Source organism: Mercurialis annua, linkage group LG4 (assembly GCF_937616625.2).
Source record: "Mercurialis annua linkage group LG4, ddMerAnnu1.2, whole genome shotgun sequence".
Lineage (NCBI taxonomy): Eukaryota > Viridiplantae > Streptophyta > Magnoliopsida > Malpighiales > Euphorbiaceae > Mercurialis > Mercurialis annua.
The window spans coordinates 4709779-4781867 of record NC_065573.1 but is presented as its reverse complement, the minus strand read 5'-3'; the positions used below and the strand labels follow the sequence as shown (position 1 = coordinate 4781867).

General features: G+C 34.9%; 1 protein-coding gene and 1 long non-coding RNA gene across 2 annotated transcripts; both read left to right on the top strand.

Moving 5' to 3' along the window:
- The first annotated feature begins 10728 nt into the window (after positions 1 to 10728).
- Positions 10729 to 13810, top strand: LOC126676689 (uncharacterized). The gene is made up of 4 exons (XR_007640383.2): positions 10729 to 11051; positions 11149 to 11222; positions 12120 to 12205; positions 13699 to 13810. It is a non-coding gene; the product is annotated as an uncharacterized LOC126676689 (long non-coding RNA).
- Positions 13811 to 40803: 26993 nt separating this feature from the next.
- On the top strand, positions 40804 to 62022 carry LOC126678232 (uncharacterized). The gene is made up of 2 exons (XM_056105482.1): positions 40804 to 41461; positions 61841 to 62022. Exons 1-2 carry the CDS (start codon positions 40804 to 40806, stop codon positions 62020 to 62022), a joined length of 840 nt encoding a protein of 279 aa, XP_055961457.1.
- The last annotated feature ends 10067 nt before the right edge of the window (positions 62023 to 72089 follow it).

Below are 72089 nucleotides of genomic sequence, written 5' to 3'. Positions count from 1 at the left end.
TAAAAGACCCAAGTTATTAATCAACATCAAATCTTATTATCTTTCGGTTAGAGTATCTAGGATTAGAAATTTTTAGTCAGATAAAATACACCGAATTTTACTTTGGTGATAGATTTGAAATAAAATGAAAGTTCGTGCCTTTAAATGACAACTTTTAAAGGTCATGATTAAAATGAAACTTCGTGTAAAGTTCGTGATTTTTTTAGGAATTAACCCTATATATAATATTAAATATAAAAATATATTTTTTCATTGCTCGATCCTTTTATCAGAAAGAAAATAATTTAAAATATAATTAAAATGCATATATACTATATATCTTTCTAAAATAAGTTATTTTCAAAAATAATCAATTCCTGAAAATTAATGAGAATATTTTCAAAATAATATATAAAAAAATTAATTTAGAAACCTCCTCAATTCAATTGGTAGCTTTAATTATGATTTACTAATTCAAATTAATAGCTTTTAAAGCTAAAATAATTGATAAACAATATATAATGGACTAATTTATCTGGTAACAGTTTTATTATGCTTGCCTTATTTTTGGATTTGATGTTGAAGCAATTAAAAAAAATTAAAAGGTTAAAATACAGATTTTTAAGATTTAATTCTTTACTACAAAATGTCTTTAGATTTGTATAAATATTATGTTTTTGATTTTGCAGGTTCATCTCTTAATCAAACAAAGAGGTATAATTTTGATTAATTTTGTTTCAGTTTATTTTTATTAATATATAGAAACACAATTATAAATATAGAATTTTAGAGTTCTAATAGTGTTTTATTTCCTGAAAGTCAAGAATTATTCATGCAAAGTTATATTGGAGCTTCTATTTACTGTTATTTAGTGATTCGAACTATATTATAATATTTTTAGTGTATGAATATTAGAACTATCATTATGTGTACATGATCGATTTAGGTGGCTTGGAGGTGGAAAAAGCACTTAAGCTCCCAAACTGGCTAAAAGAAAAGGGATTAATATAAATTTGGTGTCTGAACTTTTTAAAAAATGACAATTTGGTGTTTGAACAAAATTTTATATTGATTCGATAGGTGAACTTGTTTATAAATCACAAGTTGACGTGTCCAGCAGGTTTCTTTCCGATAGCCCATAAAATGCAGTTTTTATGGAAGGGATCAATTTCCACATAGACAGATACTTATTAAAACGTAAATGATGTGGAATTTAGGGGTTGGCTTATTTCAAATGGACAAAAGAGCCCTTTGCAACGGTAAAAAAGAATCCCCTAAAAGCACAACTAAAGCCTTCTTCTTTCTCTTCTATACTGTGTATTTCTGATTATTCTTCAACTCTTTCTTTAACATTGAAATGAAATTTTGTTATTGTGACAGGAGATGCGTAGAGAAAACTTCATGGACAAACTGAAATCCTGGGCGAAAGTTCATGACATGCGAGATGGGAGATTGCAGCTATTTCAAATGGGCAGGTGACGAAATGTGCGAGAGAGCCACTCGAATTATACCTGGTTTACTAAGAAAGATTGGAAGATTAGAAGCTGAAGCAGCAAGAAGCTGGCGAAGGGAAAAGTTCTTATGGGCATGGGCAATATTTTCTGTTTTAGTTCTTATATTTAAGTGAAATGTATGTTACAATCTGATGTACGATCTGTATGTTGTTTTGTAGTTTGTGATGTTTGTAAAACTAAAAGTATTGTGTTGTTTGTTAAGTTTATAAATATTAATGAAAATTGAAACTTTGAATTGAATTTGCTGTATTATTATTGTTTGGGTGAATGTGTGAATTAAATGATGGGAAGGTGTTTGATGAATTGTCTGAAAGAATGTGTTTGATGAAATGGCTAAGTGAATTAAGCTACATAACTAGTCACTGAATGTGTTCAATGAAATGCCTGAAAGAAGCTACATAATTTAGAGGCAATACATATGTGATACAAATTTAGCTGCAATTTCAAATTTTTTGATCATAAACTAAGAAAAAAAGTTCAAATACAAAATCACATATAAATTCAAATTGGGTAGTATCATATCACAATTTCAAATAGCCAACATGTTTGATACAAAATATGACATCACTGTGTTGGTTTTAATCAGTCTCAACACAAACAAAAGCACCTAGGATATAGATCGACTTCAGTTCAATCATTGCTACAAAAATCTAATACAGAAACTAGATTGACTTGAGTTCGATCACCACCTAAGTAAAGCAAAAAGCTTGGTAACAACCTAAGCTGTCCGAAACACAAAATCTTTACATAAGCTCCTTCAATTATGCCGTAGAGTGCTCGGGCAAAGTGTCTGGAGCTGGTTTTGATCTGACAGAGTCTTGGGTAGTGATAATTGGCTCTGAAGTCTCAGCTGTTGTAGTCTTTTTAACCTTCTTGCTGGCTCTAGTTGTTGCTTTCGTCTATGAGAAAAAATATATAAAATGCAACTCTTATAAGTCACATATATATACAAAAACTCAAAGAAAATAACCATTTGTAGACAAATAATAAAAATACAAGGCAAATACTTGTGGTTGAAATGTAGTCACACATTGTTTTCCCCGTCTCTTTAAACCCACTCCTCTTCCAGTCATAAATAATGGTTCAGGTTCATTACCAACTCTTCTAACACCTTCACTGTGTATGACCCTTTGACTTGTGGTTTTTGGCTACGAATAAAAAACCACTTAATTATGATGCACTAGCTACTACATATAAAAAAACACAACTAACAGCCAAATAATCAAAATAAAAACTAAAAAATCTTACATTTGTCACGTAAGTGTTTGTCATATAATCATTGTATACACCATATCCTCTAACAGGCTGGCTATGCAATCCTGGAATATAAGTTGGATTACTTTTTGCAGCTGGAATGTTTCTCTCAAAAGTTTTCACATTGCTCCCAAAATTTCTTGAAATGATTACTGGATTGGTGACTCCACTAGTTGCTGCATTTGAGTGTGATGTTTCACTCTCATTTCCTTTTTGTGTGTCATGTGCTGCTCTCACGAACTGAAAACAAGTTGAAACAGACACTTGCATTATAGAAGTTGTTACAAAAACTTTTATACTAACTGACTAACATAACTTACATGCAATTTTGATATCCTAGCAGGTTGCTCCCTTGTGACTTGTTGATTCTGTGTTTTCTCCCTTGTCACTTGTTGATTCCCAGTCCTATTACCATCTTTTGGTGGAGCGTTGGGGCACTTTTTTCTATTGTGACCCTTCTCAAAACAGACTTGGCAAGTCATGACTCTGCCCTTTCTAGATAACTTATACCCACTAGAAGCTTCTCCTTCTTCTTTTCTTCTGTTTTTTGCAGGTCTGCCAGGAATCCTTTTGAATGGAGGGGGCTGAGGTGGGTATATGGGGTTTTTTTCCCAAAATTTCCTCCCATTCATTGGTTGCATCATGTGCATGTATGCCTGTAAACAGGTTTCTTTCCTAAACCAATGGGAAATGTAATTTTCTGGATCTTCATCTAAGTATGAGATAGCACAAAATGCATGGGGGCAAGGAATACCTGTTAAGTCAAATTGTCTACAAAGGCAAGTTCTGTTTTTCAGACCGACTACATAGCTATCTCCACACTGCCCTATTTCAAAGCCATCATCCCCATTCCATAACACTTCACAGTTACCACTTTTTACCTTACTCTCATGGAGTTTTTTTCTTATTCTATTACCAAAATCACCTATCCAGTTAGATGCAAGGTCCCTATTAGTACGCAGCCTATTCATAACTAAACACCTTATGTCTTCTAACATGGAAATAACATTCTTAGTTCTAGCTTCTATAATTTTCCCATTAAAAGCCTCAATTAAATTATTATCAACTATATCACACTTTACCTCAGTTGTAAAGTATGCTCTGCACCAGTGTCTAGGATGGGTAACCAACATGTCATCAAGCCTTTTTGTGTGAGTTGTCTCATTGCCTCCATATTTATCTCAAAATCGGGCATATTCGAAGACTTAGCACATTTCCACCATTGCTTCTGCAAATCCTCTCTCCTTCCATTTTTTCCTCCAATTAGCATAAAGGTGCCTTGCGCAACACCTCTGTTCAGCTCTAGGTAGCAAATCAGCTACTGAATCCAACAAGCCCTGCAAATTATAATGCATATAAACAACAATTCACCCAAAAAACAACACTAACTAACGACCTAACTAACATTTGCTAACTAACAACCTAACTAACATTTGCTAACTAACAACCTAACTAACAACCTAACTAATAATTCATAACTACCATATAAATACAGAGTTGAGATATACCTTTTGTTGGTCAGTTATAATGCACCATCCTGCCCCTTGCCCCATTTCAAGATCCTCTGCAAGCAGTTGGATGAACCAATCCCATGTTTCCCTCCTTTCTGTGTCAACTAAAGCCCAGGCCATAGGAAATATTTGATTGTTTCCATCCCTCCCAACAACTGCTAATATTTCTCCTTTGACATTTCCTTTTAAAAAGCAACCGTCTAGCCCAATTACCCTTCTACAACCATTCAGTAGTCCTTTCTTTAAGCAGTAAAAGTTAATGTACAATCTCTGAAAAATAGGCATAGACTGTGGCAAAGGCCTTTCCACTTTCATAATAGCTCTGCTGCCAACATTGGATCTCCTAATCTCCTCAAGGTAATCCCATAATAAAGCAAACTCTACCTTAACCTCACCTTCAAGAATCAAATTTGCTTCATACACAGCCCTTTTCACCTTTGTTAAACTCATGTCCAGCCTTAAATCAGTCTTTATTAAAGACTTCAAATCAACCAACCTCATTCGAGAGAGAGACTTGTATTTGTACAAGTAGTTCTTAGCCAACCACTTTGTAGTCACTCTTCTATTCTTGAATGTAACCAGGCAAGTATGCTCTGGATTGTAAGTCTTTATCAGAAAACCCTTGCTTTCTGTTTCCTCTGAGGCATAAATATGAAATGGGAATGAAGCCTTAACACACCTAGCTCTTACTTCTTTATGTGTGTTTCTAACCAGTTTAATCTCCCTTCTTTCTTGAATAGAAAATCTAATAAGCGCTTCTTTAAAATGATGTGCTCCAGTCACCTTCATACCAAGAGCAAAAGACAGCTTCTCTGCCTTGCTTTTGAACAAAGGAGACCTTCTCCTCTGGGCAGGATCACCATCATCCTCATCATCTGTTGTCACAGGGCTATAGCATTCATTCTCTTCATCTGAATCCCAATAATCAGTGCCACTTCCCTCTTGCTCTACACCTTTGTCAGTTTGTTGTTGCTCAGTTGCTTGAACTGAAGGTTCTACCTCTTCATTGTCTGCATTTTTGTATGATCTAATTTTATCTGCTAGCTGTTTCTTTTTCTCCTTGAAATCCCTCAAACTAGATCTAGATTGTACCAATTCTTCATCAGATGACATATAAGGACAGTCCACAATTTCTTCATCAGAAGGCTCTTCATCTTCACCAGCCTGACCATGGTCAACATTCAACTGAGTACCTTCATTAGCTGCAACTCCTTGTGCTACAATTACATCTTCACTAGCTGCAATTTCTTCACCCACTCCACTACCTTGTATTTGCTCACTAAAACTGTCATTAATAGGTCCAACCCCCACATCTATAAGCCTTATCTCAGCTTCATCTATTGACTCAATGTTAATGTCAGTTATACCCTCACTTATAGGGACATTACCAAAATTGCCCTCAGCAGAAACCACATGGTGCTCAGTGTACACTTCTATCAATTTATGCTCTAGTAATAACTTTACTAAGTCTAAAATTGACCACTCAGTCAGCAGCCTCAACCCATGTGCTAAAGACTTACCTGGATATCTAAAGTGAATCTTGCTAATTTGTTTGTTTCCTAGCAAATTCCGTGTGATATTGGTAAAATCCGACAAAGTAAAATTATCAATATCAACCTCCACATGCCACAACATTCCCCCATTATAAACCTTTTGGCTCCCTCGTAAATCTCCAAAAAAGCACCCCCAATACAAATCAATAACAAGTCTGCCACTGTTAATCATAAACAAATACTTTAAAAAATATTACAAATTGGGTTTGAAGAATATTCAAAGATTAAAGGAAAAAATTAGGTCAAAGAAGGTAAATTTTAGGGATTTATAAAAGTTACTTACCTTGTCATTTTATGCAAATGCTTCACAAAATTTCTCTCATGTACGCAAATTAAGCAAAATCGAGTTCTTCAATTCCCTTTTCCAGTCTTGATTAGGCGTTGTAGTTGATTTCTGTCTTCTACTTCGCACAAATTGCAGTAATTATTTTCCTAAATTTAACCTAATTTTCTAAAATCAGTAACTTAGTCCTGTTTTGATAGATACAGGGGCAAAGAATGTCATTTTGCTTGTCACATGAATATCACATGTTCCATTTTAATTTCCCTTAAAAACTTAATTCCATGTCATTAATACCACCCTGTATCTTTCAGCCATATCACAATCCATGTCACCATTTTCGAAAGAAACCTGCTGGACACATCAACTTGTAATTTATAAACAAGTTCACCTATCAGATCGATATAAAATTTTGTTCAAACACCAAATTGTCATTTTTAAAAAAGTTCAGACACCAAATTTATATTAATCCCAAAAGAGTTGGATAAAATTTTGTGGAAATTTTCGTTCTTGAAAAAGCGACGAGGATCTGATTATGGGTTTTATTTGAAATGCTATTTGTAATTTTCAATTTGTCTTACTTTTTTTTATGAGAATTATCTTTCTTCCTATTTAAAAAAAATCTAATTAAAGAAAAAATTCTCTTTGTTTTTCTTCATTAGGATTTTATAGTTTAGTATTTTTTACGGTTTGGTGTATTCTAAGCATATGTTTAGGTTAATTTATAATTAATGAAAGAAAGAAAAAAGCTTAGTTACTAGGTTGTTGTAGTCGTAAGTCTTGACATAAATTTTTTCTCATGATAAAATTATTTCATTGATTAGTGGAATTAAAATAATTGTAGAAACACATTTGGGAATAAGTGTTATTAATAGTGTGAAATATATTTCATTGAGATTTAGAGTGAGATTGCGATAATTTCCATGGCAATTGAAAACAATATCAATGCATTGTTAAATGATTTTGCAATGTTATTGAGAAAGCATGCCAAATAAATTACTAGATTGTGATCATGTATATTAGATATATGTATATATCATGTTGTACACTACTGATCTTTATGTATCATGTTGTATATATTATTAATTCATATATAAATATAAATTTTTAAAAAAATTAATAGCTAACATATAATTTATTATGGATATAATTCATCACCAACGTTTTTTTTACAAAATTAATGTTTAATTTGTTAACATTGTTGACGATTGATGAATAATTTTATATTTGATAATCTTTCTTTGTATCAATATAACTATATATTAATTATCTTTCTATAAATTTCCTAAATTAATCCACTAAGGTCACATGGAAACACCTTAAACAAGTGAAATTCTTAAATAGACCGAGTCTACCACGTCATCTGTAGACTAAGCCACTCATAATACAACACCTCATTAAAATGATGGCAGCATCGTGATATCACCATTAAGATATGAATGCATTTATTGTATAATTATTACGATATTGCCATGATTTTAATGAAGTGTTGTATTATGAGTGACTTAGTCTACGGATGACGTGTTAGACTCGGTCTACCTAAGAATTTCTCACTTAAACAAAAACCTAAAATGGAAATAATTAATTGTCAACCTTTATTTTATAATATAATTAATAGTTTAATTTTTTTAAACAAAAAACTAACATCTAATTTATTAATACTTGTGATGGTTGATAAACCATATTTGATAACCCTTATATCTATTTACATGAAAATTAATCATTATTTATATTTTTTAAAATTAATCTAAAAAAATATTTAACATTCTTATATTTTAGATTTTAAAAATTGACAATAGTATTTCTTTTTAGTGAATATTCGATTTAAGACCTATTAATATTCACTAATTAACAAATTAGCAAATAATGTTTTTATTAAAAATAAAAGATACATGTAATATACATTGACAAAATACTTTTTTAATAAAATCGTGCAACGCACGGGACTAAAGTGTAATACCCTGTACATATTTGTGCTTTCCGACGAGCTTCCGGTAGTGTTTTATTTCAATTTTTGAGGTTTTGTGATTCGGGTCTTGGTTGGGTGGAAATGGTTCGACCATTTGGTAACGGACCGGTGATTTTCATTCTGAAAATCACCTGGTCTCGTTCGAGACCACACAGGGTCTCGAACGAGACCCTGTTATGTTGGTGGCCTCGTTCGAGACCACCAGGGGTCTCAAACGAGACCCCTTACACTTTGCTGAGGCACGAACGTGCCTCAGCCATTCCTTCCCTTATAAAACGTATCCTGTTATGTTTCTATTTTCCTAAACCTAATATTTTCATTCCCTTCTAAACAACATCAGCCACCATATTTATAAGCAATCTTAAAAATTCTTAATCATCATTCATTCCGTTCATTCCAATCTGGTAAGTGTTCATGCTTGGTTCTTTTTATTGTTTCTTTATTCGATATCGTTTTCGTCGTTAGTAATTTACTTTGTTCTCCATGATAGCTTATATTCTGAGTTGGGAATCGTTCGTTCATCTATTCCGTTTGTTCTCTATCATCGTTACATGTTTGAATCGAAAACGGTACGTGGGACTAACTCGTCTAATAGCCGCTACGCTTCATCGCTCTTATTTGTTCTTTGCTGCCGATGTGATTAAATTGTTGCTGCCATTAATCTTGCTTTCCGTAACCTAGTCGTGATAGTTGGAATTGCTTGTAATATTATGTCCTTTTTGTTGTTGCCGTGCCGAGCTCGCCGTTTGTTGAGTAAAGTTTCTGGATGCCATGGATGCCATGTTTGAGCAGAAGCTCAAGTCTTTAAATTCTAATAATTGATTACAAATTGGTTGGCTTTGTTTTCATGATTAGGGTAGCTTAAATCATATGTTATACCTTAGTGGTGATCCATGGTGAGTTGATAACTTGGGGTTCATGGTATTCTTTATGGTGGGGATGAATTTTTGTTTCAATGAGGAAGATGGCCAAATGGCAAATATGGTCACTAAATGTTTTACTTTGAATCATTTAAATCTCTTAAGTTGTTTCTAGCTATGATATTATTTATTAATGACTTTGGTATTTGTTTCAATTGTCAACTTGAAAACGATAATTGTTTTATAATCTAAATTAATCTAATTACTCGGGTAATTATATTTAATTTTGATTGATATTTTATTTTGGCTAATTTACAATTTAGCCCCTAAAGTTTCTAAAAGCTTATTCAAGTTAAGTTTTATCTATTGGATAACTTTTGAACTTTTATTTGAATTATAAATTAGTAAATTGAGAACGAATAATTAATTTTATTTCGAATAGCAAATTGGCTAAATTACAGTTTAGTCCCTAAACGTTTATAAACTTAAAATGGTTAAGTTTTGGTTGCAACTTAGGTTACTTGAATTGCAAGACATTGAATTCTATTTTAAATTAGATAATTATTTTATCAATTATTTTAATTTATAAACTCGGGTTTATAAATTTAATAAAATTTTGGTTTGGGTTAGACTGTGGTCGCCCAACAAGTGGGAAAGTTTGGTAGTTTTTAATAACTCGGCTGACTCACTGAGATGGATTTTAACTTGGGTTAATTTAAATTATTTTTACATTTCATTCTAAATATGTTTATATGATTTGTACTCTATAACTTGGGTTTTATTTGGAATGCATTTAATATAAGTGTTTATTAAATGTGGCTTGGTATTGTGTTGTGCTAGTCCTATGTGGTGTCTAGTACTCTCTACAGTTAGGGTCTGATTTTAATTATGATTTTATACATTGTCTAAATCCGTCGACTGTTCGTACTTCAGAGGCGAACCAGAGTTAGATTGCTTGTCAGTTTCACGTGGAATAGCAAGCAGTGAGTTTATATCTCTATTTACCTCTTTATTAAGCAATTATTATATTATATATATATATATATATATATATATATATATATATATATATATATATATATATATATATATATATATATATATATATATATATATATATATATATATATATATATATATCTATGTATAAGAAGCTTTTGAACTGTTTTTCGGCATTGTGGATTTTATTTGGAACGTGCTACTCGATGGGCATCATCGGGAATGTGTGCGCACCGGTATTGATTATGGTATTGAGGTAGGTTTGAGATACGCCTCACCTTATTAAGGGCACCGGTGTAAGATACGTCTCTTGGGCTCTGTAATACCCCGTGTGTCGGACGTTGTCAAAGTAGGCTACGTGTCTAAATTTAAACAGTTAAGCGGCCAAAAAAAGGAATTATCGGAAAATAAATAAACAAAACAGAACCCGAGTAGGTCGATATTGAGATTTTAATAAGAAAATTTCAATATCAAGAATTTCATAAAGGAAATGGGATTAGACTTAAAAGGGAAAATATGGAAAAGTGGATAAAGTGCACTTAGGCTCGAAAATTGGAAAATGAGGATTTAATTCCCAGAAAATGGAAATTTAATAGATTATCGATGGGAATTAGTACTTATAAAAATAATATCGAATAATTGGATATCGATATTTGTGAAATCAAAATAAGGACGAAAAAGTGACGAAAATAGTCATTTTCGCTCGAATTGGAAAATTAAGCGTTTTTGCCTAAAATTAGTGAAATTAATTATTGGATTATAAAATAATAAGAAAGAGGAAGAGTATTATTTATTTGGATATAAATAATATGAAATTTATCGAGATCGAACGATTAAGCGATTAATGGGTTAAATTGGACGAAAGAAAAGTTAGAAATTGAAACTAATGGATGTGGCAACTTAAAGGACCAAATAGAATATTTTACCAAGCTATATATACCAACTCCATAGGCATATGAAGCCTTCAAAGTCTGATTTCCAGCAAGGAAGGGTTTAGAAGATCTTCATCTCCTCTCAAAGCTCCATGATCTTCTTTTGCTTGCCGGTTCTTCGTTTCTCGTCCGATTCGCTTGATTTTTGCGGCAACGGAAAGAGGAGAGGATTATCTATCAATATATGGAATCAATTCAAGGTAAGGATGAAATTTTAGTCTCTGAAATTGAGGGTTTATAATCTGTTCGTGGTGAGGTGTATGGTTTGATTAAAATCATAATTGTTTTGATGTGTAGATTACGGTTTGGAGCGATTTTGTTGTGTGAGATCGGGGAAATTAATCTCTAACACCTAATGGCTGTCAATCAAGGTGAGAACTTGAATTTAAGTTAGGGTTTTAAAGGCTATGGGTTGTTTCTGATGATGATGATGTTAGTTGAGTTTTTGAGCTGAAAATCATATGTTATCATCATACAAAGTGAGTTTGCAAACCGAAATTGTGTATTTTATTGATTGAAATTTTGAAATAGAGAGGTGATGATTGTTCAGCAATCATGTAAACTTAAGGTTTGATGTTCAATCAAGGATTAAAAGCTTGATTTTGAATGATTAGGGCTGAGTTATAATTGAAATTGATTGTTAAATTTTGGTATGGAGATAGATGAATGATTCGGCTAAAATATGGAATTCGTGTCCAAGTGAGTTTGATGCGGGTTGAGTTATGTATTGTAAGGATCTATAATTGTGTATAAGGGGCTGGATTCTATGAAATTAAATTAGGTTTCAATAGGAGATAAGTCTTGATGCAAATTAGGTTGTCGTTTTGCACAAAATTGTTGTGCAAAACAGTCATATTGCAAGGATAATATCTCGAGTTATATAGCTCCAAATTAAGTTCCGTTTGTTGTTACGGAAACTTAAGGATGTTGTCTATAAAATTATAAGTATAAGTTTCTGCTAGTTTGGCCTCTAAGTAGCTCAAATAAATCAGAACATTATGTCGCGCATAGCAGCTCTGAAATTTAGGACAGCCCCAAGTTATTAACTTCAGAGCCCAATTCCGGCACCTTCGGGTGCTAATCTCAGTCCGAGACCTAAACGAAAGTTTTAGGCGACATTATAAATATTAAGAATGTCAATTTTATTTTGGGGTCGGACTGTTTTAAGTAAACGGTTTCAATAGCCGAAGTTGGCTAGAAACCTAGTTTTGGATATATTAATTATAGTTCGATTGTAATTAATTCGAGTTATTATGGAATTTGTGTAGACTTGACGAGGCGACTACCAATGGAACCCTGAACTTACAAAACGCGACATCACTTAGCTATTATCAAAGATTATGGATAGAAGGCGGTGAGTATATTTTACTCACTCTTATTATCGTATTAAAAACTATTTTATATATACTATATTTATTATTATTATTATTAAATGCATCGCATAAATTATATAGTTTGGTTTTATTGAGTTGTTGCTATTGGATTGAATTATATTTGAATTGTTTGTTTATGGATGGAACTACATTGTATTGGATTGACTTGTTTGACATATGAATTGTATTACTTTGTTTATGATTTGTCGATTATTTGCCAATGTGAATTAGTATACGATCCGAAGAAACGAGCTACCTATTGGGCGTCAATAGGCCGTGTGATCACCGGTGTTTATAAGAGTCTAGATATTCGTACATAGAAACGTTTGATATGAGCTCATTAAATGTTGATCATGTTTGTGATCATGAAATGGAAAGAGGATTATGTTTTGTAGATACGAGGTAACTCGGTGGATCTGGAATCTCGGGACCTGTATCTAGTGAGTAACTCGGTTGAACTATCTCGGAACTCACAACTTGGGATTAAGAGTAACTCGGTCGAACTATCTCGGGACTATGCCACGTGGTAGCGGTAACTTGGTCGAACTATCTCGGAACCGTACCACTTGGATTAAAATGATTTGATTCGAGTACGATACAGATTAGGAGAGGTTAAGGAGTTTAAGATTAAGGTTTCGTTCGGATCAAATACTAGTCTTAAGTGAATTGTTTGCAGTCGCTGTGATTGTATATGTTGGAATTGTTTGAAAATATGATTGTATATGTATGTTAAAAAAATGTTTTAAATGCGATGCTTATTTTGATAATATGGTAAGTAAAGTATAACTCACTCAGCTTAATAGATGACCCCCCAATAGTGTGTTTTTCAGGTATCTAGATTCTAGATGTGGCTAGAAGTCCGTCTTTAACCGGAAGTTCCTTTGGCTCTGTACATTCCCGACTTCCGTAGATGCTGCAGTAGTGTGATGTCTGACCAGTGTCGTGGCCTATTACAGCAGTGAAATTTTATATGGTTTATAGTTGTTGTCTGTTGTGTACATGTTGGTCTGGCTACGATAATTATGTATTGTACCACGGAGGTAAATTCCCGTGATGTAATTTCGACATAGTGGTTTATGCCGGGCTAGTACGTACATGATACAAAAACGATAAGTCTGAGCACGTTGTATGGTTTTACCAGTGTATATAAATGTATCTTTATTTAAATGCTGCGTTTGTAAAGTCATTGTATGATTGTTTATTTGCAAAAACGTTTTAGTGAATTTCAGGCTTGCTACGGGTTTCGGAACTACAATTCCCATTTCCTAGCGCCGGTCGCGGACCTCGATTTTGGGTCGTGACAGACTCACCATTTATTAAGTGATAGTCGGGGATCGGTTCATGGCAATGGATTTAGAATTGTGGTTTAGGGTTTCATTGATAATCCATAAAAGGTTTTCAACTTAATAAATGTAAATGGTTATATAAACTCTACTCAGTAAATCTTACCCCGTTGTTTTCCCAAATTTTCCAGGTTTATGATTTGAGCATTGGTCGATCTCCGTTTCTTCACTCTCGGAGGTTCTTTATTTATTTCAGAATAAAGTGTTGAACTATTTTAAAACTCTTAGACCGCAGTAGTAGTATCAGATTATTCATGTCATAGTCTTACGTTTATATTTTAGACTATTGTTTGTTGGATTGGTCCAACTATTATTTTATCAATTTTGGCATGATTACAACGATTTTGGTATTATATATTAGTTTTCATGCTATTGTTTGTTATTTAAATGTACTGCTAGACTAGGTTGGAGTTTCGGTTGCCCCCGAGCATGTGGTTTATGCAGGTACATAGTTGATTATGATATTTATCTGTTATCCGCAAGACTTGCTACGGGTTTTGGTACAACCATACCCATACCCTAGCGCCGGTCACGATTCATGAAAATGGGTCGTGACATAAAGCTAGTATGATAAATATTATGGACCAAAGAAAAGATGAAATACTTTTAATATTTTTTAAAATTGAGTATAATTTAAAATTTGAGTTAGCAAAAAAATGATCTAATCAACTAGTATTAAATTATTTGACCAAAGAATTCAATAGTAAACATTTTGTATAAAAATTGTGAACATGTATTTAAATAAGGGTTAATTACATATAAAATCACCACCTTTACACGAATTCTCAAAAATAACACGACCTTTAAAACGTGTCAATTCAGGGCATCACCTTTCATTTCTTTTCAAAAACAACATGGGCACGTTTTTAGATAAAATTTTGCTGACTTGGACACCCAATAGAAGTGCCACGTGTCATGCCACGTCAGCAAAAACGCCACTAAAAATGTGTTCATGTTGTTTTTAAAAAGAAATGAAAGGTGGTGCCCTGAATTGCCACGTTTTAAAAGTCGTGTTATTTTTGCAATTTCGTGTAAGGTGGTGATTTTATATGTAATTAACCCTTTAAATAATTCAAATATTATAAATTACGCCTACAATTTTATTTTAATTCTATATATTTCTTGATTATAAAATATCATAATATTATTCATATTAAAATGGTTGTCAAATTAGTCTATTATGCTAAAAATATAAACATGTTAATTAAACATAATGTAGTGATAACAAATTATACATACACTAATTATGAGTTAGTTTAACTATCATGTTGAATGAGCTATAACTCAAACAATATAAATTTTAGACAGCAAACTATTAGATCGTGAATTTAAATCCTCATATAAGCACTCACTCCTTAATTATCAAAAAATATATCATGCTGGACTGGTAAAAAATTGTCGAATCTTTTAGAGGTACATAAATTTATATAAAAAAAAATTGACCCTCCAAACCCTACTTCAACAATGACTCCAATTATATATTAGCTCCTATAATGTCAATTAGAATTAGTTGTGAATCTTGAAATAATTTAAAAATAACAATAAAAAATGTATAAGCCAATTTCATATTACTTAAAATTTCACTTTATAAATGTAATAACCCGGAAAATTAAAGGATAAAATATTGCCACGTGTCTAATATTTTATTAGACGGGAGTAAGTAAATTAAATTTAAAAATAAATTTAATTTACAAATGTACCTAAAAGTATATTGTGGCAATAGGAATTCAAATATAAATTTTAGAAGTTTAAATTTGAATATTTATATACTTAACGGAAATAATATAGACTTATGAATTGGGTGTAGAATAATTCATAAGTCCCATGCGAATATTTTTGTTGTCAATATTCGCAGAATAATTTAAAAAGGTTATCGTGAAAATTTGATAAAATTTGGAAGTAGAAATTTTATCAAGTGCGGTCAATGCGGACCTAATAAATCGAAAATGATTTATTAAAAATAAAATATAAGTCGGATGAGAATAAAAATTATATTTTTATTCTTTTTATGGTTTATAAGATTTGTGGGTAAATTTTCACGAAATTCTGAAGTCGTTTCCGTTTGCGCTACAGATGACTAGTTTAGAAGTTGGTTTAAAGTGCATGATTGAGCTAGTACTAAACTGCACTTTAACCATTTCTATATATATAACATTTCATAACCAAAATAGGGAATCAACGCCCATTTCTTTCAAATGAAAGAAATGTGAGAGCTGCTTGCTCTCTGCTTCTCTGGGGAGACTTAGGTTTCATGTGGTTTCGTCCGTTTCTCGATTCTAACTCCGTTTCTTCGACGATTACTTGAGTAATCGAGGTATTAATCCCGTATTAAACGTTTATTTTAATATATTTCGATATATTTCGTTTATAAACGGTTATCGAATCGAATCGAACGTATTCCTATTATTTTTACGTTCCGAATGTGAATATGGATAGATTGGATTGTGTATATGTGTTAGGAGCGGAAAAATTGGGTTGGAATACGTCGAAATGCCCCGGGAATCGAATTTCCCCGGGGCTGTGCACGTTGGTGCACGGACGTGCACATATGGTGCACGAACGTGCACCAATCTGGAGGTGCACAAACGTGCACCATCCAGGGTGCACGACCGTGCACGATGGTGCACGATCTTGCACTAGCCAGGGGTGCACGAACGTGCACCCAAGGCGCACGGACGTGCACCAGGCCGACACCGAAGTAGGGGGATTCTTTTGGGGCTTTTTGCCCTATCCGTTTAACGTAGTTTTATCGAACTAAAACGTTTAAAAACGATAACTTCTTTTAAAAGAAAGTGAAACGTGTCTTTAAACCCAAGCTAAAGACTTTTAAAATGAGATTTTAAAAGTAAAGTTAAACATTTAAAAAGGACTTTAAAAGAGTTAAAGTCGACGTTTAACCGGTTTAAAATATTTAGCAAACGATGTTGCTAAATAAATAGTATACGACTGTGAATTGTTTTGGCAATCAAGTCTATACTATTAAATAATTTTAATTAGGTATTGCTATACCTAAAAGGACTTCTAGAGTGAAGTCTAAATGTTTTCTTGAGATGAAAACAGTTTAAATGGTTTTTAATAAGAAAAAGACCATACGTGTTATCTGTTACTTGTTAGGCTAAACCTAGGTTTCGGGACCTAAATGTTTATATCAGAAATAGGTATTGATGTGTTTCCTTGTGTGTTTTGTATGTTTGATCTGACTAGCTGTCCAACAGTCAGACAAGGACTCCAGGGAGTCTGTCACACATACAGCGGTGCTAAGTAGTAACTTAGCAGTACTGTGAGTTTACGTGTTTACTTTTGAATATCAGTATTCAATTATTTTAAATTCATAAATCACAGTAGTATAAACTAGCCAAGAGAGGTCCATTGGAACGAGCTACCTATTGGGCAGTAATAGGGTTGCGTGATCACCAGCACCGATTTTTAGATGTACTTTTGTCGAGGTATAGAGGTATGCATGTCATGTAAGTCATTGGGAAAGTAGATGCCCTGACTTCACGGGTAAACCCTGAGACGGAAGTAATATAGTTACGGTCGTGGAATAAACCGCGAAGGCAGTTTCTGATTACGGTCCAGGTACCAGAGATACAGAATTGGACGGCAGTGATTCAGTTCATGGTCTTTATTCTGTTGTCTATAGGCTCGTGAGATGAGTGTCTGTTAGGACAATTGTGGACTAGGGTTTCAGATGGATCGATAAATTGGTAATATTTTATATATATGATGCGATTTTGGTATTTATCTGTAAACTGTTTACTCACTCAGAAATATTTATATTTCTGACTCCGTTGTTGTTTCCCCATTTTTCAGGAAATGCGATTTGAGGTCAGTCGAGGTTCCACATCCCATCTTCATGAAAGCCCTACTTTGGCAATGTACATAGGATTTTGTACTCTTAGTATTGTCACGACCCATTTTCATGAATCGCGACCGGCGCTAGGGTATGGGTATGGTTGTACCAAAACCTGTAGCTAGCCTTGCGGATAACCAAAAAATACATAAGCCTGCAAGAAAACCAATGCTCGGGGGCAACCGAGACTTCAGCCTAGTTCTAGCAGTTCATAATATACAACATTTATTATAAAGTGCTCAGCCAACTCTGAGTCTTAAACATGGCAGAAGTATATATTAACCCAAGTTAATAAAACAATGCCAAAATAGCAATAACTCATTGAATAAATTTATAACAAGTATTAGACATAAGACTTCAATTTACTACTGCGGTCTAAGAATAAAATCAGTTTAATAACCTTATTAAATATAATAAAACCTCCGAGGAAATAAAGAATCGGAGAGCAGCTGACTCGCTCATATCATAACCCTGGAAAATTTTGGAAAACAACGGGGTCAGATATACTAAGATGAGTTCATACCACTATTTACATTTATCAAGTGGAAAACCTTTAAACCCCTTTTAAAACATTTAATATAAACATTACGTATAATAGTTGGAACCCTAAACCACAATATTCTAACTTGTATACTTTAATTCAAAGGCCTGGTCCCGAGAGCTGAGCTAAACCGAGTTACCACCGACCACACTTAATACATAACCAGAGTCCCGAGAGCTGAGCTACACCGAGTTACTCTACTGGGTCCCGAGAGCTAGGCTACCACCGAGTTACCCCCAAATATCACATACCTTATCTAGATCAATACCGGTGCGCACGCAGTCTTAATGATGCCCATTAGGTAGCATGTTCCAACTAAAAGGCATAATGGAAAAATAATTCGAAATATACATACAGTATATATTTATATATTAAAATAACAATTTACTTAATACAGCAGTAAATAGTAAGTACAAACTCACAGCATGCTAATCCACGTGATAACCTGGCAAGTAACTAATCCCGGTTCGTCTCCGTAGCACGAACAGTCGACAAGTCTAACAATGTGTAAATAATAAATTAAAAATGGACCCTAACTCTAAAGAGTACTAAACACCACATAGTACTAGCACAACACAACAAAGCCAAAGCACAAACTAAAACAGATTGATTACATAAACACCAACCATATGCCAAAATTGCAAAACAGGTTAAGCCCTATTGAGTTCCATTTGAAAACATAATCCGGAAACCTTTTCAAACTATTTGGTAAAACATTTCAAAAGCCAAAATTGTACTTAGCCGAGTCAACCAAGACTTCCAAGCTTAACTCTCATGTCGAGCGACCCAAGTCTAACCCGATCCAACATAACCAAGTTGTAAACCAATGTTTAAAAATCCAGAATCAATTAATAATCCAAAACCCGAGTTTGAAAAGCAAGGAACTCAATATCGCTTAACTAACCAATTAATCAACACGTAACAAAGTGTTTGATAAAATCCATAATGAACCAACACGCTTTAATAGACAACACAAGTCAAAACATGTCTTAGCAAACAAATTAATAATAAGCGTATTCCTCATGCCCAAGCAATGTCAATAACCAAACTAACCACCATAATCCAAGTATAACATTATCCTAAAAACATTATACAAAACAGCCCTAAACATTTAAATTAAGTCAAAACAGTTTACAGGCATTCATCAACATACCAACTCATTTAACAATCACCAAACTTTGATTCGAAACAACAATAGATAGCCCAACAATTATGAATCGCAAATACATGCAAATTAGCCCTCTAATCATGCTTGGACAAATCTAGGCAACCAAACAATTTATAATATCCAAATGAATCCATAATTCTAAACCACACATGAACTAACAATTGGATAACTCAATTCCGATTCAAATTAACCAACCAAGAACATACGAGTCAATTATTACAATGAATGACAAATTAATGCATCAATTGGCGTTATACATAATCCTCCTAATATGAATCAACAATAATAAAATCCAATTATTTATAACATGATAATTTAGTTATGGGCAGCCCTAATCAATTCAAAACAGTTTATACATAACGCAATATGAAATTGTGAATCTATGGTAACCGATTCTTGATTTGATTCAATAAACATGCAATGGATGATAACAATAATATCAACATGATAAATCAACCCTAGAACATGTAAGAACAACCACTATTCATCCAAACCATTGTCACAACAAACAACATCACAAAATATGAACAACAACACTACAACACAAGAATCAAATTGAGTAAAAGGATTAGATACCTTGTCAATCCAAAGAGTAAGAAAATCTCAAAAACAAGGTAGATCCAATGCTACAAGAAAGAAATCAAAAGACAAGATGGACCACTAATCAAATCAAAAGATGATTCAAACTTTTGGAATGAAAAGAGATGGATTAATCACTTACCAATTGATTGAGGCACCAAAGATTGAGCGAGAAACGTTTAGAATGAGTTTAGGGTTTCTAAAATCGAAAGGGGGCTGATTAGTTTAAATATGCAAAAACGAAGCTGGCCGGTTCTACCCAGCAGGTCCGGTTCTAGGGCCGGTTGACCCACTGTTCTAACCAAAAACGAAGTGGACCGGACCTACGGCTTGATCTACCCAGCTGGTCCGGTTCAAAGGTCCGGTTGACCCGAAAACGGGTCGAAACGACGATCCGAACGGTCGAATGAAAGATAATCCTCTTATGTACAACATATCCAAAGGGCAGCCCGATCCGACGGTTCAATTGGGAGATATGTACGTTTTACTACAGCGTGGCAGATTTGAAAAACATGCACGATAACAACCCGGAAATAAATCAATTTAACATCAAATACTTAGAGGCTCAAGGGGTACACAAATGTCACTCAACATAACACAACCAAGGCACCACATATGCTAATACGAACATATATCAATCCTAAAATAAGTTGGAATTACAACGAGAACATGTCGAAGCGAAAACACAACCAAGTCCATCACAAACCAAATTTAAACGAACAACCAAACCATCAAAACAAGTTTGAAAACACGGGATATTACATTCTCCCTAACTTAATAAAAATTCGTCTTCGAATTTAAAACAAAACAATACACGTAAAATATATCATAAAACTATTCGTCGTCTGAACAAAAATACACGTAACAAACGTGAAAACACATAAATATGTTACCCAAAGGAATTAAGGAAAGCAAACAAATTTGCATAACAAACTCTGTCTCTTAAGAACATTCCTCAAGTAACCAATTGAATCTGTAATCATAGGAATTCTGTCATTCATCAACCTACGCACTTGCGTAACCACAAACTTAGCAGGTTGCTCCTCGAATGATAACTCAAAACCACCACTCATATAAATCAACAAACTCAAATGGTCACAACACACATATGCACAAATTTCTATTCTATCAACTCGGTGCTCCAACAATCACTCGATCAACACAATGTGAATAATCAACAATTATTCAACTGAGAGTCACAATTACTCTATACCGAAGTGGCTTCCAGAACCAGCTCGAAACTCATCTATTATAAAATCCTCAATGTCAAATACAAGATTAAGCGCTAAGCTCAACTATAATTCTATAATTCCAGAATCTTTTGCCTCAGACAAAACAATAACACTGCAAACATAGCTGATAAAATCTATCGTTCTAAAACACTTACTTACTTCCACTTATAGCATCTCTACATCAAAATTATCGATAACAAAACCCAATAAACTTCTGATAATATTTCGGTTCCACAATCAACATTATAATAATCATTTAATCCTAACGATTTAGTACCAACTCGATAATACAATTAACTTGTGAATCATAAAACACAAAAAATCATATCGCAATTCAAAGAAAAGTGGACCTCTCTTATGATAACAAAAATTTCTATATCAGTGATAAACAATATCCATCAAAATGATTCTCCCAATCACTCAGAAACATAACGCCGTGACTACACTGAACATTGACTGCATCAGACAACTTAAATTTTTTTTGTCTCATACAAGTGTTCAACCATGCTCAAAACGATATACAAACATTACAATAATACCATTAATTAACAAAATCGATCAACCAATCATGGTTGTCGAAACCTATTAACCCCAATTCCCGATTCTGAATCAACTATCTCAGATAACCAAATCGAACTCAAATTCTCAAAATTATTAAATCAATTGACTATAACCTCGTATACAACGAAAGATCAATACAACCAGTTTACTACGACCGGATTGTCAGCTATGCTCAAAACGAACGCCTGTGGGTATAAAATATTTTAGTACAAAATATTTTATATACAAAATTTTTCATCCTGTTTAAAAGACTCTATGTCTTACACCTCCTTTTTTCATTCAAAATCGAAATACCTTTACTGTTGAAAAACTATCGGTTTTGCAAACCCTTGAAAATTTTCAAATTACTCGCACTTGAAATTCACAATTTCGCTTTACTTTAAAAAAAATTGCAAATTTATGAAACAGTGGCAAAAAAAACACAATTGAAGAAATCGCTCAAGCAAAAAATTTATTATCCCTTTTGAATCAATTTTGACAAAATTTCTCCCTTTCTTCAGAAAGGTAAAATTAGCAATGTAAATCTCTTGTTTATGGAAATACCTTTATATCAATACAATAAGATACTTAGACAATTTCAAATCTGAAAAAGATAAAGTTTCGTTAAAACAAAAATATAGTGTATACACACACATGGAGTATAACCAACATCCTCAATCCACAAATTCTTAAATCACAAATCGAAAATTATCAAAACACTTCCTAATTTGAATCTAACCATACACCGCACTTGGCACAACTATATCTCGAGCGCAACCTCAAATTCGTTTTCACTTCCTATGAAACAAATGATTCTGACAATACAGACTGATCCATTTCAACGTAATCGTCCAAAATTTACCACCATCATCACAGAGTATTTGTCTAGCTACCTTTCGATAACAGTTTCAAATCATTTCAAATCTGACAACTTTATAAATATATCACAATGTGACTCACGAGCTCACTGCAAAACATCTTTCTCAAAACACTTTATCGAAAAATCCATTTTATATAATTGTGCACCAGGGTGATGACAGCTCTCATCCCCAAAGAGTTCCATACAACCCTAATCATTTCTATGCACGTGATGCATGTATTATTATGCGTGTATCAATTATTAATTTATCTTTTATTTAGTGAACATACTCAGTGTTCAATGCAAACCTATTCGTGACATTCAAAATGCATGTTTATGATATGTCAGGGCACAATTACGTGTTGAGAATATTTCAAATATTTTAATAATTCAACCTTTGAAATCAACTTCTCAATAAAATATTTGCTAGACGTTACACTCTGTGAGATGTGCACTCGATAACCTCAAAATATTTCTTAAATTTCTTACTTGCAACCTAGCAACACTTGATGCTATAAGACAACTCATCCTAATAACTTCATTACAACTCTATCATATACGATATGCCACTAACCTCAATTTATATTGAGCTTATTCCCAAAGAAATAACACATCAATATGATCCTACAAAACTTACCGCCAGCTTCCGCATCGCATCATCAGACTTGATGGAAACACCAGTATATGAATACACCGATCTATCTTCTCGGTTCAGAGTTTCTAATATCCGTCCTAGGATAATCAAAAATCATCAACCAATCCAAAGGAATATTTCCCTCATCTTCCTCGATATTGAAACCCAAAGATTTCGATCCAACAACAATATAGCAAACCCAGCTTATCCCCAATTGATACTATATCAAAATAGGGTCTAAACAAAAGTTCGACTCACAATCAAACCAAAAATCAGGTAATTACCATAACCGCATGAAATAAATTATCTCGCGTGCTACTTCGCACGAATAGATGAGACAAAACAATTAACTTAGTCCAACAGAAGCGAATTATACAACGAAAATTAAAATAAAAACTATTACGATTTTTACAACCCATAAATCACGTAAGCATGCCATTGAACAAAATTAACCCAAATATACTGAGACAAAATCAAGATATGCTAAAACAAGCTTGAATTTTCGTAACAAATCATTCTGTAACATTTAATCTTTCAAGAAAACGCTTCAAAACTTATTTTGAAATCTTAAAGTCAAATACAAAAACTTCCAAATTTTGTTGAACCCCACGGTTAAAACAAAATCACAATTTGTAAAAGTCTCTTCTTATTTATCAATTTCTTTAAAACGGATACCCAAGTATCTCAAACCATAAAATGATCGAGCTAGCCGAGTTATTACAACTATCAAGCTCAACTCCTAAATTTGGGTGACCCAGGTCGAACCCAAAACAACCGTTTATAAAACGTATTCAAAATATTTGTAAATTCAGAAAAATATTTTAATCAAATTTCCACCTTTTCAAATTTGGGAGCTCAACTTAACCCAACCGCTAAATAGTAATTTAAAAACTCAAGTGAGAAATCCTTAATCTCCAACATCTATTCCGTAAATCCCAAAAATTTAAAATGCTGACATATTACAACATGATAAAATAACTTCAACGTTAAATTCTTAAAACAATGGCTCATCTCATAAAATATCATTTTGAAATCATCGCCTGTTAACACCAAACCAAACATAATATTTCAAAATACAAGAATTTCTTTTTACTGGTAGCTCAACCAAAATCAAACTTTTTAAGAATTTAAAATCAAACTTCTCTTATGATTTTGTGTCTAAGCACAAATCGGATAAAACAATATTCTCAATGAAATTTTTTAAATCAACATGTGGTCAAACAGTGCATGACCATCAAAACACGTTTTAAGGTTTAACCCAAAATCTCTTTAATAGAAAGACAAGGCTAACGCCCAACATACGATCACATTTAAAATCAACAATCGAGCCCAAAGCCAAGATGTACTTTATTAATAAAGCAAAAGCAGTTCAACGCATCATGTAAAATAACCGTAACCATACCATATATTCTAAATCGTATCAGGCATAAATGCCAAAATTTATCAAACAACATCATACCCAAGTATGAGTTTAGAAAAATTTACCAGTCTAAGATTTCCCGAGAAATCAAAAGCAATTATAATCACCCAAGTGAAATAACCTCAACATGATAAAAAAAAACAAGCAACATCCAAGTTAAATAAATTGCCAATCATAGAATAAACACCAAATAAATATTGACAGACATCACCTATAGGATGTAGGCTGAAAGTTTGAAAACAAAAGCTGACGTTTTAAAAGACAAGACATGAATCCTAATTCCGCAGTAGTTCCTATGACACGACATCAACTTATCATGCCAAAACACATAACACATAACATGCATAAGGCCTTGGTTTGAAACCAAAGCTCTGATACCAAGTTTGTCACGATCCATTTTCATGAATCGCGACCGGCGCTAGGGTATAGGTATGGTTGTACCAAAACCCGTAGCTAGCCTTGCGGATAACCAACAAATACATAAGCCTGCAAGAAAACCAATGCTCGGGGGCAACTGAGACTTCAGCCTAGTTCTAGCAGTTCATAATATACAACATTTATTATAAAGTGCTCAGCCAACTCTGAGTCTTAAACATGGCAGAAGTATATATTAACCCAAGTTAATAAAAGAATGCCAAAATAGCAATAACTCATTGAATAAATTTATAACAAGTATTAGACATAAGACTTCAATTTACTATTGCGGTCTAAGAATAAAATCAGTTTAATAACCTTATTAAATATAATAAAACCTCCGAGGAAATAAAGAATCGGAGAGCAGCTGACTCGCTCATATCATAACCCTGGAAAAATTTGGAAAACAACGGGGTCAGATATACTGAGATGAGTTCATACCACTATTTACATTTATCAAGTGGAAAACCTTTAAACCCCTTTTAAAACATTTAATATAAACATTACGTATAATAGTTGGAACCCTAAACCATAATATTCTAACTTGTATACTTTAATTCAAAGGCCTGGTCCCGAGAGCTGAGCTACACCGAGTTACCACCGACCACACTTAATACATAACCAGAGTCCCGAGAGCTGAGGTACACCGAGTTACTCTACTGGGTTCCGAGAGCTAGGCTACCACCGAGTTACCCCCAAATATTACATACCTTGTCTAGATCAATATCGGTGCGCACGCAGTCCTAATGATGCCCATTAGGTAGCATGTTCCAACTAAAAGCCATAATGGAAAAACAATTCGAAATATACATACAGTATATATTTATATATTAAAATAAAAATTTACTTAATAAAGCGGTAAATAGTAAGTACAAACTCACAGCTTGCTAATCCACGTGATAACCTGGCAAGCAACTAAACCTGGTTCGTCTCCGTAGCACGAACAGTCGACAAGTCTAACAATGTGTAAATAATAAATTAAAAACGGACCCTAACTCTAAAGAGTACTAAACACCACATAGTACTAGCACAACACAACAAAGCCAAAGCATAAACTAAAACAGATTGATTACACAAACACCAACCATATGCCAAAACCGCAAAACAGGTTAAGCCCTATTGAGTTCCATTTGAAAACATAATCCGGAAACCTTTTCAAACTATTTGGTAAAACATTTCAAAAGCCAAAATTGTACTTAGCCGAGTCAATCAAGACTTCCAAGCTTAACTCACATGTCGGGCGACCCAAGTCTAACCCGATCCAACATAACCAAGTTGTAAACCAATGTTTAAAAATCCAGAATCAATTAATAATCCAAAACCCGAGTTTGAAAAGCAAGGAACTCAATATCGCTTAACTAACCAATTAATCAACACGTAACAAAGTGTTTGATAAAATCCATAATGAACCAACACGCTTAAATAGACAACACAAGTCAAAACATGTCTTAGCAAACAAATTAATAATAAGTGTATTCCTCATGCCCAAGCAATGTCAATAACCAAACTAACCACCATAATCCAAGTATAACATTATCCTAAAAACATTATACAAAACAGCCCTAAACATTTAAATTAAGTCAAAACAGTTTACAGGTATTCATCAACATACCAACTCATTTAACAATCACCAAACTTGGATTCGAAACAACAATAGATAGCCCAACAATTATGAATCGCTAATACAAGAAAATCAGCCCTATAATCATGCTTGGACAAATCTAGGCAACCAAACAATTTATAATATCCAAATGAATCCATAATTCTAAACCACACATGAACTAACAATTGGATAACTCAATTCCGATTCAAATTAACCAACCAAGAACATACGAGTCAATTATTACAATGAATGACAAATTAATGCATCAATTGGCGTTATACATAATCCTCCTAATATGAATCAACAATAATAAAATCCAATTATTTATAACATGATAATTTAGTTATGGTCAGCCTTAATCAATTCAAAACAGTTTATACATAACGCAATATGAAATTGTGAGTCTAAGGTAACCGATTCTTGATTTGATTCAATAAACATGCAATGGATGATAACAATAATATCAACATAGTAAATCAACCCTAGAACATGTAAGAACAACCACTATTCATCCAAACCATTGTCACAACAAACAACATCACAAATTGAGTAAAAGGATTAGATACCTTGTCAATCCAAAGTGTAAGAAAATCTCAGAAATAAGGTAGATCCAACGCTACAAGAATGAAATCAAAAAACAAGATGAATCACTAATCTAATCAAAAGATGATTCAAAGTTTCGGAATGAAAAGAGATGGATTAATCACTTACCAATTGATTGAGGCACCAAAGATCAAGTAAGAAACGTTTAGAAAGAGTTTAGAATGAGTTTAGGGTTTCTAAAATTGAAAGAGGGCTGATTAGATCGTAGAAACGGAGTTTAAATATGCAAAAACGAAGCTGACCGGACCTTCGGCCGATTCTACCCAGCAGGTCCGGTTCTAGGGCCGGTTGACCCACTGTTCTAACCAAAAACGAAGTGGACCGGACTTACGGCTTGATCTACCCAGCAGGTCCGGTTCACAGGTCCGGTTAACCCGAAAACGGGTCGAAACGACGATCCGAACGGTCGAATGAACGATAATCCTCTTATGTACAACATATCCAAAGGGCAGCCCGATCCGACGGTTCAATTGGGAGATATGTACGTTTTACTACAACATGGAAGATTTGAAAAACATGCAAATATTATTTTGATAACAAGCCGGAAATAAATCAATTTAACATCAAATATTTAGAGGCTCAAGGGGTACATAAAAGTCACTCAACATAACACAACCAAGGCACCACATATGCTAATACGAACATATATCAATCCGAAAATAAGTTGGAATCACAACGAGAACATGTCGAAGCGAAAACACAACCAAAGTCCATCAATAACCAAATTTAAACGAACAACCAAACCATCAAAACAAGTTTGAAAACACGGGATATTACAAGTATGCTGCAATAGTATAAGTGTAATGTGCCAGCAGCCGTGCCACTAGTCCTTTGTTAGATACTCTGATAGGATCTAGTGCATGTGTATACTTTCTGGATGTCTGCTTAGTGGCATATTGTATCTAGTTACCGAGTCGGCCTCGTGTGTATTTGTGAGGGTCAAAAACAGTATGTTTTTATACGCCGGCTATGTGTAACCGGTCCGCTGTGTATTTTAATATGTTTAATACCACCGTTGCGAGACGCAGAGGTGTCCGCTATATTTTATTAAACATATTAACGGTGGTGTGTGGTTGGGAACAGGGCTGCCTGTGTGTTAAGGCAAGCGAAAGATAAGTCCCTATCACCACGCCAGGTTTTCAGAAGGAAGCGAGGGTTGAGATAACAAGGTTATCCAACCAGTGCTTCTGAAAACCAGATTTCGCTTATATGTATAATTTCAGAAATGTGTTTGCGTTAAACGAGAAAGGTTTTAACGGTGTTTTCTGAAAATGGATCGCACGCGAGGGGCGATCTTTTAATAATATTTGCGAAAAATTTCTAGAGGTTCTAGGCTTGCTACGGGTTTCGGAACAAGCATTCCCATTTCCTAGCGCCGGTCGTGACTTGGATTAGGGTGGAATTCGGGTCGTGATAATAAAATATAATTTTTTTGTTATTCAAATGCGATTTTGTGTATCCCGTGCTTGACTCATAAGACTGTTTAATTACATCCAAATTTAATTAAGAAAAGTTGGTTGGTTTAATTTTGTAGATGAGCTAATTAAGTATAAGACTGTTGCATAAAATATGTATATTCTATACTAATGTTGAATCAAACGCTATCTCTTTAAATTTTAACTTCATACTAAAAACAATATTACTTCAAATAGATTGAAAATTTTAAATAATATAAAATTAAACAGTTTATACAAAATTTCCTCAAAAATAATTTTATCTTATAATTTTTTTAAAGTAAGTATAAAATTTGAGGTAAACAAGAATAATATAGCCTATCTATTAATTAAAAAGTTATTATACATAAATTTTAATATTAAATATGTATATGAAGTATAATAAAAGAATTTAATTTTAATACATGAATTTAGTTATTTCAATTAAATCAATTTTTTTATAAATGAATTATCTTATTTAAAAAAAACAAGTTATTAAATATAACATGTCTTTGAAATTTAAAATAGTATAAAAAATAAATATTTAAATGAATTGTTAATATTGAATGATAATTTAATTAAATTTGAAATGTCAAGTAGCTATCCTTTCGGATGTAAAACTGACGGCTTTTTTAAGTAGTTAATGGTGGTGAGGATTAAAAATGTATTGGTGACCAAATTTTAACAATCACTGCTGCTTTAAATGGCTAATTGTGAATAAATATTTACAAAAAGTTATTTTCTGCCATTTTATATCCAAGACACTTCGGGCCCAATAGAATTTCTCTTTCTTTAATTTGTTCTTATAGAAGTTGTAAACTTTACTATGTAAATTGTTGGCCTAATTATTTAAAAAAACCCCACCTTGTAATAATTTTTCGTTTATACCATGATTTAGAAAAAAGTTCATTTGTACCCTATTTTTGATTTTTCATTTTCAACTGTAACCCGAAGTACTAAATTGATCTCTTTTCATATACAAAAAGGCTAAAAAATTCTTTAAATTTAACTATTATTCTAATAAGACATTAATCATATTAATCGTTCAAAAATACCTTCTTTTCCAAAAAAAAAAAAATTAATAATAAATATTTAATTTATATAATTTATTTTTTTAAAAAAAAAAATTCCGGACTCTTCCTCGAAGGAGGAGCACGAGCTGCTCCTTCCTCCATGGAAGGAGGAGCAGCTCAGCTCCTCCTCCCATGGAGGAAGGAGCAGATCTGCTCCTTCCTCCATGGGGGAGAGGAGCAACGTGCTCCTTCCTCCTATGGGGGAAGGAGCAGCTCCTCCTTCCTCCCATGGGGGAAGGAGCTGCTCCTCCTTCCTCCCATGGAGGAAGGAGAGCTCCTCCGGCGATAAAAAAAAATTTAAAAAAATAGCGGGTTTGATAAATCGGGGGAGTACGATGGTACACCGAAAATATTTTTTTAAATAATTTAATTTGTTTTTAAAATATTTAAAAATAATAAATTAGAAGATTAATTTGAACATTTTTAAAGTTGAAAGATTTATTTGTATTTTTTAAAATAAGGAAAAATATGGTGGAATCCTTCTATTTAGTTGTTATTAATATTTTTATCCTTAAAAATTTTATATAGTCAATTGTACCCTTTTTGGGGTAGAGATGAAAATGAAAAATCAAAAAAAGGGTACAAATGAACTTTTTCCTAGGTCATGGTATAAACAAAAAAATATTATAAGGTGGGGTTTTTTTTAAGTAATTAAGCCTAAATTGTTTGAGTATCTTATTTTTTTTTACTGTAATTTTTTTTGAGTATTTTATTTATTGTATGATCTTTTTTTCATTATGATTATTGATACATTTTCTATATGTGGTTATTTGGATAATTTATTAACTCTTAAGATATTTGAATCCGATATATATATATATATATATTAGAATATCATCGGCAAATTTTACAATTATATGATGAATTGTATAAATATGATGACAATGTGATGAAATGTATAAATATGATATATAGCTTTTATTAATTTATTTGTAGTCGATACGGAGGAGATTTAGCACTGCTATCCAAAAACATATAAAGTGAATATTACCTTAATTTAGTTTCTGGAGTTCTTTTTATTATTATTCATTTGATTTAACATATTTTACTATTTTATTTCACTCTAAATAGAGAAGTATTTTCTATTTGTATGCAATATTAAATTTTGATTGGCTACTCTTGTAAGAAAAATATTTATTTTATTTTATTAATTTATATCTCTATAAAGAATTCGATTTTAATTTCTTATATAAACTAAATATTAATTATGACTATATATTTTTATCTAGGTATATTTATTTAAGATATAATTAAAAATTAAATAGAAATCAAATTATTTCTTTTCCGCAATATGATAATATAAACTTGAAGGATATTTCAATAATATTTTTCACAAATATCGTTTTAGAAAGAGTGCAATTTGTTCTGATTATATCATGTAGTATTATTTAGCTATTTTCAATTTCTTCTATTGCAACTATATAAAATTATGATATCAAAACAAATGACATTTTATACTATATTGATTTTTTTTAACATATATTGAATTATTTCAATATAATTCATAGATATTATTGTCCAAATTAAATAAAACGTGTCCAAAAAACGTTAGTATAAGTTAATTTTACCCGCGCGTATTAATTACTAGAAATTTATAAAAAGGTGAAGATAGTCCAAGAATATTTTCTGATAAAAAATATATTAAATATTTAATTATTATTAGTTAATGGTGCAATGTTTAATTTTGTCAAAACGTCAAATCTTGAGGTATGTCTTTTCTGTTTTGTCTGCAAACACACTTCTTCTGAGCACTTCCCCCCTCTCTAGCACTAGTGTCTTCACCAGTTTTTCTGCCCGTATTCACTACTATTTAAAAAACCCACGACAGTCAAACTGGTGTAATTTTTTTTTTAATCAAATAGGATATAGCAAATAGTCATCATAATTTTTCATACGCCTAATTATTTTTAAAAAAGCTCATCTTAAATTTCATTTATGTTTATACCCGACTTAGAAAAAATTTCAATTACACCCTATTTCGGGTTACACAAGTTTGTATTACCGTTGCTGCCTTTATTACCCCCTCTGTTACCTTTTCAATTTCGAGAGTTACACAGGTTACGAGCAGTCGACTCTACTCTCCTACTCTGCCGCCTCTATTACTGCTGCCTCCGCCAACCCCGACTTACCAGAAATAAAATCAAATACTTCCTCCGCCGTCTCTTTTCTTTTTCAACAGTTACAGTAATCTGTAAATAAAAATTAACGACGTCTAATGGAAATTTAGTTAAGGGCGAATAAATTATTTTTGATATTAAAAATCTAAAAATGTGTAACTCTCGAAATTAAAAAAGATAAGGAAAGTAAGAGTTAAAAAACAATATAACGTGGTAAATATAATAGGAAAAAAAGGATATTCTTAGAAATTTCCTATACTTTTTTTTAATGAACAAAGAATCACTTTACCCCCCTCAACTTGGCACAAAGTATCAAAAACGTTCAAATTAGCAAAAAAAGATCACTTTTATCCTGAATTTATCAAATTTGGTACAAAAACCTCTCTCCCCACTCTCACCCAAGAGAGTGAGATACACTCTCCGGTATTGATAGTGGTCTTTTCTTCCAAGGTGGTTTTCAATGGAAAAAGAGTTAAAATGGTCCTTTTTTAAATTTTTCAAATTAATCCATAATAGTTGAAAAAAATATTTTATTTCTTAAGACTTTAAATATTAAATTTATATTAACTAAAAATATAAAGGACCTTTTTGTACTTTTTACAAAAACAATTCAATATTTTTAATCCGACAGGCATGCTCTCACTCGAACTCTTATCAGAAGATCAAGGTCGGTCGGCAGTGCAACGCACTAGGGGATCCCTCCAGTCATCTTCCTTGCGCCTTACGGGTTTACTCGCCCGTTGACTTGCACACAAGTCAGACTCCTTGGTCCGTGTTTCAAGACGGGCTGAGTGGGGAGCCCGCTGGCCGATGCACTGAGCGTTCTGGTGCTGAGGCACGCCGTAATGGCACGCGCTGCATACCAAAATCGCAGCGACATCATCTCTGTGGGCATATCAAGAGCCCGGGGTTGGGCTGCCGCTGCAATCCGCATCGGTCCGCACCCCTAGCCGATCTGCGGAACGACTTTTGGCTGTTCCGTATCCGACTAGGGCACATCGCCGGCCTCTTTCTGCTTCCCTCACGATAATTTCAAGCACTCTTTGACTCTCTTTTCAGAGTCCTTTTCATCTTTCCCTCGTGGTACTTGTTTGCTATCGGTCTCTTGCCCGTATTTAGCCTTAGACGGAATATATCGCCCGATATGAGCTGCATTCCCAAACAACCCGACTCGTAGACAACACCTCGTGGTGCGATAGGGTCCGGGCACGACGGGGTTCTCACCCTCTGCAGCGCCCTCCTTCCAGGGGACTTGGGCCCGGTCTGCCTCTGAGGACGCTTGTCCAGACTATAATTCGGTCGCCGAAGGCGCCTCATTCTCAAGCTGGGCTATTCCTGGTTCGCTCGCCGTTATTAAGAGAATCCTGATAAGTTTCTTTTCCTCCGCTTATTGATATGCTTAAACTCAGTGGGTAGTCCCGCCTGACCTGGGATCGCGGTCGAAGTGCGTCCTGAGGACGTCCTAGGGTCAAGGAATGTTCCGACAGCTAAGAACAACGCACGACTTTTTCAGAGTTACACAAAAATGCTGATTTTTTTATAAGGCCTACAAGTGATGACGGACCAAACCTAAAGTTTATTCAACAAGTCAAATGAGACCACCGAAGCACAAAAACAATCAATCTAACGGTGGAATTTACAATAAAAAGAAAAAGAAAATACGGGGTATTACATTCTCCACACCTTAAATAAAATTCGTACTCGAATTTAACACAACACAACTCACGTAAAGCATATTATAAAACTATCTGTTGTCCAAACAAAAAGCACATAGCCAACGTACAAATACGTAAACATGACACCCGAAGTAATAAAGGAAAGTAATTTAACAATACCGCATAACGGACTCCGTCTCCTAGGTATACTCCTCCACCGAGTGACCAACCCAAATTAACTGAAACCATAGGGATGTTCCTTGAATGATGACTCAAAACTACCATTCATGTAAATCAACAATCTCAAATGGTCACAGAAGTAACAATACTAACTTCCATTCAACATAAAACGATAACACCCTTTTTAGGTGAAATCAAACGAAGGAAAACAAAATCTCCTACATAAAATTCGACTGAAATCCTTATAATAAATCAAGAACGAAACCTCAAATCTCTCTCAAAAGATACCTCTAAACAGAAATTCAACTCGGAGATAAATCAACACAAATGTGAACAATAAATATTTTCCAACTGAGAATCACAATAACTCTCTACAAGGATGACTTACAAAACTAGCTAAAGTCTTAATGACTACCAACTCCATATTATCAAAGAGAAAGATCAAGCCCGAAGCTCAAACTGTAGTTCTTATAATATCAACTTTATCGTTTCAACCATGAACATAGAAAAACACAAACTGATATAATCTTGTGTTCTGCAACACTTACTCCCTTGTTCATTTATAACAATCCAGACACCAAAATAATCGATAATAATACAAAAAAAAAATGATATTTTGGCCAAAAACCAAACTACAAGAATCATCCAGTCCAATGTTTAACACCAAAATTTGATAATACCATCAACTCCTCGGATCGTAAAACACAAAAACTCATACTTCATTCAAAATAAAACGTGAACTTATCATGATAACTGTCACGACTCAAATTTGAGGGTCGAGACAGGCGCTAGGGAATGGGAGTGGTAGCTCCGAAACCCGTAGCAAGCCTAAGATCAAACAAAGTTTACTCAATACGATCAAACATACATCGATCAAAAGCGGAAGCAGAATTATGTATATATAAACATAATATCAGAGTACAATACAAACATCTATTTGATACATAAACATCGTAGTATTTTTGACATCTACGGACTACTGCAACGCTAAGAATACTCAAAGCTTTCAAATTGAGACTTCTAGATCAAAGAATGGAAGCTCGACCTCCTCAATTACTCAAAGCTTGAAAAGGAAACAGTGTAGGGATGTCAGTCAACACTGAAAGAGTTCGTATTTACACAAGGTATTATAAATACAAATCACATAAACATATATCAAAACATATAACAAAACAAAACAAACATCCGATTTGATCGGAACCCTAATCTTCAAACAATACTAAACTAGGTATTTTCTAGTATTCACAAGAAATAAAGATTTATTAATCTTGATGGTAGGTTACGGGATAGTTCAACAAAGTCAATCAATACCATCTAGTACATTCCCGACATAGTTTAACCAAGGTGACTCGTACCATCACTCAAATCCAACGATTGATATGAGTCCCGGGATAGCTCAACCAAGGTGACTCATTAGATACAGGTCGCGGGATAGTTCCACCAATCTGACCCTTGTATCTCACACAAAGCAGTTAGTCTAATTCTATTTGCTAAGACTTACCTGAAACTGGTGATCACACTGCCTATTGACACACAATAGGTAGCTCGTTTCTTCAGATCGTGAAACCAAACATCAAACTTTACAAAAAAACTACTATACACCAAATATCGTATAAAAACCATATCAAACATATTGCAAAATCACAGAATATGCAATCATCCAAATTAAAAAAACAATTTATAAAAATAATACGCATAGTAAATAGCAAACTCACAAACACCGCTATTTCCAGTTAACCACGTATCAAAACCGTCAAGTTCCTTTTCAATAGCTGGATAACACGTCGCTTTCTTAGAATCCAATCCTCCGAGTTCCAAAATCTTTAACCAAGGATTTTCCGAGATTTGAACGGCGCAAAAATTGATCGAAACACGACGAACCGAATATGTCATTTTGGGCCGAACTCTAAGTTATGTATTCAATATATTTTTCGGCCGAATTTTGCTAAATAGAATCGGTAGAGTCAAAGAGCACGTCGATATCTTTGATTTGACATAAAGAACATCGAATTCCGATATCAAAGTAGATAGATATCGATCAAACAATCTTGACATATCTTAACCGCTTTTTCAGAGAATATGTCGATCAGAGAAGAACGAACTATAAACGCTCCTACATATATATAGACATAAACCTTACCACGTGTCAGTGTGCATGCTTGCCACATGTCGGTGTGCATGTACAACACGCGTTGCCGTGCAAGCGCGCCACGCATCGCAGTGCATGCGTGCCACGTGTCGGAGTGCATGCTCGCCACGTGTCGCAGTGCATGCGCGCCACGTGCCACCGTGCATGCGCGCCACGTGCCGCCGTGCATGCGCGCCACGTGCCGCCGTGCATGCGCGCCACGTGCCGCCGTGCATGCCCACCACGTGTATCCGCTCACGCATCGCCACTTGTCTCCACTCACACGTCGCCACTTATCCTTATTCGTAATCTGTTATATCCTTTTATATTTTACGTCAAAAATTCTGTATTTCGACGTTTTAAATTTGGGGTTTTGTCCGAAACTTTTCGCTCTCTATGAGTGGAGCGGGTTTGGGGGTCGCTCGCCCAAGGTTTATGGCTGACTTTTCGATCTTGAAATGGTTTGAAAAATGAAGTCTCCACCTAGTTCAACTAGGAAATGCCTTTTAACTGACTAGATAGCCTTACTCGCCTCCGGTAAGACTATCGTGCATCAGACCAAAGAGTAGGGTTCAAGGACCTCCCCTAGACTCTTGTGCTTGGCTTATCTGTTACCAGATTTATTTACTGGACATATTCGTTTTTATCCCATCTCAACAGTATGTGCAGTTCACAGGATATAAAAGCTGAAAATAAACAGGGATGAAAGAAGTAAACAGGTTTGACCCGCATATGACTCGATCTGGATTGACATTTGAGGTAAGTAGCAGGTACTCATAAACATACATCTAACCTTAGAGGTTTCTAGCAAATAGCATAAGTCCGGCTGGTCTGGATATTTTACATGCACAAAGCCTAAAACCGGATGTATACGTGTGATTAATTGATTTTATTAGGTGAGTCTTGAAAAACCTATACAACCATTACTACATTTTTGTATTAGTCCTACGATGTCTAAGTGATGGGCTTGAATTGCATTAATGGGCCAATTTTAGGTGATTAGTCCTTTAACCGGATATTATTTGATTTTGAATGCTTTTGGAAAGCGGTAAACATCGATGGCATGCTCAGGGGCAGTTGGATATACATACAAGGTTATAGATACTTTTAAACCTCATTGACTTTGAGTCTCTGGCAATCACGCGGGTTTTGACCATTGGTCTGGTCAGAATGGGCTCTCGGTCAGATCACGGGAGTTGTGCGTCTCGTCGATCCGGTTTTACTGGTGTTATCCGGAGTCGATTCCGAATTTGGGTTAGCCCAGAATCGGCTCTGAAAGTTGCTGGTTTGCTGGGCCTCGGGCTCGTGGGCCCGATTTATACACTATGTTACATATTTGGGCTTCTGAGTCTGGTTTTCTTCGTTCTCACTCGTTTCAACTCCGTTTCTCATGCAAAAGTAGTCGAAACCGTATAAAATCGAACAAGGAATCCAAATATAGGATAATCGAAGTGTTTAAAGCTCATTTAAAAAAATTTATTTTTCTGGACAGCAACTCAAAATAAGATTTTTCATGGCAAATAACGCTTAAAAACACCTAGAAACATGCATTCTAAGGCACCTAATTGAGTGTTTTTGGGGTTTGAAAAACAGCTAATTGCAGTGATTAACATGCTTATCATTGAACTTTATGGCGATTTGGCAATGATTAAGCTAATTATGGCAATTTTATGGCTAAAATTAACACATAAGCTAACAATACATCCAAAAATACACAATTACAGCAATTATGATATTCATGGCATGGAAAATCAAAGGAATAATTATAGAGGGTCCTCAGAATTACCGGTCTGAGTCTTTGGTTCATTTGCTGGCGCAGTAGATGCGGAATCCAGCTTCGAATCCGTGCGGATGTTGTGTTCTTGGAGAATTAACACGTATTTAGTGTTTTCAGGACTGGATTTTAGTGTTTTTGTGTGTGGTGGCCGAATTCTACTGTCCGATTTCTAGGGTTTGTGTGCCACCTTTAGCCAGGCTGGCATAAGGCTGTATTTATAGTGGTTACGGGTGACCTAGGGTTTCCTAGAATCTTCTAGAATACGCTTCAGTTCCTTATCCTGAGCATTACCTGTTGTGGTGCATGACTCTGGCCTCACACACCTTTGGTTCTGGTCTACTACGCATCTGGCCTGGAGTAACTTTCTCATGTGCCGTTGAGCCCGGGCTGCCTAAGGGCGTGCCTCGTGGAATGGAGCTATAAACTTTCCTGGCTGTTAAATCGAACCCATTTTTGGTCGAGCCTGGTCGAGCCAGGTAATTTACTTTCCTTGATGTTAAATCGAACCCTTTTGGTTCAAGCCTGGTCTAGTCAGGTCATTTCCTTTGTTACTATTAAATCGACCTATTCTGGGTCGAGCCTTGTTGAGGCAGGTCATTCACTTTTCTTGCTGTTAAATCGAACCCATTGTGGGTCGAGCCTGGTCAAGCCAGGTTATTTACTTTCCTTGCTGTTAAATCGAACCCTTTTGGGTCGAGCCTGGTCGAGCCAGGTCATTTCCTTTTCTTAGTGTTAAATCGAACCCATTTGTGGGTCGAGCCAGCTCATTTATTTTTCTTGTTGTCATATCAAACTCATTCATCGAATCCGACCATTTATAATAAAATCATAACAAATTCACATTATGTTCGACTACCTCGAACAGGGTCATCCGCTTCGAATCAATACTATCTCAAATGCCCATCCGAAATTACTAACTTTTATTTTGCACACATTTCCAAGAAAAGTGTGAAAAAGGGGCAGCTGTCGGTACCCAATTTCGTTCGGACAAACATAAAAAAATTAAATAATAATAAGAAGCATTCAAGTGTTTATACGCTTAATATTACCAATATCAGATACAGAGAATGATTTTTTTATCATCTATCATTTTCGCAATCCATTTATCATTCGATTGATCAACTTCACTTTATAACGTAGTAAATCTAAATTTCTTTTAAAAATAATTCATCCACTTAACAAAATTTAAAGGTGAATTTAGAGGTAAAAATTAAATGAAAACACATTGATAAATTTACCATAATGAGAACACATTACACATTAAATTAATATTTTACAAAATAAATAAAATAAAATAATTAATTATCTATACAATAAACTCATTTGTATAAATATAACTTTTTTCTGGTCCGGATGAGCCAGTTTTCTTCAGCCTTTTTTTAATAGATAAGGCCTGGATGGGCCTGCTTCCCTTGCTCAGGAGCTCTAACTTTTCTCTCATGGCCCTTCTCCATTCCTATTGCAAGTGAGAAATCAGGTGCATAAACCTAAAAACCAAGAAACAAACTAGAATCAGAAACTAACCATAGTAACCCCAACATCAACCAATCAAAATCCAGCATTTTCTCTATAAAAGTAGGCCACCCAATAGCAAAAAGGATCAGAAAAGAAGAGAGGAGAAAAGAAGGGAAAATATAGACAAATGCATATGAGAATAGTGGAAGTTACAATCAAAAAGTGTAGAAAAATAAAGAGAGTAGTTACACTACAAATAGCAGAAAACAGACGACGGAGAGACACAAAAAGAGAGTTGAGAAAACTGTTGTGAGGATATACAAAAGAAAAGAGAATATCAAAATACATACACACCTTAAGAAGGATTAAATCACCCATATAATACCAAAGATAGAGGAAAAATTAAACGGCAAGGGTACATTCTCACTTCATATCTGCAATTTTTGTTCGAGTCGTGTTTATGTTTTACTTTTCTGTTCATACTATGTGGCCTTGTTTATTTCCCTATTATGTTTAGTTACATTTTAATGTTTATGTTCAGTTGCACTTTAATACTGTATTTATGTTCTATTAATCCATTCTAAGGTAACAAAACAGATGAGTGGATACACATCTCTAAGTTAACATATCATATTAGCAAACAAACATATTTAACATATCTCACCTTATTTTTCTCTCATCAGTTCATTATTTAACATGTATATGATTTCCTTTTATTAGTGACTTAACTATGAAACCCGAAATATACTGAAATTGCTAAGTTAAGCCGCAATCATAGTTCTGGTTCGTTTAATCGGTGCAAACCTCGAAACCCATAATTGATAATCAGCAAAAAACACAAACCACAATCAGGAACACATAAAAATGGAAACAAAAAAACACAGATCAATGATTCATTTTGCTCTCTTCTTTTAGCTTTCCCCGTTATATTTCTCGGCAACTTATTTTATTCCTTTTTCAACCTGGAGAAATAAAAAATTTCAATCCAAAACATTCATAACCAACAACAAATAAAAGAAAGCTTTACCTCCTTCACTATATTCGGCTCGATTGAATTCGGAGAAATCCGCCCGAGTATTCAGATCCCTTATGGTCGAGTCTGTCGTCATCCGTTGGATTAACTAACTTCATTAGTCATTAGAACCCATAACCTTGTATAACAAATAAAAAAAAGGTTCAAATAAGTAGTAGAAAAAAAACAGAAATTAAAAGGGATAATAAATGAAAAGAAAGATCATGGTAGATACCCTGAAACCTTAACTGCTTCCTAGAGCTCTCTTCGGTTTGTATAAAACAATAGTAAACCCACCTACGATTGCATCAAAGTCAGAATCAAAAGCCCCCAAAATATTCAAGAACTCTAATTTTAGTAAAATCAATTAACTCGCACAAAACTCACTTAAAAACCGTTGATTCAGTAGTAGAGGAACTCAGGTTGATGTTTATTTGGTTGACTAGAGTATGTGAAACATGCAATAGAAAGGAAAAGAAAATCAAAAGAAAATGGAAAAGGAGGCTTGCAGCGTGAGAAAGAGCAGAGTATGGGTATGAAAAATTAGGTTAATCTTTTAGTTCAGTATATTCCTAACCCATTGGGATTTCTTATTTGCAAGTTCATCGGCTTAGTTTAAGTCATTAGGAGAATATTCATTAATTACAATTCGTAAACCCGCGCATCTGCGCGAAATTAAATTAACTTTCAATTTTAAAAAATATATGTTATTAAAAAATTTATGCAATAAATATAAAATAAATTATGATTTACAAGTAAAATAAAGATAAAATAAAATAAATATATATTCTTATATTATAGAAATGATTGTTTTATGGGTTAATGTAAAAAAAACCGTAAACTTTACACGTTTTCTCATTTTAAATCACGCAGTTTAAATTTTCTAATTTTTATGCACGAATTACCACTTTTTCTCAAATTCATACACGGTTCTGAGGTGCACTCATTCATTGATGTAAAATGACATCCACCTCAGGAAATTACACCAATATCGAAATGGCTCCATATGAGGCACTATACGGTCGTATGTGTCGATCTCCTATCTGTTGGGAGGAAGTTAGAGAAAGAAAATTAACAGGAGTAGATATTATTCAAATTATCTCAGAGAAGGTACCATTAATTAAGCAGCGATTGGAAACTACTTTCAGTCGCCAGAAAAGTTATGCGGATCCAAAAAAAAAAGAGATAGAGTTTCAAGTTGGTGACTATGTCTTTCTGAAAGTATCACCAATGAAGAGTGTTATTCGTTTTGGAAAGAGGGGCAAGTTATCTCCAAAGTATGTGGGACCATACGAGATTATAGAGCGCATCGGAGCGGTAGCATATAAATTAGATCTACCGCTAGATATGTCACAAGTTCATCCGGTGTTTCACATATCGATGCTGCGAAAGTATATCGCAGATCCTTCTCATGTGATTCAACCACAAGCTGTGGAGGTTAACGGGGAACTTTCTTACGAGGAGCAGCCTGTTGAGATAGTAGATACTCAACTGCGGAAACTTCGTACTAAGGAGATTCCTATGGTGAAAGTGCTGTGGAGAAATCACTCTGTGGAGGAATGTACGTGGGAGACGGAGGCGGATATGCGTCAGCGATATCCTTACCTGTTTCTACAAGGTACGTAGTTCTTATTGAAATTCGAGGACGAATTTTAATAAGGTGGGGAGAATGTAATACCCCGTATAATTTAAGGATTAAATTATTCCACGTAAGGAATAATTTATAGGACCGGGAGAACGTAGATTAAATTTAAGGATAAATTTAATTTATAGTATCTCCGGAAATATAAAATAATTATATAAGTTAAAATATAAAATTTGGATATTTATATTTTAACTAACAGGAATTAAGAAATGCTTATAAATTAAAATAGGATAATTTATAAGTCCCGTGTGAATATTTTTGGAGTCAATCTTCACGAAATATTTTTAGAAAGTTACCCCTAAAATTTTATAGAATTTGGAGATAGAAATTTTATTAAGTGGGTCTAATTTAGCCCTAATAAATCTTTAATAATTTATTAAAGATAAAATATAAGTCCCGTGAGAGTAAAAATTACGTTTTTACTCTAATTACGAATTATGGAATTCATGGTTAAAATTTCATAAAATTTAGAGTTCGTTGTCCGTTTTAGTTATAGACGAATATTTAAGAATTTGGGTTAAAGTAACGCGTGAATACCTAGGGTCTAGTTTGGAATTTAACCAAACTATATATATAAACATTTCATTTGAAATGTTCATAAGCTGCAGAAAATCAAAAACTTAGGTTTTTGAATAAAGAGAAACGGCGACGACGGCACGCGACGGTAGGTTCGACAATTTCGATCCGATTTCTCGTTTCTAACTCAAATTTCTTCGGTAATCCGTTATTAATCGAAGTAATAACCGTTATTTTGAATTTGGTTATATAAAAAAAATGGATTATATTCGAATATATAACGGTTACCGTATCGAATCGAACGTCTACGTAATGATTTTACGTTCCGATAAGAAAAATGGATAGATTGGTGTTTGTATATGTGTTAGGATCAAAATTTGGACGTTTAAGCACGTCGGAAAGCCCGGGAAATCGCGTTTCCCGGGGCTGTGCACGAACGTGCACTAGCCTGGGTGCACGAACATGCACCCAAGGTGCACGAACGTGCACCAGGCAGCACGACCGTGCACAAGGTTGCACGATCGTGCTGCCATGGCTCGAATGGGGGAGTGTTTTGGGGCTTTTTGCCCTAACTTTCGACGCAAGTAATTGTCGAACTATGGATGATTTAAATGGACTTTAAACCTTAAACCTGGACGTTTAAAGGATTAAAAGAACTTGGACAATTAAGGGAGTTTGATTAATTAAAACTTAGAAACGTTTTAATTAGGTTCTCTATTAATCAAAATGATTAATAGTTAGAGGACTATGAGTTAAGATCAAGAATGAGTATAGACTAGATATGTTATATATCTAGTAATGTCAATATAGTTTATTCTTTAGAGTTTGAAATCATATTTCGATTGTGTTTAACAATTGTTTTCTAACTAGATCCGACGAGCAAGCAAGATACCGGACCAGGAGAGTAGAGGGTGATCGAGAACTGTTTGTGGATAACGGTTTTGTGAGTTCGCATATTTACTTTTGAATATTGATGTCAAAACATTTACAACTAAAAATGTATTTGAGATTGCATTGCATAGAGTCGATTTGAAACCAATATATATATCCACTGGAACGTGCTATCTATTGGGAAACAATAGGACAGTGTGATCACCGGTATTAATAAACCATTGCATTGCATACTAGTTGGGTTCTTTGGCCAGATGCTTGCAAAGCGGCCTAGACCTAACATGTTATGCAGGGAAGCCAGTAATTCAATTTACGGCCCAACAAACCTTACACAGAGATAAGATGATTGTGTGACATGAGTTCACATTTCATCATGTGTTAAACAAGAGAGCATTAACTGTGGTACCTAGTTAACCAAATGGGGTTTGTCTTAGGGTTTCATTTGGATCGGTTATTTGGCTGCACAAAGTGCGTTTACATGCGATTTCTGCTTTTATTAATATGCCTGAGTAACTATGTGAATTCACTCATATTTGACCCCCGTTGATTTCCCTTTTCACAGGTAAATGATATTTTGACGTGACAAGACTTCCAATTCTTTCTCCGGAAGTTGTAACTAAATAAAGGTCATTCTAGAGCTGCAGAGTAGTTCTAGCTCCGAACAATAGTTCAATTGTAAACGTTTAAACTCTGATATGAAACTACTGTCAGTATCATTTTGGGACAAAAGCATGTTTTTATAAAAAGGGCTTTTGCCAGTTGTTTATAAGAAACCTGGTTTTGACAAAAGCTTTGTGATTAATTATTTGGCATGCTTAAACCGGTTATCTAATGAGATAACTGGTTTGCACCGCTGGCATTGTTTCTGGACAGGGTTGTGTCAAGATGTGTGTGCAGTGTACACGTATTACCCTGAGTCCAGAAATGCAATTGCATGGTTTTGATTACACGTTTGTCTGAAGGTTTTCAAATACTTGCAAAAAGAGATTGAGACCTTTTATGTTTTCAAAACGCGAAAAGTTTTTACTGTTTTTTCTAGGCTTGCTACGGGTTTCGGAACAATCATTCCCATTCCCTAACGCCGGTCTCGGCACGAGTTTCTAGGCGGAAATCGGGTCGTGACAATATTAAAATATTTATTTTGTTGTAATTTAATTTTCTTTTTTCCATACTTTCATTACGTTTCTGTAATATCCCGATTTTTTTTTTAAATTTTCTAAATGTGTTTTCGATAATAAATTAAATTTTTCAGTGGGCAGTTCGATTCGTAGTAAATTTTTAAACCGATTAAAATTTCAGATATTGGTGTAGTCCTTTTTATTTTGGTGGTTCAACCAAAATGGTTGAACCACCACATGTGAATCAGGTCTTGAAAGAAAACCTGACCCAAAAATGGGAATTCTCGTTCGAGAATTGTGATTCTCGAACGAGACCTCAGCATTTTAAGCTGAGTCTCGTTCGAGAATCAGCATTCTCGAACAAGAATGCAACAGTTTTGCTGGTCTCGTTCGAGACCAGCAGGACCCTTGCTAGGAGGGGATTTCGGACATTGTTCTCTCTATATTCCGACCCCTTAAATACGTAACTTTTAAACCTAATCTATTCTCCACACTACAAGCAAACCCTAGTCACCTTTAACATTCATTTTCACTAAGAATTGTTGCTGAACTCTCCCCTCAAACCTTGCTGATCCGGTAAGCTTCTTATTTCATTTGAATCCAGTTTTTAAGATTGAACGGCATTACGTAATTTTGATCGTTCTAATTCGTTTCTAGATCGAAATCAATACCGTTTGATCTCAGACGTTCTAGACTCACATACCTACGATTCCCAACCTTGATTTCGTGGAACGGTACGCTATCGATTTTGTTTCAATCGCCGTACAGTTATCGCTTTAACGTTATATATACTGTTTCATGCCAAGATGAATTATTCTGCCGAATATTTCCATCTTTCCTTTGGCTTTATTTTGCTATAATCATGACTATGAATCATGGGATGTTAGTTATTGGTATTTAACCTTTCGGCTGTGGATTGAATCCATTGTTTCGTACCCATCATTTTAACGATTCTCGGTTTCGTTGATAATCAATTACTGTGTTGTTTTAGTTCTAAGTTTCTAAGGTCATGGCTTTACTTGTTGATTACATTAGTGATTTATTGTCTTTAGGAATAGGTTGGTTGATTTTGGTAATGAAACATTAAGATCGGGTTTGAGAATTTGATTACTGGATTGTTCATGTTGGCGGGGATTGATGTTTGGTTTAAATGGAAGGGATGGTCAAATAACCATATTGATCACCAAAGTCTTTTACTTAAACCAAATTAATCTTTAAGGTTAAACTTCGTGTAGGTCATCACCAGCTCGGGTAATCCTATTCAAATAAGTATACCAATTTGGCATGTAATCGGCTAAATTACAATTTAGCCCCTGAACTTATTTTATATCTTAATTAAATCGATTTTTGGTTGATTACTTAATACTTTGTTTTAAATTATAAACAAAGGTAATTAATTTGATTTTGGATATCAAATTGGCTAAAGTACAGTTTAGTCCCTAATTGGCTAAAGTACAGTTTAGCCCCTAATTGGTTAAAGTACAGTTTAACCCCTAAAATTTTATAAACTTAAAATTGTTAGATTTTTGGGATGTAACTTGGGTTACTTGGAATTGAAGTTATTAAGTTCCGCTTTTAAAATGGATTATTATTTTATTGAATTGTTTTCTAAATATAAACTCGGGTTTATATTGATAAATGTTTTGAGTCGGGTTAGACTTGGGTCACCCGACAAGTGAGGTTAGCTTGGTAGTTAATGATAACTCGGCTAACCCACTATTTGAAAATTAATTATTATTTAAAGTTTATTAAATAATATTTATAAATTGGATTTTAAAGCGAGAACTCAATAGACTTAAATTAATTGGACTTTATTACCTTTTGGGTATTTTTGTGTTGCTTTGGATTATTTAATTCCGACGTGTAATTTGTGCTAGTCCTATGTGTTGTCTAGTACTCTCTAGAGTTAGGGTCTGTTTTTAATAATTATTTTATTTGTCTAGACCCGTCTATTGTTCGTGCTCCAGAGGCGAACCAGGATTAGTTGCTTGCCGGTTATCACGTGGATTAGCAAGCAATGAGTTTGTACTTACTATTTACCGCTTTATTAAGTAAATTGTTATTTTAATATTAAATATATATACTGTACGTATATTTCGAACTGTTTTTATATTATGGCTCTTAGTTGGAACATGCTACCTAATGGGCATCATTAGGACTGCGTGCGCACCAATAATGATCTGGGAAAGGTAATTATGGTAATGTGGTAACTCGGTGTGAGCATAGCTCTCGGGACCAAGTAGAGTAACTCGGTGTAGCTCAGCTCTCGGAACTCTGGTATAAGTGTGGTCAGTGGTAACTCGGTGTAGCTCAGCTCTCGGGACCAGACCTATTGGATTATGTTATTTATTTAGAATTGTGGATTAGGGTTCCAACTATTATTCGTAATATCGTTATTAAATATTTTAAACGGTTTTAAAGGTTTTCCACTTAATAAATGTAGATAGTGGTATAAACCCATCTCAGTATATCTGACCCCGTTATTTTCCCAATTTTTCCTAGGGTTAAGATCTGAGAGAGTCTGGTGATCTCCGCTTTTACTTTTCTTCGGAGGTTCCATTTATTTTATTTGAACTATCAACTATTTTATTCTTAGACCGCATTAGTTGACTAGACGTCTTTATTTTATTTTAGTTGTTGTCGGATTGGTCCGACGGGATTATTATTGCTTGGGCATGTTATATTACTATTCAGAATTATTTATGTTAAACTGAATTAATATTATTATTGGAAATCATGTTATTTTAATAGCTGAATATTATAACTGCTAGATCTAGGCTGAAGTGTCGGTTGCCCCGAGCATTGGTTTTCTGCAGGTTTATGTGTTTGTATGTTAATCGAAAGGCTAGCTACGGGTTTTGGTACTACATGACCCATACCCTAGCGCCGGTCTTGATTCATGAAAATGAGTCGTGACAAACTTGGTATCAGAGCTTTGGTTTCAAACCAAGGCCATTTGCTTGCTATGTGTTTACTCTGTTAAGTAAGGTTGTGTCTTAGGAACTACTGCGGATATAGGTTTCTGTCATGTCTTTAAAAACGTCATCTTTTGGTTTTTGAAATATTCTGCCTACACCAATAGGATTGCGTCAAGTCAGTCATTATATGTTGATTTGATGCTGTTAATTGTTAATTCTATTTCACTTGGGTGAATATTTTGTTGCTGTTGATTTCTCGGGAAATCCTAATTGTTACTTGTTTTGTTTCATACTTGGGTATGAATTATGTGTTATTTAAATTGCTTTTGTTCAATCCTTAGGATATGGACAACGTTGTTCGTACTCGTGCTCGTGCTGCGGCAGAGCAAGAAGCTGTGGCTGATGATGCGATTTCCATGAAAGTCGATCAGAACGTACCACCAGTTCCGGCCAATGCTGGACGTGGTAGAGGTAGAGGTGCTGGCAGAGGTAGAGGTAGAGGCAGAGGAGCTGGTGGTTGTAGAGGTGGAGCTAGAGGACGTGGTGCAGCAGGTGTTCAGGCACCGAATGTGCAGCAGGCACCGGGGGTGCAACAGGCACCGAATATGCAGGCGTTCGACTTCACTACTTTCTTAGCTGGGATTGTCGAAATGCAGAACAACCAGGCTCTTCTGCAGAATCAGTGTACTGTACTGGGTCAGTTAGCACAGCAACAACAATCTCAGGCTGGTGCTGTAGCTGGTATGGGTGGACTTGCTGGTGTCGGTCACATACCGGCAGATAGAGAGATGGTGATGACCTGCACGAAGTTGAATCCGACTTCTTTTGATGGTACTGGGGATGCTCTTGACTTTTTGGAAGAGTTTGAGTACAACAGTCAGAGGATTCAAGCTACTGATCGTCAATCAGTGATGCTTGTGGAGATGTCGGTGAAGGGTCCAGCTAAGGACTGGTTCCGCGATAACATCATGCCAGAGATGGATACATTGTCTTAGGCTGATTTTGTGACCAGGTTCAGAGGTTACTATCTACCTTTCTCCGTTACTGAGAATTTCAGAGAGAAGCTGCTAAGTTTGAAGAAAGGGGATAGATCAGTGACAGACTACACTACAAAATTTGTCCGTTTGGGGAGGTTTGCTACAGATCTACAGGGTGATCGTGGGCGAGTGAACGACCGCTATATAAGGGGTTTAGGCTCGGAATTTCTTCCTTTGCTGATAGGGGCAGACATGGAGTTTGCTCGGGTAGTGGATAGTGCTCGACGGATGGAGAATTCGTTGATTCAGTTTGGGACGATCTCTGACCCTTTCCAGAATCAGAAGGGAAAGAGTGATCTTCCTAGTGGGGGCAACAGGCCTCAGCGCAACACGGTAGTGGGAACTACTATAGTGGCTCTTCTCAGGCCAATAAGGGGAGTCGCTGTACTCACAACAAAGGGAGGCATAGTGCTAGGAGTGCTCCGTACAGTTCTAGTAGCAGTGGGAGTAACCGTGGTTCAGGACGCGGGTACAATGGTGGATCGAACATTCCGTTCTGCCAGAATTGCAAACGCAGGCACTATGGTCAGTGTCAGTTAGCTCCTGGAGGTTGTTTCTCTTGTGGCCATCCGGGTCATTTTTCCAGGGAGTGTCCGACATCTGGGCAGCAGATGTCTAACTCCAGTGCGGCGCAGTCATCTTATCAGCAGCAGAGACCTGCGTTTACACAGTCTGTAGGGTATTCCCAACCTGCAGCATCTTTTGGTGGCTAGCGTGGCCGTGGTTCTAGTGGTACAGGTTTTGGAGGCCGTGGTAACGGCGGCAGAGGTTCCAACAGTTATAGTACTGGGCAGAGTTCGCAGCAGCAGCCGCAGGGTCAGGCCAGAGTGTTCGCACTTACTCCTCAGGATGCGCGTGCATCAAACGCTATGGTGCAAGGTACCATTCCGATTTCTTTTACTGATGCTTTGGTATTATTTGATGCGGGTGCAACCCATTCGTTTGTGTCTACATGTTTTGCGGGGAAATTGGGTATGGCACCATATGTTTGGAGTGAATCTCTAGCTGTGTCTACACCTATGTCTGAAGGTGTAGTAGTGGACGTCGTTTATCCTTCTTGTCCAGTGGTTATTCAGGGTAGAGAGTTATGTGCAGATTTTATTGTGCTTGACGTTCTTTCTTTTGATGTTATCTTGGGAATAGATTGGCTGTCGCGCCATTATGCTTCTATTGACTGTCGAGGGAAGTCAGTCGAGTTCAGGATTCCAGGTGATCTACCTTTTTCCTATCAGGGAGAGAAGGCGGAGACACCTAAGAATCTAATTTCCGCCATCAAGTAGAAGCGGATGTTAGGCAAGGGTTGCCAGGGTTTTCTTGCTGTGGTTCGTGATTTGGAGGCTGATAGTGGTGATATGCATAGTGTTCCGATAGTGAATGAGTTCACTGATATGTTTCCAGAGGAATTGTCTGGATTACCACATGATCGTGATATCGAGTTTTGCATTGATGTGGTTTCTGGTACAACTCCGATTTCGATACCGCCGTATCGGATGGCTCCTGCAGAGCTGAAGGAGTTGAAGGACCAGTTACAAGAGTTGTTGGATAGCGGGTTTATCAGACCGAGTACTTCTCCGTGGGGTGCTCGAGTTCTGTTTGTGAAAAAGAAAGACGGTTCCTTTCGATTGTGTATCGACTACAGACAGTTGAACAAGGCTACTGTCAAGAACAAATATCCTCTTCCTCGCATCGATGATTTGTTTGACCAGTTGCAGGGTGCGAAGTGCTTTTCCAATATTGATTTGAGGTCTGGGTATCATCAGCTTCGGATCCGTGATGAAGATGTGCCTAAGACTGCTTTTCGGACTCGTTATGGACATTTTGAGTTTCTGGTTATGTCCTTTGGTCTGACAAACGCACCAGTAGGGTTTATGGATATGATGAACAGAGTGTTTAAGCCGTTTTTAGATCAATTCGTTATCATTTTCATTGATGACATTTTGATCTATTCTCGGAGCGAGGAGGAGCATGCTTACCATTTGAGGACTATACTTCAGACGTTGCGTGAGCATCAGTTGTATGCTAAGTTCTCAAAATGTGAGTTCTGGTTGGATCAGGTTACCTTTCTAGGACACGTGGTGTCGAAAGATGGGATCAAGGTTGATGCGAAGAAGATTGAGGCGGTTATGGATTGGCAGAGGCCGAGGTCAGTTACCGAGATCAGAAGTTTTCTTGGTTTAGCTGGCTATTATTGTCGGTTCGTGAAAGATTTCTCCAGAATATCTGCACCGTTGACTAAACTGACACAGAAGGGTGTTAAGTTTGAGTGGACTGACAAGTGCGAGTCGAGCTTTGAGAAGCTCAAGGAGATTTTGACTACAACTCCGGTTTTGGCATTGCCTTCTGGAATTGATGGTTTCACAGTGTATTGTGATGTGTCTCGGATTGGTTTGGGTTGCGTTCTGATGCAACATGGACAGGTGATTGCCTATGCTTCCAGACAGTTGAAGAAGCATGAGGTGAATTACCCTACTCATGATTTAGAGTTGGCAGCTGTGGTTTTTGCTCTGAAAATCTGGAGAATTTATTTGTATGGTGCTACTTGTGAGATTTTCACTAATCATAAGAGTCTGAAGTATATCTTTGATCAGATAGAATTGAACTTGAGACAGAGGAGGTGGCTAGAATTGCTGAAAGACTACGACTGTACTATTCAGTACCATCCTGGTAAGGCTAATGTGGTAGTCGATGCGTTGAGTCGCAAGTCTTCGGGCAGTCTGGCTCATATTTCTGAGATTGGGCGTAGACCCATGGTTAGAGAGTGGCACAGTTTGATAGCTTCAGGCTATGGTTTTCAGGTTTCTCAGGATGGTTGTTTGTCAGCACAGTTACAAGTGCAACCCGTTTTGATTGATCGGATCAAAGCTTTACAAGCTAAGGATCCACAGTTGAAACGAATTATTGAGGAGGTTCGGCAGGACGGTAATTCTGAGTTAATTTTTGTGGATGGTGTTCTGAGACATGGTTCGAGATTGTGTGTTCCGGATTCAGATGGTTTGAGGGACCAGATTCTGGAGGCAGCGCACAAGTCTGCTTATAGTGTTCATCCGGGTTCTACTAAGATGTACCATGATCTTAAGGGTACCTACTGGTGGAGCGGGATGAAGAAGGATGTCGCTGAGTATGTTTTTAAGTGTCTGACTTGCAGCAGGTGAAGTTGTAGCATCAGAGACCTTTTGGCTATCTGCAGCCACTACCTATTCCAGAGTGGAAGTGGGAGCGGATTGCTATGGATTTTGTGGTTGGTTTACCACATACTCGACAGGCGTACGATTCCATCTGGGTGATAGTTGACCGTATGACCAAGTCAGCTCCTTTCCTTCCGATTAAGGTTTCGTATACTGCTTCGAGGTTGGCTCAGTTGTACATCAACATAATTGTCAGTTTGCATGGTGTTCCGGTTTCTATTATTTCAGACAGAGGTTCTGTGTTTACTTCGAGGTTCTGGAAAGCGTTACAGGAATCCTTGGGTTCTCGGTTGGATTTCAGTACAGCTTTTCATCCTCAGACTGACGGTCAGTCTGAGAGGACTATTCAGACGTTGGAGGATATGCTCAGGATGTGTGTTCTCGATTTTCAGGATAGCTGGGATACTCATCTGCTGTTGATTGAGTTTTCTTACAACAACAGTTACCACGCGAGTATCGAGATGGCGCCGTATGAGGCTTTGTACGGGCGCAAGTGTAGATCTCCTATCTGTTGGGAGGAGGTTAGAGAGCGTAAACTCTCGGGAGCGGAGATTATTCAGATTACCTCAGAGAAGGTACCATTGATCAAACGGAGGTTAGAGACTGCTTTTAGTCGGCATAAGAGTTATGCTGATCCGAAGAGGAAAGACATTGAGTTTCATGTTGGTGATTTCGTGTTTCTTCGGGTTTCGCCAATGAAAGGCGTGGTTCGTTTTGGTGTCAAGGGAAAGTTGGCACCGAGGTATATTGGTCCTTATGAGATTTCAGAGATGATTGGAGCTGTGGCTTATCGTCTGGTTCTGCCGCCACACATGTCTTTAGTACATCCTGTGTTTCATGTTTCTATGTTGAGAAATTGTATTTCTGATCCTTTGCACGTGATTGTGCCTCAGAGTGTTGAGATTGACCAGGAGCTCTCCTATGAGGAACAGCCAGTTGAGATTGTGGATACGCAAGTGCGTAAGTTGCGGAACAAGGAGATTTCGATGGTCAAAGTTCTCTGGCGCAATCATTCTGTAGAGGAGTGAACTTGGGAAACCGAGTCGGATATGCGGAATCGCAATTCTTTTCTTTTTCCGTGAGGTACGATATCTTGATTTTCTGTAATTTTTATGATTTTTACTTGGGTACGTGTCATTCCGGTGTTAATTGTTATCGTGTTGAATTCGAGGACGAATTTATAATTAGTTGGGGAGAATGTAATATCCCGGAATTTTTTTTAAATTTTCTAAATGTGTTTTCGGTAATAAATTAAATTTTTCGGGGGGGCGGTTCGATTCGTAGTAAATTTTTGGTCCGGTTAAAATTTCAGAAATTGGTGTAGTCCTTTTTATTTTGGTGGTTCAACCAAAATGGTTGAACCACCACATGTGAATCAGGTCTCGAAAGAGACCTGACCCAAAAATGGGAATTCTCGTTCGAGAATTGTGATTCTCGAACGAGACCTCAGCATTTTAAGCTAAGTCTCGTTCGAGAATCAGCATTCTCGAACAAGAATGCAACAGTTTTGCTGGTCTCGTTCGAGACCAGCAGGACCCTTGCGAGTAGGGCATTTCAGACATTGTTCTCTCTATATTTTGACCCCTTAAATACGTAACTTTTAAACCTAATCTATTCTCCACACTACAAGCAAACCCTAGCCACCTTTAACATTCATTTTCACTGAGAATTGTTGCTGAACTCTCCCCTCAAACCTTGCTGATCCGGTAAGCTTCTTATTTCATTTGAATCCAGTTTTTACGATTGAACGGCATTACGTAATTTTGATCGTTCTAATTCGTTTCTAGATCGAAATCAATACCGTTTGATCTCAGACGTTCTAGAATCACATACCTACGATTCCCAACCTTGATTTCGTTGAACGGTACGCTATCGATTTCGTTTCAATCGCCGTACGGTTATCGCTTTAATGTTATATATACTGTTTCATGCCAAGATGAATGATTCTGCCGAATATTTCCATCTTTCCTTTGGCTTTATTTTGCTATAATCATGACTATGAATCATGGGATGTTAGTTATTGGTATTTAAGCTTTCGGTTGTGGATTGAATCCATCGTTTCGTACCCATCATTTTAACGATTCTCTGTTTCGTTGATAATCAATTACTGTGTTGTTTTAGTTCTAAGTTTCTAAGGTTCATGGCTTTACTAGTTGATTACATTGGTGATTTATTGTCTTTAGGAATAGGTTGATTGATTTTGGTAATGAAACATTAAGATCGGGTTTGAGAATTTGATTACTGGATTGTTCATGTTGGCGGGGATTGATGTTTGGTTTAAATGGAAGGGATGGTCAAATAACCATATTGATCACCAAAGTCTTTTACTTAAACCAAATTAATCCTTAAGGTTAAACTTCGTGTAGGTCATCACCATCTCGGGTAATCCTATTTAAATAAGTATACCAATTTGGCATGTAATCGGCTAAATTACAATTTAGCCCCTGAACTTATTTTATATCTTAATTAAATCGATTTTTGGTTGATTACTTAATACTTTGTTTTAAATTATAAACAAAGGTAATTAATTTGATTTTGGATATCAAATTGGCTAAAGTACAGTTTAGTCCCCAATTGGCTAAAGTACAGTTTAGCCCTAATTGGTTAAAGTACAGTTTAACCCCTAAAATTTTATAAACTTAAAATGGTTAGATTTTTGGGATGTAACTTGGGTTACTTGGAATTGAAGTTATTAAGTTCCGCTTTTAAAATTGATTATTATTTTATTGAATTGTTTTCTAAATATAAACTCGGGTTTATATTGATAAATGTTTTGAGTCGGGTTAGACTTGGGTCACCCGACAAGTGAGGTTAGCTTGGTAGTTAATGATAACTCGGCTAACCCAATATTTGAAAATTAATTATTATTTAAAGTTTATTAAATAATATTTATAAATTGGATTTTAAAGCGAGAACTCAATAGACTTATATTAATTGGACTTTATTACCTTTTGGGTATTTTTGTGTTGCTTTGGATTATTTAATTCCGACGTGTAATTTGTGCTAGTCCTATGTGTTGTCTAGTACTCTCTAGAGTTAGGGTCTGTTTTTTAATAATTATTTTATTTGTCTAGACCCGTCTATTGTTCGTGCTCCAGAGGCGAACCAGGATTAGTTGCTTGCCGGTTATCACGTGAATTAGCAAGCAGTGAGTTTGTACTTACTATTTACCGCTTTATTAAGTAAATTGTTATTTTAATATTAAATATATATACTGTACGTTATATTTCGAACTGTTTTTATATTATGGCTTTTAGTTGGAACATGCTACCTAATGGGCATCATTAGGACTGCGTGCGCACCGGTAATGATCTGGGAAAGATAATTATGGTAATGTTGTAACTCGGTGTGAGCATAGCTCTCGGGACCAAGTAGAGTAACTCGGTGTAGCTCAGCTCTCGGGACTCTGTTATAAGTGTGGTCAGTGGTAACTCGGTGTAGTTCAGCTCTCGGGACCAGACCTATTGGATTATGTTATTTATTTAGAATTGTGGATTATGGTTCCAACTATTATTCGTAATATTGTTATTAAATGGTTTAAACGGTTTTAATGGTTTTCCACTTAATAAATGTAGATAGTGGTATAAACTCATCTCAGTATATCTGACCCCGTTGTTTTCCCAATTTTTCCCAGGGTTATGATCTGAGAGATTCTGGTGATCTCCGCTTTTACTTTTCTTCGGAGGTTTCATTTATTTTATTAGAACTTTCAACTATTTTATTCTTATACCGCAGTAGTTGACTAGACGTCTTTATTTTATTTTAGTTATTTTCGGATTGGTCCGACGGGATTATTATTGCTTGGGCATGTTATATTACTATGCAGAATTATTTATGTTAAACCGAATTAATATTATTATTGGAAAGCATGTTATTTTAATAGCTGAATATTATAACTGCTAGATCTAGGCTGAAGTCTCGGTTGCTCCGAGCATTGGTTTTCTGCAGGTTTATGTGTTTGTATGTTAATCGGAAGGCTAGCTACGGGTTTTGGTACTACATTACCCATACCCTAGCGCCGGTCTTGATTCATTAAAATGGGTCGTGACAGTTTCATTACAAATTTGCATGCATTACTTATTCTAACAAAATGCTAATTAGGTATTATGGTTTTCAATAATTTATTGACTTTTTTTAACATTACATTTGATTTTATAAATAAAACTCAAGATTCAAATAAATAATTTATTGTGATATTGTGGTTCATATATAAATTGTTTTAAAAAAAATATATAAAATTATTTTTCTAAAAAAATTGTGACAGTTGAAGACATTTGGTAATTCAATTTAACACTTAATTTCAAACAAATCGATATGTAATCATTTTTTAAAATTTAATTAAAAAAATTAAAAAATTATAGTTTGGTTTATATTTATGAAAAATATTGTTATTATAATTGTGTATTTTTTCATAAACAAAAAATATATATCAAAATTCAATTATGAAAAAAACAATGTTCAATAGAAAATAATAAAACATTTCAAGAGTCAAATAAATAATTTATTATGTAATTATTTAGATAAAAAAATAAGATTGTTTGAGTTGAGAATGTTTGATAACTCGATTAATTCTTCTTGCTCTTTATGTTTGGAGGAGGAAACGAGCATTCACACCCCTTTTATATATAGCTTATCTCTGTAAATTATAAGAATATCAATTAGCTATTAATTAATTAAATTCCCAACCAACAATTTTAATAAACACTAACTTGTTCCTCTAGCCTTCTCCTTCATTGCTGCAGACCTGAAAATAACTTTTCAATGGTAATAAGCTACTGGATAAATACCCAACCAATTAGCAATAAATCAAGTGATAGCATAATAATTATCAATTTAATTATACAAATAGCAAAAATACATATTTAAACTTTACAAAATCAAATAAAAAAGATTACGAATAGATATAAAAATCAAAAACTGGTTGTTGATCTCATTGTTCTTATATTACAAAAGCACAAAAACGAAGAAAAATATCGTCATCAACTCCATAAATTTAATAAATACAATGGACAAAACATTCATATAAATATAAAAATATTATCGATAAAATATAAATGAATAAGCATCAACTCTATAAAAGCCACAATCCTCAACAATTTACTTGTTCATGTGAATTAATGATAATAGAATTGAAAAAAAATTAAAATTGTATAAAATAGGAATCAGAAAAGAGTTTGTATACTAATACAATTAGAGTATTGGATAAATATATACATATTGTAAACGTAGTAATCCTATAATAAAGGGATAGAATGTACATATTTTTTTATTAATCAAATGTAATATTAAAGATAAGAAATTTATTAAAAACTCATTGAAAAAATAGAATTAGAAAAAGTGTTTTAACAAAGGTGGAAACTATGAAAATGTTCTATTTGGCGACAATCAATGAGAGAGTTTCGTTGCTCCTCTCAATTATATAATATATAGATATAGATCGAGAGAATGTGGGCCTAGCACATACGAAAGCCCACAAGTTAATATACGAGTAAATTATTCCGGGAATTCCCGATTTAATTTTAAATTTATACTTTATAAATTTAAATTCATATTTATAAAAACAATATTACATAATTAACTCATAAAAATAATAAAAATTATGAATAAAAAAGCTTATGTTATATTTACTGTAATTCATAGTTCCGTGAAATTTTTTTGATTTATTATTTGTGTTATGTGTGCAAATTTAAATTAAATTTAATCGCCATCTTTAAAAAAAAAAACTCCATTCGAACTACGCAGACTTTGATCACGTCAAGCGGGTACGTAGGCTTTTCAGATTAAATCTAAAATCAAGTCCACCTTTCTTTTTAAATCTTATTTGTCCATTTTATTTAGATTTTTCTTTTATTCAATACATTTTAATTTAATTCATTGTTTAATTTTCAATATTAAATTCGAGATCAGTCTCATTCATCTCATAAAGATTTTTCTTTCCCCAAATTAATCTTTTTTTAACTTTTTCAAAAATTAAGTTTACATTTTTAAACCCCAATCGAACAACGCTGACTTTGATCCTGTCATACTTGAGATCAAGTCCACTTTTTTAATAATCATTTTGGTCAAATTAATTGTGTTAAAATTCGAATAATAAGATTTAAAAACTAAATGCAAATTTTCAAAGTCCAATCAAACTACGTGGACTTTGATCCCTTTTCACAGGTACGTAGGTAGTCGGAATTCTAATTTTCGATTCAAGTCCAATTTTTCAAAACCTTTATTTATTTATTTAATCTTTTATCTTTATGTCTTGTTTCTATTTCGTTATTTATTTATTTCAGTGCTCTATTATTATTATTATTATTATTATTATTATTATTATTATTATTATTATTTTATATGTATTATTCATATTGTTACTCTCATACTTTTATTATTTATTAATTTATCTTATTTCTATAAAATAAAATAAATAATGCAATATTCTACATTCCATTTTTCGTTTAAAAAATAAAATAAAAATTCTCACAAATTGTACCTTGGATAAGGTACTTTAGTAATTTTTGAAAAATAAAATATACTTTCACGCAGAGTCATGTCAACAAAAATAATTAGTGAATATTTTTAAAATACAGTCAATCATTGAATATATAAAATAATTATCGCAACACAAGTTCCAGCAATGGGTGTGCCAGGAAGGCGTTTGCTATCCCTACATGCAAAATCTGAACCCTAAACACAGACCAGTAAAAACAAAGGTTGCCCAATCCCAATCAATAGATTGGTGGCGACTCCAAATGAAAACAAAGAAATTAAAAAGCGATTAGCTAACAAAGGAGTTTTTAGCCACGTTCGCGAGGCTATACAGATATTATAAAGAATTTTTCGCAAGGATATTACATATAGCTATATATTAACATTTATAAATTCTTTTTTTTTTCGGCCCCGCGACAGCTGGCGACTCCACTAGGGATTTGTGTGATTTAATGATATTTGTTATTGTTAATTCTTAATTTTGTTTGTGTAATTGCGTATGATTGTTTCATATTACTTTGATTATCTACATAACATATTCACTTTCACACACTCACTAGACGAGTCAGATTCGGCTTGTCACTTTGCATTAGGATAGCTGGAGCGAGTAGCGATACCTTCATGGGAAGCCTGAAGTAGTACGTGAAAGTCTCCACCCAATCTTCTCCAGACTTCTCTAAGTCAAATGGGAATTTTTATTTGCCTGAACTCAAGCAACATAAAAGCACAATAATTTGGGACCCTTTTTGACCAGCCTATTTGCCTACCGTATATATAGAGCGACAAGTACATAATTATTCATACACAGAGAAAGACACATATTAACCAGAGCTATAAATTATTTCAAACATTTGCATGTTCTATGTTGCATAACTCTTGTTTTTGTCTTTGTCTTATGTGCAATATTATTTTAATTATTTTATCTTTTGATGCATATTTCTTGTCATTAAACATCATACATTTATACATGCTTTCTTTTCAAACAAAACAACATTAATAAAAAATTTAAAATTATTTTATTAAGGTAAAAGGTAGCTCGTCATCCAAAAAGTCAATCCACCACACACCGATACTTAATTCACTTTAAATGTTTTGAAATGGAGAAATTCATTGACGATGTTAAGGTAAAAGTGCAAGATCTTGAGAAGCGAATTTCTGGGATTCCGAAAATTAAAAAATAAATCAGCAAGCTTTTGGAATTGATCAAAGAAAAAGGTGTTATAGAACTGCCTAATTTTCAAATGGGAACACCTGAACATCCTGACCAAATTGGCTAATCTTCCAAACCTTGGATCACACAATTAGCATATGCTCATCCTATAACTCAATGCTTCACTCAAGGCATTAAAACAATTAAAGTACCAGATTTGGATAATTCTAAGATGCAAATTGAGATAAAGACGCAATCGCTTGAGTGTGTCCATATGCTAGAAGAAATGTTGAAAGCTCTTGAGGGAACTGATTCATACAACACAACAGATGTGTCACGACCCAAATTTATGAGTCGCGAGCGGCGTTAGGGAATGGGAGTGGTAGCTCCGAAACCCGTAGCAAGCCTAAAATCCTGTGTAATTTTTTCGCAAATCAAATCATTTTTCATATATCAAAATACATGTGACCCCATTTTACAAAAATATCAGAGTTAAAATGCGCTAGACAAAAACATCTAGACTACTGCGGACCGCTAGAATGAAAACCTTCTTTCACTTCTTGTACAAATCACTTCCGAGAATTAGAACTTCGGAAGATTGACTCTCCAAATCATATTATGCTATCCCTGAAAAATGGGAGGAGCAACAGGGTCAGTATAAAACTGAGTGAGTTCACCAAAATTACACGCAATATCACATAAAGGGTTAAAACCGTTGAAAACCCATTTTATATATAAAAAATACTCTTTTGAAATCATATTTCATACCCTGTTGACTTTCCTTTATAACTCTTTGTTTATTTCATAAACTTATAGTTTATACGTATTTGACATTTTTGATTTCTTATTATAGTATTGATATTTTTCTTTCTCATTTTGTTGCAATAGTTTTCGATTGAATCTTAAATCTTAGGTTATATCATCACGATTCTAGATCGAATTAAATCATTGGCAAGTCTCTTGTGACTTGATCCTTATGGTTGGGTCCCGAGATAGTTCAACCGAGTTACCTTCAACCATGTGGCACAGTCTCGAGATAGTTCGACCGAGTTACTCATGCCACTACTTAATCCCAAGTTGTGAGTCCCGAGATAGTTCAACCGAGTTACTCACCAGACACAGGTCCCGAGATAGTTCAACCGAGTTACCTTCGTGTCTGCATTCGGACTCTGCACCCTGCAAGTCTTTTGAACTTAACTGTCGATTCATATAATTCCTATTGATATTTCATAGGAGTGTTTGTTCCGTATTACTTCGCGATCTTGTTTCGTACAATTTCTCGATGTATACATACTTTTTATTTCGTGTGAGTCTCGAGTACTATTATCGATAATGGATGAGATACGGGTCCCGGGATAGTTCTACCGAGTTCAACCTCGTATCTTAGTTCTTATTATTGGGTGTACCATAGTACAATTCTCATTTTATGTTTCCAGTTGATTTTGTATTTTTCGTTCTATTGTATTGATCCTTTATGGACCATAACATGCACAATACACTCTACAACATACATTAATAACACACGCACATATGGGTATTTGTTATGATTAATAGTACGTATAGGAACATACTAAGTTTCTTTATAAATATTTGCATAATAGTACATATAGGAATGTACTATATTCTTTTTATTTATATTTGGTTCGGTTTACATTATATTACTTTACCCATCCCCGGTGTTTAAACATATATATATTCTTTTCATTTATTTATGTTATTGTCAAAATAGCACAATATGATAAAACATCATTTTCGAAACATACATACGTATACATTTTAAAAACAAACCTTTCAAATATATAAATATTCATATAGCCTTTCGTAATAAAATACGCGGCTTTATGAATATTGACGAGTAATTTAAAGTGTACTCACCACTTGCTATCCAAATTCTTCAAATAAACACGAAGACATCTCGATTCGTTCCCCTCGAGCCTTATCGATTGTCGCTTATCCGATCTACGCAATATATGAATAGCAAGAATTAATAAAATTCAAGCTATAACTACTTAACTAAAAAGTTGGTTTTCTAGCCAACTTAACCTATTAAAAACGCGCACCTAATATAGTCCGACCCCTAAACAAAATCGATATTCTTAAAGTTCGGAATGTCGCCTAAAACTTTCATTTAGGTCTCAGAGTAAAACTCGCACCCGAAGGTGTCGGAAAATAAGTCGGAAGTTGGTTCCCCGATTTAAACACTATGGGATTGCACAAATAGTCTACTAGGGCTGCTACTTTGGGCCTTAAAACCGAGTATGTATAACAATCATTTTCTAAAACAAACTCGACATACTTAAACTTCATATTCATATCTACAACTTCCGTGAAGACTTCGACTAGTTTTGACATCTCGATTATTCACAATAAATTTCCAAAGTTGGGTCCTTAATTCAATTTAATTCAAATTCAGTATTTTTCTTGCATTTTTGAGCTTTAGATTCACTTATCTTAAAGCATCAAAACTGCGATTAAATTGTTAATATTTAATCTATGTAATACGATCTACAATTTCCATTTAGGTCCGAACTTGATTCGGTATGCGTAGGGGATCGGAAAACATACTCGAACTGTCTACCCTGCAAAATTTTAGAGCTATTGGCAGCCCATAAATCTTCCTAGCAAGCCTACTTTGGCTTCTTGTGCAGGGCATATTCTGCCTCGTGGGGCGAAACCGAGTTGGTCGGGATTTAGTCCGACATGCACCCACGCCATACGTACAATTTCCGACATGAAATATACCCCTAACGACCTCCGAAACCTCTCTCAAATTTAACTCAAACTTAACTCTTAAAACAGTATTTTATTAACATAAAATACGTTTAATCCATTTATAATTGGACTGTTTCGAAGCCTTTATCCTTTTTAACTCCGATAATTCATAGTTTACACCTCCGACTATCCACTTTATTTTTCTTATAATTTTTCCTTAAAATTAATTAATTTTCTAAAGTGACTAACTAGTCAACTTTGAGCCGACGAACGACATACTAAAAAATGTCGAACGGCTGAACAAATCATTCACTTTTATTCTCGAGCACCCCGACTACAACTTTTATGAAGGACCGAACAAGAACCGACGTGTCTACGAGCGGCTGGGGGCTGCCAAAACAGCCCCCTGGGCTGCCCTGTTCTGGGCAGAATCTGCCCAGAAACAGGGCAGTGTCTGCTCTGGTGAGCAGGGCTATTCTGCTCACGGGAGCAGACTGGTTCTGCTCGCCGGAGCAGAACCATCACCGCCATGATGTATTACGACATGCACACGACCAATCTGACTAATATCCTGCCATGAAAACCGATCCTAAACCACTCAAATTGCCCCTCAAGCATCACTCCTTAACATATCCAAAACAGTTTGTATTTTCAGCTTATACATCAATAAAACCTATCAATTCACCACAAAAACTCCTTGGTTCAGATTTATACCTTTGGTTGATGTCTCATCATTGTTGCCGAACATTGCTTCTCCAAGAACCATGATCAATTCTTCAAAATCCTAGCTTCAAATCCATCATACACATCTCACAAACAACAAACATTTTAGAATTGTCTTGATATATTTATCGAATAACTCCTTATGCAACCAATTATACCAACCTTCTTAACCCCTGATTCATAACCATTATGAATTGATCCTTCTTTCTTCGATCGTTTATAATAATATCTTCTTGCACGTAAGGTTCACATCTCGTGACGTAACTAACTTCTATGTTCGATTCCTTTATTCTAGAGGTACACTTGCTCCTAGTCTTGGGCGTGGTCGCTATTACTTTACCAACGTGTAAAGTAGCGTCGCTGTCCTCGTATTCAACATACAAAACTGCTTTAAAGATTTAAAATTCAAATCTCGATGCGTTATTTCACGATACACCATTCGTTATTCTATACACGTATGTTCTTATGTAGGCCTAACAAGATGATCAGTCTTGTTCTATGCCTTTAGGTATAGAGTCACTGTCTGAGCTTACTTACGTTTGAAAATTCATCCGTGTAAAAATCAAATTTCTTTTCATATTTCAAATCATGTCATAATTGTGCACTGGTGTGATGACTTCTCTCATCACAAGAGTTGCAATGACACTCCTCTTTTTCATTTCCATACATACACAATGTATATGATGCATGTCCTATTAGTGAATGCAATATGGATGTAGTGATGCAATTCTATTCGTGCCAATCGATGTTTTTTATGATTCGTGTCCGGGCACAATTATGTCTTTTCAAAACATTTTATTTCAATCAAATACTTTCCTTTTCATGAAACGGGTTTTACGTAAGTTTCTTTGACATCAGACTCTGTATTACTACTCGTTCTTATCGTTTATCATACTATATATACGAGAATCCCGATGAATTCCTTAAAATATGGTATATACAAGCCATCATAACTAACCTCCATCCATGTAAGTTAGACATTGGGAACATCTCCTTTCTCTAGTCTTTCTATGTCCTTATCTCGTATTGCAAGTCTTCTGAGTATTCTTACTCATTGTAGACTTAGAAAATTGTTAGAACATATACTCGCATCGTATATGTTCCGTGCGTATCACTATCGTAGCTATGAGCACCTATATTAATCGATTTCAAAGAAAATTTGTGTCCCCTAGATTTTCTTTGGATACGCATCGTATCTTAAGTCTTGCGAGCATTCCGCGCAACATAGACATAGTAAAATATCAAGAACATCTAGTCACAACATTCATGTTCAATTCGTACTCTATGCATATCAATAAACCACCTATGTTGATCAAATCCAAAGAAAATCGGTGTCACCTAGATTTTTTTTTTCCGGCTATTTCGCGTATTTTATGTCTCGCGAGCCATTCGCTCACCACATACTTAGCAAACTTTGCAGCATTTAATCATAAGAAACTATATCTATTCATAACAATCGATTATAATAAATACATTTCATGTATAATATAAATTATCACAGGCTTACATACCTGTGAGCATATCACTCTCCTGAGTGATCGCGCTACAAACAATACACATTTCTTATCCATCACATAATATTCAATCAGTCAGAATCATCTTGACTCATAACATAATTCTTATATGAGATGAGTCTCGAGAGTATACAACTCCTCGCAGACTATCGATACTCGAAAGCGTATTGCTTATTCGAGTAAACACAAAACATATATTGTGCTTATGCACACATCTAACTCGACTTCTAATAGCATGTATAGGAGAGGACATCTTTAGAAAAGATTGAAAATCAGTGAAAATGATGATAACGTTCAAAAGACATGACTGGAACACATGTCCAGTTTTATACATGAACACTGTAATACCCCATATGATTAAATTATCTGATTGGAACACATGTCCAGTTTTTAGTTGTCGGAATGGCGTTATCGGGAAGATTTTTGGGAAATTAAGATAAATAAAATCTTAGTAGGTCGGATTCAGAAAGATTATCATGAGCAATTTAATTTTATGTCTTAATTTAAAAGTTGGAATTGGGACTAAAAAGAAAAATGACAAGAAATGTCACAAAATAAAGTTCAGGTACCAAATTGGTAATTAACCAATTAAATATTAAGAATCGAAGTGTATACACATTTGAGAGAAAAATAAAAATTCTTTGATCGTATTATTTATTAGGTAAAATTAATACGTATACGAATTGGTTAAAGGGTTAATTGATTAATAGATGGACTAATTCAAATAAAAGAAAAGTTCAAAGAACAATTTGCAACAAACAAAGAAAACAAGGACTTAATAATAAATAAAGAGAGAAGTATGGATCAGATGACGAAAGGAAAGAATTCAGAAAACCCTATTCATCTTCACCGATCAACTTCGTCAAGCCACGATTTCGCCGTTTAGGGTCTCTTTCGAGTGATTTTCGCGTCGATCTCTTCGGAATCGGAAGCTCTATCAATCCTAATATTCATTTCAAGGTAAAACTTTAAGAATCAGTTCTGAAATTGGATTATATTGGCTGTTCATATTTAATAAAGTTAGGGGTTTTGACGTTGTTGGAATTAGCTCGATTTTTACGTTTTTGGAGAAACGAAACGACGAGTTTTGATGGAAATGGTGATATGAGGATGTGTAGGGTGTCGGAAAGCAGCAGAACGCCCGAAATAGGGGCTTCCGGGGCTGTGCGAATGTCACGACCCAAATTATTGAGCCGAGACCGGCGCTAGGGAATGGGAGTGGTAGCTCTGAAACCCGTAGCAAGACTAAAACACTTATAAATTTTTCGCAATTAACATAATATCTTATGTAAAACGTTTTCAGGAAATTCTTTTAGATAATATATTTATAGATATTAAAATATCATATCAGAGTTTACATTAAAAATCAATTACTTGAATTCAAATCACAATTCTTCGATTGACGCCTACTGACTACTGCAACTCTAAGAACTCATACTTGTTCAAGTCCAACGAATTCTGGGACAATGAAGGTGGGGTTTGTCTGATCCGACTCCGGCTACCTGAAAACATCAGAGTGAGGGGTCAGTATTTGGGAAAATACTTAGTGAGTATGCAACTTCTTATCAGTATTATCAAAATACACATCGCGTACTCAAACATATATATCTATTTTAATATAATATGAAAATGACATAACACTCACAAATAACAGATCCGACCAAAACCCTAATCTTAAACTCTTAACTTATCTTATTCCGAATATTCGAATCAAACTGATCCAAATGGTCCGACCCGGGAGTGTTCACACTCTACCTCGTCGATCGCGACCTATCTCTTAATCCCAAAGTGTAAGTCTAACTCACTGGTGGGTCCAACCCACTAGATACGGGACTCAGGTATCTTTCTCTATAGATCTCTATTCATATCTTGATTACTCATCATGCTAATGTTCATTGCTATAATGTCTTATTAATATTCATTTTAAGACATTTGTTAGAGTTCTACACCCGTATCATGCCATCGGAAGCCAATTTTTGCTCTCGGAAGTCCCCCGGAGGTCACGATCGAAGTAGGGCACGTCGTGCCCTTCAATTTTCATGAAGGGCATGTCGTGCCCTTCCTTGTGCACGTCGTGAACCCTTGTGGTGCACGTCGTGCCCACTTCGGGTACGACATTTCCGAGGCTCCAAATCACTCAAAACTCATCCTAACACATACCAATATCATCTTAACACAAAACCCACCAAGAATCCTTACAAAAACGATGAAAACCGACATGCTTTAGGCGTTACGATTCGAACGTAACAATTTCTCTCAAAACAGACCATAGATTCCGATTGTTAACACCCAAAACTGAAATCGTACCTTGATTTGAAGCTTAAGTTTGATAGAGCTTCCAATTCCGAAGAGTTTGCCGTAAAAATCGTCTGAAACGGACGCCGAACGGCGAAACGGCGGCGAAACGACGATATCGATCGATGAAATGTTAAACTCTCGGGATCCTTCTATCTCTTTCTCTGATTTCTTCTTTCAACTGATCCATATATATATATATAACATGGTTAAAATACTCCTTTAATCCTTTTTTTGTTTATTTGTCACAACTAATCCTTTAAACTTCTCTTTCGTTCAATTTAATCTGTCGCTTAACTAATTAACACTTTAATCATGACGTATACGTATTATTTATATCCAATAAACAATACGAATCTCAATATTAATATTTTCCCGTCCATATCTTTTAATAACTATTCTCGAGATTAATTTTCTAGTTTGCACTTTGGTCCTTGAACTTTTGAAAAGTTGCACTTTAGTCCAAAACGCATCCGCGTCCAAATTTTAAAAGGTCTGTGATTGACCCGAAACTTTTACCACATATACTATAAAACATTTCGCAGACCTTGGTGAAATAATTTTCCTTTTGGGACTTAGCTGGTTAAATTACCACTTTAGTCCATGAACTCTGGTTTGGGATTTTTCTTGACATTTCTCCTTTTAATTTAAATTCCAACTTTAGAATTGGAATATGATATCAAATTCTACATAATTACTTTAATTTCTTGGAAATTATTTCCGATATCGCCACCCTAGCGAATCAGAACTGGACACATGGTCCAATTAAATACTCAAATATTTTGGGTATTACAGCGAACGCACAGCAGGCTCGAAGGACTAAACATGCATTTTATCCCCATTCGACCCAAACTTTCGACATTTACGAAGGTTAGACCCTAAAGATGAATCCCGGACCCCGAGAAATATAAAATTGAAATTAAACTCGACGTTTTAAGTGTTTAGCAATAATGGAAAACGTAAAGAGAGATATATGATTCTTGAATACGAGAAGCGGTATTCGTTAAGTTATTTATACGATTAAAAGTTATCGAACACATGAATAATATTAAGAATGAAACCAAAACCTAGAATTTAATAGTATTACACATATAAAACACGAAATTCACGTCTAACTATTAAACGTCAATTAATATGTATCAGACGTGTCTGCAAGCGGTGAGGTCAGCAAACGTGGGCTAGTGCGAGCATATCATCTTATCGACCACGTCATAGATTGGATATCGGTCACTGTGAGTTGCAGTTTACTTTCGTGTAATATATATAAAAGTTATTTTATATTATATTATATATATACGTTATGTAAACGCATCGCATTATATAAATGATTTATCGATATGTATATGATTTGATTAAATTTTATATGAGAAACTAGTGTGCGATCTGAAGAAACTAGCTACCTATTGGGTGTCAATAGGCTGTGTGATCACCAGTAACTGAGTCAGTCTAGTATTTTAAACTAGTAATGATGATATGAAAAGTGCGTACGAATATGAATTCGAATACGAATATGAATTCGAATACGAATATGAATTCGAATACGAATATGAAAGTTGGATATGAGAATAGTCGGTACGAGGTTAAACTCGGTTGAATTATCTCGGGGCCCGTACCTAGTGGCTTGAACTCGGTCGAATTATTTCGGGACCCACAACTTGAGATTAAGAGGTTGGCAGCGGTTGAACTCGGTGGAATTATCCCGGGACCGGGCCAAAGGTCGAATGATCAATTTATATTCCGATATACGATAAGTAGGCTGTATTGAATTTCAGGCTTTTAGTTTTAAATGGATCAAATGCTTGATTGTATGTATTTTCGTATGAATGCTTCATTTGACTTGCCATGTTATTTTATAATACCGTTAGTAAATTGAAAACTCACTCAGCATAGTCTGACCCGTTATGTTAAAACTTTTCAGGTGCTTAGTACCTGGACCTAGCTAGATTCCACTTTTTGGGATCCGGAAGTCAGCAGTACATGTATAGTTCTTGACTTCCGTAGAGATGCAGTAGTGAGGCCGTGTCGACAGAGTCGTAGCATTGATAGCAGTGTACTTTGGTTTTATGTTTTGGTTGCTGTCCATGTTTATATATTTTTGTAGGCTACGTATGTTGTGTTTATTCACGGCACCAGATGCCTGTGATACGTTTGTGATACAGTAGTATGTATATAGTTCCGTGAGGTCAGTGCGTACGAGGTACGGAAATTAGAGCCCACGAGGAAATATGAACATCTTGTGTAAATAATTGTATATGTAATATCCCTCATTGTTATGACATACGAATCTGACGCGTGACACACGTTTCGTTGAAAATCCGACGAAATACGTGTCGTGTTTGATATAAAAATAAATATAATATATTTAAAGGATAAATAAATTAGGGTTTAAGGATGAGATATAATTATATTTGGAGTTATAATTATAAAAGAATGGATAAGCGTTTAAATCAAGTGAAATACGCGTGTAGAATAGTATTTGGTGAAATAGAGGATAAAATAAAAGAAATTAATATATCAATATGCATCTCTAATTGGAGAGCTAAAAGTTTCGGACAGAACTCCGAAAATTAAAACGTCGAGATACAAAATTTAGGACGTAAAAAAAAATTTAAGAATATAGAAAGTAACGAGTAGGGACACGTGGCATAGAGCAAGTAGACACATGGCGCGACAAGAGGCGCGCATGCAAAGCGACATGTGGTGACGCGTGACGATGAATAAGGTGGAGACACGAGTCGAGCATGTGCGGCGACACGTGGCGCGCATGCGCAACGACACGTGGAGACACGTGTCAAGCAATCGCAGAGACACGTGTTACGCAATCGCAGTGACACGTGGCGATATATTAGTCTATATATATATATATAGAAAACGTTTATAGTAAGTTTTCTTCTCTAATCAATATATTCTCTGAAAAGCGGTTTTGATACGTCGAGTTTGTTTGGTCGATATCTCTCTACACCGATATCGAAATTCGATGTTCTTCATATCAAATCGAAGCTATCGACGTCCTCCTCAACTCTACCATTTTTGTTTCATAAACTTTTGCCAAAAAATATATCATAACTGTGAATTAAGTTTTGGCCAAAAGATATCCTTTTTGGTTCGTCGTGCTCTAGCCATTTTTCTTGCTAAAGTTTGGATTAGCAAAAGAACTGCGAGTTTATACTATTATTATTAAAATTTATGTAAAGTATATTTATTTTATATATGAAATATTCAATGCAAAGGTGTAAATCTATATTTGATTGTATGTGCAATGTGAAGATATTTATGAATAAATATGCTAGCCTTTGCTATTGAGATCGAATTATTATTTTAATATTCAACATGTGAACATTTACTGTGTTTGAAATACGTTATTGAAATATTTTGGAATATGATTTAAAGGTGCTTAGCTAAACGTTGCTATAATGAAAGAGGTGTTGATTTGAATCTATATGATTATTTGATTGTTGTAAAGCTTTTATGCTTATGAGATATTGATTCAATGTTTATAAAAGTGACATGCCTTTTTGGCTAGTGGATAGTCATTTGATTGGGTAAATGATGCATTAAAGTGTTTGGTGTTGAAATTGTTTTGTGATTTGGTTTTGTGGCCAAATGGTGATTTGGTTGTGCTTAAATGGTTTGAGATTTATGTTGGTGATATGCCACTCTGTAATAATGTATGTGAGAGGTACTCAGTTGTGATATGCACTTGTAATTATGTGCTGAGATAGAGATATGCACATGGGAGAATATTTTGTTTGGCGTCAATGCGCATGACATCGGGATAAATCCTGAACGATGGCCGGTGAAGGGAGAAGGGTCGAGCCTGTTAATGAAGTAGAAGGGTTAGCCGTCAGGTGGCATAGAAAGAGTTTGGCTAGGCTGTAAGTGTAATAACCTAAATTTTTGAGGTGTTATGTGAAGTGCCACGAGGCATAGTCGTAAAGATTATGATCAAGAATGTCGAGTTAAAATTGGATATTAAGGACTTAGACCGAAGCGGGTCTATTGAAATTATCGTAAAATAATAATTTTAATTGAAAATTATTATGCGATCAATTGGATTTAATCGGGATTAAAGGAAATAAAATAAAATAAGTTGTAAAGCCAGAGCTAATAATTTTCACGCCAAGATCCGTGAAATATTTATTAGAAATTGTGGAATAAGTTTCATAACTTTCGGACATTGTTTAGTTAAGCATGTCAGTTAATAGAGAAGTTGACTTAAAATGCAAATTAACCACTTTAATGACTAAAGTGGACTTTTAACCACAAACTTTCGGAGGAAGTTGTGTTTTACTCTATTTTCGTAAGGTAAGAAAATAATATCGATAAAATGCTTATCGATAATCATTAAAATGAAATATTGGATAAAAAAGTGCAAATTAACTCAAAATGGACATTTGAGTGTTTTTGGCCAAAATTGCCAAAATAAATTGTTAAAAAGTGATATTATAAGATATGATACAAATATTATTTATTTGGGAAATAAATAATGCGGAATTTATCGAGAATCGAATTATTAAAGGATTAGTGGACTAAATCGGACGAAAGAAAAGTTAGAAAGTGAAGGTTTAGGAGTGGCAACTTCAAGGACCCAAGTGGACTTTTACCTCACTTATTATCATCATTAATGAATGAATATTCATTCATTTCAAGTAAAAATTTGCAGCAACAAAGGATGAAATCCGTAACCCTTCTTCTCAAATTTTCTCAAAAATTCAAATGATCATACTTTTTCGTGTCTCAACGAAATTTAGCTATTCTTGCGGCCACGGAACGAGGAAACTATTATCTACAGATCTATGACTTTAATTTGAGGTAAGAAAATCGAATTTTGGTTAAGGTTTCAAAGTTATATTTCGGGATTTTTAGGTTTAATGTTATTGCTAAATTGATGATGGTTAGGTAATTATGAGCTTGTTTAAAGGATATTGATGGTGAATTGGAGCATGAACCTTCGGCCAAGGGAAAAATCATCAAGGTGAGGTTAATTTTTGAATTTGTTTAGGTTTTGAATCATAAGATTGGCTCGTAGTTTGGTCCTTACATGTTGGTTGTAGTTGATAAAGTGTTGATTGTTATGCTTTAGAGTTGTTTAAAAATTGAAGATTTAATGAGTTTAGGGTTTGGCCAAGGAACCAAGAGGTAGATGTGTCACGACCCAAAATTTATTGAGCCGCAACCGGCGCTAGGGAACGGGAGTGGTAGCTCCGGAACCCGTAGCAAGCCTAAAATCACAATTTATTTTTCGCAAATATAATATAAACAAATAACAACAAACAACGGAAGCAAATATATACATGTATATAACATATAACCGAATATGTACACTAACTGTTTCAAAACCTCGCGGGCTCTAGTTACCGTACCCTGTACGAACTGGCCTCGCGGTACTATATACATCAGTTAGTGTTTCAAACATCCCACTGGCATCTGGGGCCGTGGATCACATACAACGTACGTAGCCTATCAAAAAGCATATAGACAAATACAGCAGTTGATATATACAATCAAAATAAACTGCTGACTAGGCTACTATTCTGTTGACACAGGACCACTACTGCAGCACTCACAGAAGTCAGAAACTAACATATACAGCTGACTTCTGGACTTCAAAATTGGTCTCTAGCTAAGTCCACAAGCTAAGCACCTGAAAGACATCAAAGGTGAGGGGTCAGTATTTGGGGAAATACTGAGTGAGTTGACATTTACTAACAGTATTAGTATAAAAACATAGCATCGCATCTCAAGAAAATGTTAATATAAAACATATAACCATGTATTTGATCCGTACGAAACTAATATCCTAGCATGCGACACATCTCTCAAATAATCATATATCATTCAACCCAATCGTAAGAATCAATTGCGAGTCCAACTCGCTGGTGGCCCAGCCACTCGATACGGGGACTTCCAGGCTACACCGTAGCCGAGTTCACTCTGCGTATCGAAATCATAACCCAATCGTAAATTTCATATTCATCAACAGCTCCCAGCTGTGTCAAGTCATTTCTCAAATGCAACATACTAGACTGACTCAATACTGGTGATCACACAGCCTATTGACACCCAAT

Excerpts from the sequence above, each read along its gene's own strand:
- LOC126678232 (XM_056105482.1), top strand. The coding sequence starts at position 40,804 with ATGACATCCACCTCAGGAAATTACACCAATATCGAAATGGCTCCATAT. Across the intron at positions 41,462-61,840 it reads TCCTTACCTGTTTCTACAAG|GACCGAACAAGAACCGACGT; the intron begins GTACGTAGTTCT and ends ACTTTTATGAAG.